This window comes from Hemibagrus wyckioides, linkage group LG24 (assembly GCF_019097595.1).
Source record: "Hemibagrus wyckioides isolate EC202008001 linkage group LG24, SWU_Hwy_1.0, whole genome shotgun sequence".
NCBI lineage: Eukaryota > Metazoa > Chordata > Actinopteri > Siluriformes > Bagridae > Hemibagrus > Hemibagrus wyckioides.
Window position 1 is genome coordinate 13396582 of NC_080733.1, and position 72089 is coordinate 13468670.

The 72089-nt window shown below is 40.3% G+C and overlaps 1 protein-coding gene across 2 annotated transcripts; it reads left to right on the plus strand.

The window, feature by feature from the left end:
- The first annotated feature begins 15212 nt into the window (after positions 1 to 15212).
- LOC131345151 (solute carrier family 45 member 4) lies at positions 15213 to 57068 on the plus strand. 2 transcript variants are annotated; one of them, XM_058377901.1, is made up of 10 exons: positions 15213 to 15389; positions 17385 to 17497; positions 33467 to 33903; positions 34022 to 34355; positions 45679 to 45867; positions 48086 to 48265; positions 49070 to 50130; positions 51086 to 51185; positions 51924 to 52135; positions 52684 to 57068. In XM_058377901.1, the coding sequence occupies exons 4-10, from the start codon at positions 34055 to 34057 to the stop codon at positions 53050 to 53052; spliced, it is 2412 nt and encodes an 803-aa protein (XP_058233884.1). In that variant the 5' UTR covers positions 15213 to 15389; positions 17385 to 17497; positions 33467 to 33903; positions 34022 to 34054; the 3' UTR covers positions 53053 to 57068. The 2 variants fall into 2 exon arrangements, with proteins under 2 accessions (XP_058233884.1, XP_058233883.1); XM_058377900.1 differs by having other exon boundaries at positions 15213 to 15490; positions 33467 to 34355; positions 52684 to 57067.
- The last annotated feature ends 15021 nt before the right edge of the window (positions 57069 to 72089 follow it).

Sequence of the window (72089 nt, forward strand, 5' to 3'; positions counted from 1 at the left end):
CTGTTGTTGCTGCTGCCAACCGCTCGCTGTTGACCAGCAGCCGCCGCTTGACTGTTGCTGCTGCTACGCTGCTGCTGCCGTCAACCGTTGCTGGAGCCACCGTTGCTGCCGCTGCTAATCAGCTGTTGCTGCTGCTGCCGGGCCAGCCAACCGTTGAGCACCAAGCAGCAATCAGCAAAGGCGTTGCCTGCTGCACCAGCAGCAGCAGCGTTAGTCGCACCAGCCGCTGCGCATCACAGCTAAGCGTTGAGCAGATGATTATTGCCAACCAGCTCACAGCAAACAGCAGCTAAGCAGCACCATCACTGTTGCTGCTGTCACAGCCAACAGCATGCCGCTTGCACCCTCAGCAGCTGCTGCTGCTAAGCACTCAGCTATAAGGTTAATTCAGCAGCGCAGCAGCGTTACAGCAAATTGTTGAGCGTTACAGCACCAGCAGCAGCTGCTACAACCGTTGCTGTTAATTAGCAGCAGCAGCACCAGCAGCAGCTGTTACTACAACCTCGTCGCAGCATCAGCTGCTGCTCGCCAACCAGCCGCTACACCAGCTGCTGCCGGCGCCAACCGCCGCTGCAACAGCACCAGCGTTGTTAAGGTTGCCAACCGTTACAGCAACAGCTGTTGCCGCTGAGCACCAGCTGCTGCCGCCAACCAGCCGCTGAGCAACAGCTAAGTTGTCATTGTTACCCGAGCTGTTAGTTATTGTTGCCGCCAACCGTCGCTGCTGTTGTTGCTAGTTGCTATTGCCAACCGTCACAGCTAAACGTTGCTGCCATGATTGTTGCTGCTGTCGCTAACTGCTCGCTGCCAACGAGCAAGCTGGTTGGGCGAAAGACAGTTGTTGCTGCCAACCGTTACAGCCAGTAAACGTTGCTGAGCGCTTGTTTTCACCATTGCTGCTGCCAACCAACCGCTGTTCAGCTGTTTGCTGCGTTGTTGTTAATTCAGCTGGCGTCGCCAACCGTTACTAGTTAAATCGTTGCTTGCCGGGCTGCTTAATCACATCAAAGGTTAGCTGGGCCGCTAGCTAAATCGCTGCTGTCGCAGCACAGCAGAGCAAGCGTTGCCGCTAACCGCGCTGAGCACCAGCGCTACTGCCAACCAGCCGTTGCCAACAGCTAAGCTGCTGTTTGCTAGCTCGCCAACCAAGCCGCTAAGCTACCACCCGCAGCAGCTGCTGCTGTTGCCGCTGCTTACCAGCGTTATTATTAGCACCAGCAGCGTTAAGCGCTGCCAACCGTTTCAAGCAGCAACAGCACCAGCAGCGTTGCTGTCCGTTACTGCTAAACAGCAGCGCCGCTAGTTAACAGCTGCTATTGCCACCGCTGCCAACCAGCAGCGTTACAGCTGTTGCTGTTGTTGTTGTTAGCTGCCAACCGTTACAGCAGCAAGGTTAGTTGCTTGCTGTTGTTGTTAGTTGCTTGCAGCAACAGCAGCAGCCATGACAGCAGCAGCAGCTGGTTAACTGCCGCGCCAACTGCGCTAAGCAAACGCTGGGTTGCCGCTGCGCACTAGCAACAGCTGCTAAGCCGCCAACCGCCGCTGTTAACAGCTGTTGCTGTTGTTGCTGTCGTCAACCGTCACAAGCGCCAACAGCGTTGCCGCCGCGAACTGACCAATCAGCGCTGCCGCTGCCAAACCGCTGTTGCCGCCAGCACCAGCAGCAAGCGCCGCCAAGCACCAGCGCGCAGCACCAGCTGCTGCGCAGCAAGTTGCCGCTGCAAATCGCTGGCTGCCGCTGCGCACCGCAGTAAGCGCGTTGCCGCCAACCGCCGCTGCACCAGCGCTGCGTTAAGCACCAGCGTTGCGTTGCTGCCACAACCGCCGCTGCTGATCAGCGCCGCCGCCGTCCGCGCCGCTGCTGACCAGCTGCTGCCGCCAACCGTTGCCAGCCAACAGCACAGCAGCGTTGCTGTCGCCAACCGCTCGCGCTGTTCCAGCTGCTGCCGCTAGTTACACCAGCTGCTGGGCCGCCAACTGCCGCTGCTACAGCGCTGCCGCTGTTAACAGCCATGTTTGTCGCTAACCCGGTTAAGCGTTGTTGGCGCTGCTGTTGCTCGCCAACCGTTGCCAGCTAAATGCTGGTTGCTTCATGACAGCGTTGTTGCTGCTGTCCGTTACAGCAATATATAAGGCAGCACTCAGCAGGTTTACACCTGCTGTAGCAGCACCATAATGGCAGACCAGTGTTGCCGCACCAAACCGTTAAGCACAGCAGCGTTGTTGAGCAGCACCAGCGTTAGCGCTAACCACAGCAGCAAATCGTTAGCTGTTTACAGCACCATCATCAGCTGTTGCCTGCCACAGCAACAGCGTTAGTTGCTGAGCACTTCAGCTGAGCAGCAGCGTTGCCAACCGTCGCTGTTAATTGCTGTTAAGCCGCCAACCAGCCGCTGTTAACAGCGTTGGCTGCTGTTGCTCGCCAACCGCGCCAGTTGTTAATCACCGCGTTGTTGCTGCTGTTACTGTTAATCAGCGTTGCTGTTGTTGACCAGCAGCAGCTGCTGCCGCCAAACCGTTACAGCAACAGCACCAGCTGCTGTTGCCAAACTGCTGCTGCGCCAACAGTTGCTGTTACAGCACCAGCTAAGTAAGGCCGCCAACCGCCGCTAGCAAATCAGCTGCTGCTCGCTGCTGTTGCTGTTGCTGTTGCTGTCAGCCAACCGTTGCCAAGCTGTTGCTGTTGCTGGGTTGCTGCTGTTGCTGCTGTTGTTGCCGCTTGCCAACAGCACATGACAGCAGCAGCGCCACAACCTGTTCGCTAAACCGTTGGGCTACAAACCCGTTGCTTACAAGCAGCACCAGCACCAGCGCTGCCGTCCGTCGCTAGCACCAGCAGGTGCTAAGCTGGGCTGTTGCTCGCGCCAACTGCTCGGGCAAACAGCAGCCAGCAGCACCACCACTGTGCTGCTGGTTGCTGCTAAGCAAACAGCAGCTGCTGCAGCACTAGCAGCACCAGCTGCCGCAACCAGCCACAGCACCAGCAGCAGCATATACGCCAACCGTTGCTTGCTAAATTGTTTGTTAGTTGCTGTTGCCTGCCGCCAACCGTTGCCAGCTCAGCAGCAGCATAGCAGAGCAGCAGCAGCGTTGCTAACTAGTTACAGCAACAAGCAGCACAGCAGCAGCAGCTAACCGTCGCTGAACCGTTACAGCAAATATGCAGCACTATTAAGCAGCAGCACCAGCAGCGGCTAATTGTTGCTGGTTGTTGCTGCTGCCAACTGTTACAGCACCAGCAGCAGCGTTGAGCACCAGCTGCTGCTGCTGGCTACAGCAGCAGCACCGAAGCAGCAGCAGCTGCTAAGCTGTTGCCAACCGCGCCAGCTGCGCAAACGCTGTTGCCAAGCAGCACCACCACCAGCAGCGTTGCCGCTGAGCACCAGCTGCTGCCGCTGAGCACCAGCAGCAGCGGTTGCCGCTGAGCACCGCGCTGCTCGCCAACCGCCGCTGTTACCAGCAGCACCAGCGCTGCCGCTAACCTGCCGCTGCTGGGAACAGTTTGCTGAGCAGCAGCACCAGCGCTGTTGGCTGCCGCCAACCGCCGCGCACCAGCTGCTGCTGGCTTTCGCCGCCAAACGTTCGCTGCCACCAGCAGCGCCGCAGCACCAGCAAGCGCAGCAGCGCCGCCAACCAGCCGCCTAATCAGCAGCAGCAGCGTTGCTGCCGCCAACCAGCCGCTAAGCAACAGCAGCAGCATAAGGCTGCCGCCAACTGCCGCTGAAAGCACTCAGCTATGTTCCGTTGTTACAGCAACAGCAGCATTGCTCGCCACCGCCGCCAGCAAACAGGCTAGCCGCAGCACCACCACCAGCGCGGCCGCTCGCTGTCGCTGTTGCTCAGCTACCAGCGCTGCTGCGCGCCGCTGCGCATGCTGCCGCCGTCTGCCGCAGCCACCAGCAGCTGCTGCCGCCAACCGTTCGCCAGCAACATGCCGCCGCTGAGCACAGCAGCGTTGCAGCAAGCTGCTGTTACACCAGCAGCAGCTGTCGCTGAGCACTGCTGCCACCAGCAGCAGCAGCGTTGCCGCCAACCAGGTTACACCAGCAGCGCAGCAGCAAAGAGCAGCACTGGCAACTGTTACAGTTTACCAGCAGCGTTGCCAACTGTTGCCATAACAGCAGGAGCAGCAGCACTGCTTAAGGCAACTCCGTTTTGGTTGCCAACAGCTAAGTTGTTCGGCAGCACTGTTGCTGCTGTTGCTGCCAGCACCGTCGTTGTTAATCAGGCTGCTGTTGTTGCTGGCTGGTTGTTGCCGTTGTTGGTTGCTGTTGTTGCGCGCGAACCAGCATGTCGCTGTTGTTGCTACATTGTTGCCGGCTGTTGCTGGTTGCTGTTGCCGCTGTTAGTTGCCGCCGTTGCTGTTGTTGCTGCTGGCCGCTAAGCGCAAACGGCGCCGCTGTTGCTGCTGCCGGCTGCTGCTGCCATTTATTGCTACTGCTTGCGCTGGTTGTCACATTGCTTAAGGCTGTTAGTTATGACAGCGTTGCCGCCAAACGCCGCCGGGCCAGCCGCTGCTGCTGTTGTTGCCGCTGTTGTTAATCAGCCACCAGCTGCTGTTGCTGCTGTTGCCGCTGAACCCGCCGCTGCAAATCGTTGCTGCTGGCTAGTTAACTCACCATCCACCAGTTGCCGCTCGCTGCGCCAACCAGCAGCAGCTCGCTGCGCACTCAGCTGAGCAGCCGCTGCTAATCAACTCGCCAGCCAACCAGCCGCTGCTAACAGCAGCACCAGCTGCTGCCGTCCAGCGTTGCCACCAGCAGCGTTGCTAAGATCCAGAGCGTTGCTGCTGCCAACCGTTCGCTGCAATTCAGCAGCGTTGTTGTCGCCAACCGCTCGCAGCAAACAGCAGCTAAGGCTGCACCAGCAGCAGCAGCAGCGGGTTGCCAACTGCTCAGCTGCGCACTCAGCTGCGCAGCAGCAGCACACAAAAACCAGTCGCTGCCAACAGCAGCAGCACTAGCAGCAGCAGCGTTGCTGCCAACCAGCCAGCACCAGCAAGGTTCAGCAGCAGCAGCAGCATATGTTGCTGCCAACCAGCTGCTAGCCAACAGCATGTTGCAGCACCACTGACCAGCAGCAGGTTAGCATAAACAGCAGGCTGCCAGCACTGTTATGTTGTTAAGCGTTGCCAGCACTGCTGTCGTTAACCAGCCGCACATCAGCAGCTGTTGCCGCCGTAACCACCGCTAAGCAAATACGTTGCCGCTGGAGCACCAGCTGCTAAGTTGCTGCCGCTGCTGAACGCCGCTGTTAACAGCACCAGCGCGCAGCAGCGTTGCCGCCAACTGCTCGCCAGCACCAGCAGCCAGCTGCTGTTGCTGTTGCTGCTGTCGCTGAACCGCCGCTGTTAATTGTTGCTGCCGCCAACCGTTCGCTGCGCACCAGCTGCTGTCACAGCAAGGTCGCTGAACCGTCGCTACAACAGCACCAGCTGCTGGTTGCCTGGCAACCGTTCGCCAGCCAAATCAGGTTGCTGGCCGCTGTTAATCAGCTGCTGCCGCCAACCGTCGCCAGTTAAATCGTTGCTGCCGCTGCGCCACCGCCAAGCAAGCTGCTGCCGCTGCGCCACCAGCAGCAAGGGCCGCTAACCGTTTCGCCAGCACCAGCTGCTGCTGCTGCTGGCAGCTGCTGCTCGCCAACCGTTGCCAGCAACAGGCTGCTCGCTGCTGTTTGCTGCCTGCTGCCGCCAACCAGCCGCAGCCAAATACAGCAGCCGCTGCTAATCATCACCACCAGCGTTGCCACAGCAACAGCATGCTACTGGCACCTGCTGCCACGCCAGCACCAGCAGCAGCGCTGCGCAGCCAACCGTTAAGCAGCACTGAAGGTTAAGCAGGTTGGCTGCTGCAACCAGCAAGCGTTGCCAGCACTGAAGTGTTGCTAAGCGCTGCCAACTGTTACAGCACCATAAGGTTGCTGCTTGTTGTTGTTGCTGCTAACCAGCAGCGTTAAACGTTTGCTGAGCAGCAGAGCAGCTGCTGTTGCTGAACTGTTGCTATAAACAGCAGCAGCAGCAGAGCAGCAGGTTGCTAACCCAGTTACAGCACTCAGCGGCGCGTTAGCAGCAATAGCAGCAAACCGCAGCTGCTGCCAACCGTTGGGCAGCAATACACCAGCGCTGCCGCCACCCACGGCAGCAACAGCAGCGTTGCCAGCACCATGCTGTTAAGCTGCCGCTGTTGACCAGCAGCGCCGCCGCGCTAACCGAGCTACAGCAAATCGCTGTTGCTCGCTGCGTTGTTGCTGCCGCCAACCGTCGCCGCAAACGCTGCTGCCGCTAAGCTGACCACCAACACCGCCAAGCTGCCGCTAAGCACCGTTGCTGCCGCTTGTTTCACCAGCTGCGCTGCTGCCGCTGCTTGACCAGCTGCTGGGTTAAGACCAGCCAAGCCGCCACCGTTGGCCGTTAATCACGTTGCTGCTGTTGCTCGCTAAGCTCAAATCGTTGCTGTCGCTGGTTAATTGTTGCTGCTAGTTGCCGGGCACCAGCAGCGTTGTTAGCACCAGCTGCCAAAACCGTCGCGCCTGTTAATCAGCGTTGCTGTTGCTGGGCCGCTGCAACAGCAGCGCTCGCTGCACTGTTGCTGCTGGTTGCCGCCAACCGTTGCTGCCAATGCTGTTGTCAGTTGTTAATTGTTGTCCACAACCGTTACTGCTGCGCTAAACAGCATGCCGCTGTTGTTATGTTTGCTGCCAAACCGCTAAGGCAATCAGCATAGCGTTAAGGTATGTTGCTGTTGCTGCCGTCTGTCAGCAGTTAATTCAGCAAGGCTGCGCAACAGCAGCCAAACCGTTATTGTTGCTACAACTGTTACAGCAACAGCACTAGCAGCAGCACTAGCAGGCTGCAACCAGCAGCTACCAGCAGCGTTAAGCAGCACTCCAGCAGCAGCAGCAGCAGCACGGCGAGCAGCGTTGCCAACCAGCAGTAGTATTAGTAGTAGTAGTAGTAGCAGTACTAGCAGTAGTATTAGTAGTAGTAGTAGTAGTAGCAGTACTAGCAGTAGTAATAGTAGTAGCAGTAGTATTATTATTAGTAGTAGTAGCAGTAGTAATAGTAGTAGCAGTAGTATTAGTAGTAGTAGTAGCAGTAGTATTAGTAGTAGTAGTAGTAGCAGTACTAGCAGTAGTATTAGTAGTAGTAGTAGTAGCAGTAGTAATAGTAGTAGCAGTAGTATTAGTAGTAGTAGTAGCAGTAGTAATAGTAGTAGCAGTAGTATTAGTAGTAGTAGTAGTAGCAGTACTAGCAGTAGTAATAGTAGTAGCAGTAGTAGTAGCAGTAGTAGTAGCAGTAGTAGTAGTCGGGTTTTACAATGTCTACAGTACACAACTCAGCAGCACAACACTAACAGTAGTAGCTGTAGTAGTTGTCGGGTTTTATGTCGACAGTACACATCTCAGCAACACAGCAAGCCCAAATGTGAGCTTTTTATTTATATCACAAAATCAGTCAGAGGTTTAAAGCTTTTCAACACAAATAGCTCAGCAACTTTCCAGCTCGTTCGGCACGTTCTGTTTACTCTGCTCACGGCTACACACATATGCTGTACACTCAGCTCACTGCTGAATAAGTGAACAAAACAAAGCATGATGCACTTATAACACACCTTCTGCTGCTATGTCTTAAGTGCAACATAAATACTCTAGAAATAGTTTATACCCCAAATCTCACATTTCCTCACCAGGATACTGTGGATTTGAACTGCTGCTATAGTTATAAAGCCTGTCCTTTGTTCATCCTATTATTCACATCCTTATTTGCTTATGCTGAATATCATTTCAATACACATAGTTCTCTGTGTCATTTAGAAGAGGATGGTTCCAGGTTGAGTCTGGTTCCTCTCGTAGTGTCTTACTCATGTCATCTTTCTGAGTTTCTTACTGTTTTAACTGTCACCTATTTTACAGATATAAATCTACATCACAAATCTTCATCCAGGCTGCTTTCTGAAAATGTTTATAGTAAAACATGCTGTACAAATAATATATAATGTAATTGAACATTCATATACAGAAGAATATTACGTCAGGCACTATACTATTCTACTATACTACTATACTATTGTACTATTTAGTCTAGACATTATATAGTACACGGGCAAAAGTATGTGGACACTTTCTCAGGTCCCTCATATGTACAGTAAGCCTTACATATAACTTTTGTTATAGAGACCTAGATGATTGTCTAGAATGCACAGCTTTTGGACACCGACTACATACCAGACCTCCATGTCAAACTCACTAATGTCTAGTTCAGGCATGAAACTCTGCTCTCATGCTAATTGGTTCTCTAGACACTTGAATTTTCCCTATCTATGTAACCCTTTATTATCCTAACTGAACTCCTGGGATCAGCCACAGCATGAAGCTAGAGATTTTCCTCCTTACCCTCATCCTCCCCAGCAGCACCTGTTTAGATCTGCTTCAGGGAGGGTTCCCCCTGCTTTATCTTGCATCAGCATGTTCCTAATATCTCTATATTTGGGCAGGTTCGATGGGCAAGTACCTATACTCACTCAGCAGCATCAGCAGCAGTGTAGCATATCTATTCACCAAAATCAAACCTACCTACATTTCATTCCTATCAATAAAAGCTCATTATCTTTACTCTGAGAGTCGTCATGACTGAAATTCTGTTGTGGCTTAATGGTCACCATCCCAAGTAACAATAGCCTTTCCCAGAAGAGTGTTGTTATTGCAGCAAAAGTGGTACAAACTTTTCAAAAATGATGCTCAACAAGCACAAACTGAATGTGGTGTGGCCAAATGTCTACAGACTTTTGGCCATATAGTGTACCTTTAACACCCTTCCACCTCAATCTGCACCCCACTAACCAAATATCAACCACAACAGCTCTTTTTTGCCATGAATGACTATAGTACTACTATGAAAAATGTTTCCTAACATCTAACAAAACTGATACTACTTTTTTTTGTTTTTATTAGTTACTCAGTGAGACCAAGTTTCCTTCTGTGCTACAGCTTTGTGGGATTCGGAGACCAGAAAACGTCAGCATCATGCAATGATGGGAAATGGTGCCTAAAGGAAAAAACAGCAAAGAAAGGGGAAATATAACAAAGTAGACTAGGCACTTATTCTGTTGCAAACGTGATATAAGACCAGCAACTGGAAGGAAGTTTCAAGCTGAATTATCAACAATGTAAAGACAATGCCCAGTCTGTGGGATTATTAGACTTGGGTGCTTACCAGACCTCTGACCTGTGTGTATGTACTCTGGGAACAAGGAGTTTGGTGTAATATTTTGGTGCTCATAGGGAAACTAACACAAAATGAGTCAAAGGCGCCGGGTACGAGTTTCCTGGTTTAATACACACGTAAGAATAACAAACAGTGGGAAATCTCCAAGAAGGCTTCCTGCCACCCGGTATCATGGTGCGCAATCACGCGATCTCAAACTTTGAGCATTTGTGTGTGTCAAGATGACTGAGTGCACAATACACTGCTGCATACATAAATGCAGTGTGTTGTTCAACAGCAGTAGCCATGACCCCTGTAGAGAGGTGGAGAGGCAGTAAGGTTTCAATGATGTATTTAAGTGTGTAGTTCAGCTGGCCCAGTGTAAATGGTGGTCAAGGTTGTTCCAGAAATTGTCTACTTTGCAGATACAGTTGCCAATTTTTAGCCATACATCCTTAGCACACTTTTTTAAATAAAAATAATAACTCGTTATCTTCTTAACAATTGCGTAATGAAGTGTGAAGTCCTAAACTGAGCTTCCTACAGGTGCCATAATAAGCATTTCATTCATATAATCAGGATATAAAAGCTCAAGGGAGAAATCATATGTCTATGAGTATTTCAGTGTTAAAGAGTGATGGAGGGGCTAAAAGGAAGCAAGGCCATGGGAGGCCAGAGCCAAAACAAGGCCGTGTAGAGCAGGGGTTACTGAGATCTTCCCCCAGCCGTAGCGTACAGAGAGGCCAGTCAGGAAGCCATTGTGTTGATATAGTGTAGAAAGGAGGGACATGGAGTGCCGTGGCTGGCCTCTGCCCTGGCCTGGCTCCAGACAGCTATTGTTCCTCTGTGTGAAGTGCTCCATTATCTAAAGGGTCCATTTCACCTCACTCACTTTCACACCCGGCAGTGCCTGTTTGTTGAGGGGGGCAGTCTGAAAGATTGGACAGTGCTGACCAAACACGGTTTCCTTACGAATAATCATATACAGTTTGCACGCAATCGTAAACTTTTCCCATGTGATTATTTGGGTAAAAAAGGTCAAAGCGTATTTTAGCATGACCTAAAATTGCACGTGTGTGAGGGAAAAAACAGTGGTGGGAATTCTGGTTCTTTTCAGAGAGTCAGATCTTTTCGCACAGCTGAATGATCAGAACTGAATAATTTGGCTCCCAAATCACTCACTGCCATTTTCTTGAACTCCTACTCTAACATATTTTTTTTTAAAAAATATTTAATTAAATAAAATTTAATGAAATTAATTCAATTAAAGCTGGCACTGCAGGAGAAAAAGTAATGTTTACTGTACATGCAGCATACATCAAAAAGGCTACTTTTACCTAACTGTTACCCAAATTTCCACTCATCACTATCAGGCACCCACATAGTAGATTGCACCAGTGCCTTCCAGCAGTATAACGGAGGTTGAATTATGAATTTGTAAAGTGTAATGTTTTTGCAGAGCCTCATTAAAGGTATGTAGGGTGTGCACTCGTGCTGTCCATAAACTCTTAGTCCACTGCAGAGATTCTCAAATAGGTACAAACTAGTGAACTGTTTTCACATCATATAACATATGCTCTATATTATGTAAGGAATAAAAACATTTGGGTGTGTGCTCTTAGAGGAAAATCAATAATGGGGTGGTTGGATGTAGCCTGGCACGAAGCAGATTATTGATTTTTTTTCCAGTAACACCATGTCTCAAATTGTTTTTGTTTCTTTTATACCACAGCGATTTACCAATACTAATATTCACTAGTCACTATCCATTTATAGGTACATTTAATGTGGAATTTCTGCAAAACCAATTAGTTCCTGTTATCACTTATTCACTATTATAAAAGCTATAAAGTCTCTCAAAAGTGAAAACAGTTATATTTCTGGCAGGCACCCCTATCCAGAGCAACTTTCATTATATACACCTAATCCAATGAGTGTTAAGGGCTTTGTTTAATGATAGCTTGGTGAAACTGGGATTCCAACTCACAACCTGCTAATCAGTAGTCCAACACCTTAACCACTAAGCTACCGCATCCCAAGACCAGCAGAATTCCAGTGAAAGAAAACTTAATGTAACAGCTTTAACTCTGAACGTGATATGGGAGACATGTTAAATATTTTAAATAAAATGTCTTCCCAAAAAATGCACATTTTTGTATAACAGTGCACATTTTATATTCATTTAAACCTCTGATTGGCTTTGATGCTGAACTACAGTCAGAGCTACTGTTATAAAAAAAAAAATGAATGAACATCATCTGAACAGACTGACTTAAGAAATTCATCAGCTCTGTGATGTAATGCCCTATGACTGTGTGTGTTTTAAGGGTGGAGTGTAATGTATGATGCCAGAAAATTTTTACAAGGCTCATAAGAACATCTACCTTAGACAAACAACGTATTAGTTTCCTGGTGCGTCCTGTTGTATAATGTCATCTGACTGTGTGTGGATGAAAATGTACTTATTTATTTACTTGGTTTAATTATGGCTCTGTACATTATGGTAAAGCTCAGGCATAAAGAAAAGATGTTTAGATTGTGTTAAGCTCTCTGAAATTGTATGTCTGAGGATATAAGCATCCCTTGTGCATGTAAGCATCCCTGAATTAAAGTTATTGTGTCTGTTGTGTCTGTGCTTCGTTAAGACTAATTCATTCATTTTTCATTACACTTCTAATTGCCTCCTCTAATAAATGGTCTGTGTAGAGTAATTCTTCAACAAGCAGCAGTGTAGCTCATCCTTCCTGTCACGCTGCTTCCTCATACGCCCAGCTGGGAGTCAAATACACATCTCACCATTCACAATAATAAACAGCTCAGATGTTATTTGAATAAATGACACTGGTAGAGCAACAGCAATGCCTACATTTATTTAATAATAATTTAAAAAGATTAAAAAAAAATAGTTAATGACTGGTGGTTTGGGAAATTTCTGGAGGTCTCTGTGTTTGAGAATAGCTAAAAATAATCAAATATAAATTATGAAAAAGCCAAAATGACTAACATACATAAAAAAAAACCCTAGAGAAATGGATATTCTGTTTAATTCAGTTTTATTTGTATTGCACTTTTAGCAATGGATGCTGTCACAAAGCAGTTTGACTAAAAAAATCCATTTAAATGTATGAATTTATCCCTAATGAACAAGAGGCCAGAGGTGACTGTGGTGAGGAAAAACCCCCTGAGACAATATAAGGAACCTTGACAGAAATCAGGAAAAACGGAAAAGGGAGCCCATCCTCATATGGGCGATATCGGATTATAGGATTATAAACAATTTCCCTTCTACAATTGTGTACTATATAATCCAAAAGAGCAATTGTGTAACTTCTGAAAATGAGCATTAAGGTTAATTCTGAATTCATTCTGATTTTATCGTGAAGCCCATTTTGTTGAACCGTTCAATGATGGAGACTTAAGTGCAAAACTGTTTGTTGCAGCTGAAGTCCTAATCCAAGTTTATGGTCTCTAAGTGGTGGATACAAGCCTAATCACTTTTGTGGTAATTAGATATGAGCTGACAAATTGCCTGTGAAGCTCCTGTACCATCGCATTATCAAGACAGAGAGTTCACTTTTACAGTCTGTACAAATAACAGGACATTTAAGGACAGTTCCTTATATTGTCTCAGGGGGTTTTTATTAATTATTTCCCATCCAATCCAGAAATCAGTGAAGAGATAAGGATAAGGCTTGCCTTTAAATGCCACAAGTGATTTTTACTTCACTTGAAACAGCTGATGTGGATGATGCTGGTAATCAAAGTCATCACTGATTTCTAACTTTAATTTTATATGTACAGTATATATATTTTGACAATAATGTTTTCCATTAAATGTTGTATGTCTTTCACTAGAATTAGAATGAAATCTTTCGGTGCAATTTCCCTTCTGGAGGTAACCAGATTTACCTTAACATACAATTGAGATAAGTGCAAATAAAGCCCTATTTATATTGAATTAGTTTTATGGGAAGATGGGGTAATGTAATTATGCCAGAGTTTCTCTGGGATTCTAATCCCATTCAAATCTGTCATGTCATTCATTTTTACTGTCTTAAAATGTCAAATGAAATAACCCCAGATAATACAGAACATCCTGTGAAAACATCCTTGCACTTTTTACCCCCGAAAAAAAAAAAAAGTTTAGAATGAAAAAATAAAATAATATTCATTACATTTAAAGGGACTTTTAAAAGAATTTAAAAGGAGAAATTACACATCCAAAGGTTTTAGGTAAGTTATTGAGCTTCTACCACAAGCCTCAATATGTTTATGTGACCTTAATGATCAAGCATCTACATATCCTACAATAAGTACTAATAATAAAGGTCAAATCAATCAGTTTCTATTAAAGTGAGGTGTATATAGTACACAGTGTGACAACCATGCATAAATGTTAAAGATACTACCATCTGTGATTTAGTTTATTTACTCAGAATTAATGCATCTATACATAATATGTAATACATAAATATACATAAAATGTATTTATCATAACTACAGGCTCCCTTGTTACTCAACAGACATCTGTCTAAAATTTTTTATCCTGTCTGAATATGCCATTACATCATTTTTCTCTCAGCAAGTCAGCCTTCACAAATGACACATCACTAACATCCTATCATCTGTATAAAGTGTGCCTATGGTATCTCTGTCTCTCTCTCTCTCTCTCTCTCTCTCTCTCTCTATATATATATATATATATATATATATATATATATATATAGACTACCACTCAAAAGTTTGGGATCACTTGCATATTTCAGCTTGATTTCAGCTACGGAGGAAGACTCCATCCATCAGGTGATATCAGATAGTAGGATTACAAAAAATTTCCCTTCTGTAACTGTGTACTTAATATATCAAAAAGTACTGTAACTGTGTTGAAGATGCTTCAGGAAGCATGGGGTGAAATCTTGTAAATTGACAGCTAGAATGTCCAGGCTGTAATTGCAAAAGATGTTTTTTTTTTGATGAAGGCAAAGTTTGAAGAAAACATTCATCATTTCCATCAAAATCCTTATTTCTAACTCTGACATGATCCTGTTCTTTTGCTATATTTTCTATTCAGACTAATTTCGTGTGTGTTTCCTTGGAAAACAGTACAATTTTTGAGTGATCACAAACTTTTGAAACTTTTGAAAACCTCTGGAATGTCATTAAGAGGAAGATGGATGATCACAAACCATCAAGCAAAGCTGAGCTGTTTGCTTTTTTGCAAAAAGAGTGGTGTAAAGTTCCCCAACAGCAATGTGAGAAACTGGTGGAGATCATGGAGCCAAAACACATGCAGATCGGGGTTACTCCACCAAATACTGATTTCTTAATGTTATTTAGACAAAGCATTAACACAATTTGTTCACAAATTGTTCACAAAATGGGTTATTTTGATGTGTTGTCATTTCCTTTAAATATACACTCTAAATAACAATAGTTATATTTTGAATTTAGGTGAAATATTGTCAGCAGTTCACAAAAAATGAATGAGAGAGAGAAATGCTTGTACCCCTAGATATAATAACTATGATAATGTGGGTTGTGATTTTCACCACTGTATGAATATTAAGAAAAAATAAATAAATCAATTAATAAAAAAATCACAGGCTATGCTTCATAGACCCCTGGTTGGACCCTAATAGTGACCACTAGTGTAGAAGGTGCTTATTGGATGGCATATCAAGTCAAGTCACGTCTAGAGACTTTATTGTCATTTTAAACATATACTGCTGGTACAGTTCACCTTGAAGGGAAATAAGGTTCTTCCAGGACCATGGCTGCTACCTAAAACAGCACAGGAGACTACATGAAGTGCATGGGTGCATATCTTATTAGAATAAATAAATAAATAAATAAAAATAAAATGAATAAATAAACCAATAAATAAACGTAAATTATAAAGCAGTAAATGCAAAACCCATTTAGACAGCCTGTCTACACCTTTAAGCTTAAACCCCGCCCCTTATGCAAAACTGTTTAGCTGCGTCAGCGGAAGCGGTACGTTTATTTCCGACTGATATTCCCTTCAAAGGCGTATTTAAAGTGGCTTTAACTGCAAGACGTCTTAGAGGATCCGGCCAGTGCACCATAACAAAAAATTCCGCACATCCAGAGACTGTTTTATTTTTTAAAGACGCGTACTGTAGGAGTGGCACACTCACAGGGGATTTGTGTACACGGGTTTCTCTGGGTGAGTATTTTTATTTGTGGGTTTATTATACGGATCATCATCATCTCGGGTCGCTCTCCTGTCCTTCCCCCTGGCTCGACGCTGTCGACACTGTCTGAGCGGTAATATAAATATTTGTCATCCTCGTTTTATTGATCATATCGATGTATCGGAGCATATCGTAGTAGCATGTGATGATTTGAGTGAAGTTGTAGATGTTACTGCTTCACTGAGTCATCGAGGTACCCAGAGATCACAGCCGCGTTAATGTGTTACAGCAACAGTAACGCGTTAACGTTACAACTCATCAAAATGCTTCATTGTAACGCATCTGTGTAGTTTTATATAGTCTGATAGTCTAAAGCATTTTGCTTGGTTAATCCTGCTGCCAGATGCCGTGTCTGTCATTTATGCCTAGCATTTCTGCAGTAGTTTTCCGATGGGACCGCATCAGCCACACACACACACACACACACCTCTAATGCTGGCATCCGTGCTCCATTGACTAAAATTATGTTAAATACTTTAAAATGTAATTATAGCACTAATAGTCTATATTCATTCCGCTTTCATTGCTTGTCATTTTATTATAATTAGGATTAGAGCTTTTTACTTGTTTATTATTTTTATTTGTTTATTTACATTTTGTTTGGTAACGCCTGCTAGATGGATTTGCCAATCGCATGCATTATACACAGAGATGTATTTATTTATCATGCCAACGTTTTCATAGAGTTGTATTTGTGATTATTTTTCCCGACCTCTGGCACGCAGCAGCAGGTTGCCAGATTTCAAAGAAACCCCGACTCCTAATCCGCGGCTATTCTGTAGAACCTGTCGTGTAACTAGAACTTTTCTGACCAGATGCCGCACTGTACAAATTCTCATGCAATACTAAACGTGTATCAAAATCGCATTTAGATCCGTACATTAAGTATATTTAAAGGCTCTATAAAGAGATCTGGCAACCTTGGCTCCGCAGATGTTTGGTGTATGTATAGTGCAGGTTCAAATGAATGTGGAGGGGCATCATTGTACAAACTGACATTTCACAGTACAAATTGTACCCTTCACTGCTGTAGTGCATTTGTCAATTCTTTTCCACTAATATTTGGTTTGTATGGATACTAAAACTTATCTAATCTATAGTAATAAAGCATTTTAAAATAGAAAAACATTGTTAAAAAAAAATAAAAGTAGATAGCACCAGGCAGTGTGATGAGCATCCATGCCAAATATTATGGCAATAACATTATAACAATTTGAAGCTCCCTTATCATGCTTTCCTTAGACCATAACAAAGGTAACCATTAGCCAGTGTTTCAAACCGTGTATGTTTCCTAAATAAATGCCGTCTTCTACCACGATTGAGAGAAATGGTTTTTGATCTAATCTAATCTAATCTACTAATCTAATATGTCACACTCTGATGCACTGCCATGTTCTGACTCAACCATACACTAGTGATTTTATACTTTTTCCCTATTGTAGCTTGGTTCAGATTTCCACCTCGTTTCTACCTGAAAGAAAAGTATTGCAAATAGGGAATCCTGACAGTCATGCTTTACTCTCAGATTAGTATCAGGTGCTGAGCAACATTCAGAGCGCTGATATCATATGTTAGTATCATATTGCATGTGGGGAAAATATGACCCGTACTTTTTGCATTTCCACTGTATATATCATCAGAAGGCAATAAACCTGAAAGCAGACTGAGTGCTGATGAGTTCCATTAAAGCAGAAGTGCTTGGTGCTGATAGTCTTCTCACTACTGAGTCATGTGAGAGAAATACGCTGAGTTCATCATTCGCTGGTTTCGTCTGTGCTGCATTGAAATCACATGCAAATAAGCCCTATATAGGAGAGTGTGATGTAAAGCAGAAAGGGCAGAGTGCATTGTCCTGTGCTGTTTTAGCTCCCAAGTTCCTAGGATGCCTGTGGTCTTGTGTATTGCCCTGTTTGCTATGCTTTCCAGAGCTACATGTTGACTGCCGTCATTTTGTTTGACCTTCCCAGGTGCCAAAACTGCTGCTTAGCTGGCGCACGGCTGACAACAGTGCAGAGCCACGTCTGTAAAAGAGCTGCTGCATGCAGGCACAGGAGATTTATGAAGCTTTCAAGGCCTTTTGGTGAGTCATCCAAGCAATAGTTTGGCCGCTGGGATATATTCGAGGTTGTGAATAGTTTATGTACTGCACCCACACACAAACACACATGGCAATAAGTAGAGAAAGCATATGAATGCTTTTTAATTGATGTTTTCTAATTTTCTAATGCGAAATTGTTTCTTAAGAGGTGTATACTGATGGGAACAAAGAAGACATTAGTTCTCATTTTTCTCTCATTGCTTTCGATTGCTCAATACTAGATAATACAGCTGAGTTGTTCACATGACTGCTGAGAGACATGATGGATAGGTTTAATAGGTGTATATATATATATATATATATATATATATAGATATATATATATATATATATATATATATATATATATATATATATATATATATATTTGTGATTATATATTTGTGATCTCAGGCAAGGTTGCCAGATTGTAAATAGATCCTCTTAAATCCTCCAGCACTTATGTAAAACTGTATAACTTTCTTTGACTTTGGCTGACAAACCTCAGCAAAATGCACTAAACCTGTAACATATCTATATCTATATATTAAGGATATATAAAGGACTTAAAAAGAAGAGCTCAATCTGGCAACTTGGGCTCTGCAATAAAGTATACCAAAGGTTTAAATGAATATAGTCAAGCTTTCATTGTCATTTCAACCAATGTAGAAGGACATTATATGGGGAAGAATTTACATATTATATATTATATATTATATATTATATGCTGAGTGCAATGACTACATTATTTAGTTAATATGCTTACATTAGTTTTCCCTCATTGTTATCGATTGCTTACTAGCTGACTCAGCTGAGCTATACACATGACTGCTGAGAGAGATGAGGTAAAAACAGAACCAAAACTCCAGACGTCTGGACTCATTTTCTACTTCTGTATTAATGCTTTGTCTTGGGGTTAACGACCTGTAACACAGTTTTTATTTTGTGATGAAAACTATTATAACATTGATATTCGTGTTTTTTTTTTACACCGTTATTGATTGATATTGATTTATACAGGCACTGTAAAATGTCATTCTGTCTAGAATGAGTCACATTTTGGTGAGTGTCTATTTATTACTGATGAGCTGAGCAGGTTTATTTAAGAATTAGTTCATCTTCAAAAGCTGCAATTGGATTTCCCTGTATGAGGATCGCATTCAGTAATCACGTGTGTGTGTGATCATAAACATGCAACTGTAATCCGTAATTACACCAGACAGAAATATTTCCCCATGTGAATAGAAGCATGTATAATTTAACCTTGTTAAAATTAAATCTGGAGGAAAAGAAAAGCTTGAGGTGACTAACTAAAATTCTTGGTTTGAAAACTGTACCCAGAAACCAAGTGCTGCATTTATTTATTCGTTTGTTCATTTAGTTTTGTTTGTTTGTTTAATATTAATAAGAAGAATAGCAGTAAGAAGAAGCACTAAACTATAATAAGCATTTATATTCTTGTATGATTGTGAGAATTTATTTTGCTTATTATTTAAAATTGAAACTCGTTTAATTTAAAGCAATGAACACATAAATAAACACTGTATTTTGGACATGTAGAGAGACTCTTTTTTACCACAAATCTCACAATTACACTTCTCTGGTCATCTGGTCATCTTCAGGTCAGGGTCTTTTGCTTTCCGAGACACTGATCAGTCTGTTTAGTAAAACTGGAAGATGTTTCAGGAGATTTGATTGTTTTGCAATCAGTATGGTTTTCATTACTAGTACAAAGATCATAGTTCAATTTCATTTTCTTGTGGTGGGTATGTTTTTGAATTTAGTCATCTGTTTAATACAAAACGACTTGGGGGATTTTTTAAAATTAATAAACACAATACCATCGCCTTTCTTCAGAGGACAATAAGGACTAGATAGTAATATTATTTTATGGACAGTTACAGCCCCTAAGAGATGTAAAAAAAAAAAAAGAGAGAGAGAGATGGATGGATGGATGGCTAGATGGACGGAAGCATGGATGGCTAGATGGAGGGATAGACGGATGGACAAATGGATGGATAGATGGATGGCTAGATAGATGGATGGATGGATGGCTGGCTAGATAAACGGATGGACGAATGGATGGCTAGATGGACAGATGGATGGGTAGACGGATGGATGGATGGCTAGATAGACAGATGGACGGATAGATGGATGGATGGCTAGCTAGACGGATAGACGGATGGATGGATAGATGGATGGACAGATGGATGGATTGATGTATAGGTGGCTGACTAGATAGACGGATGGATGGATGGATGGACAGACAGATGGCTAGAGGGATGGACGGATGGATAGATGGATGGCTAGATGGACAGACAGACAGACAGATGGATGGATGGATGGCTAGATGGACGGACGGATGGATGGATGGACAGAGGGATGGATGGATGGATGGATGGCTAGATGGACGGACGGACGGATGGATGGCTAGATGGACGGATGGATGGATGGATAGATGGATGGCTAGATTGACAGACAGACAGATACCTGTTTAAGTAATCATACAAAGACAGCATTCTGAAAAAAAAAATATAGACACTTTTAGATAGATTACTTATGAGAAAAGCAAACACACACAAACACACATTTTTTATATATTAACTTATTAACTAAAAAGGGATGGTAAGAAACAATTGCTCATAAGTAATATGAGGAACAAACGTCTTTCATGGACATTCCACGTAACATTAAACGTAAATATAAACGGATGTCTTTGTTTCTTTTATTATACTGGAATTAAAACCTTGTTCCCCAAACATTAAGGTTATTGGCAAATAATCAGCTTCAGGGTGGTAACAGAATCTCTGCTTCCTGTTGGGCCACTTTACAACACTTCATTGTCAATTCTTTTCCAATAACAGCATGCATCTTTCTGTTTTATTCTCTAATTAAGATTAGTCATTAAAATCACAAACCTTTGAAGCACTAAAATGCTTTGGCTTAATGTTACAGGATACAACAGCTATAGCATGCGCCTAGTGAAGTCTCACTGTTGCCTACAAACATGTTCCCAGTTTGGATGATAAGGTTTCAGACAGCTTCTATATTTTGCTATACATGAGCATGCAAGTATTCGCTTGCCAAATATCGAGTAGGATCAGAGTTGGGTTGACTGCACATGCTCTTTTGATCGTAATGAGCAGAACGCATAGCCTCCAGATTAAGTATTAAGGCATGCATCTTAGAGATGGTGCTTTGAGCTGCTTTTTTAGCACATCACCCTCAGATGACCTGTATTGTATTCCGATGCTGGGTGAGGTGCGTGGGAGTTCACTGAGGTGTTCTGATGGGAAAGGAACGGTTGTTGCAGCTTATCTCCCCGCCCCCATTTTCTGTCAGCACAAGCCCATTGTTTCCCTGTGGTTTTATTTCACGGATTGAAACAAACCTGCTCTAGCAAGTGTTCTCAAATTACTGTCTTATCAGTGCTAAATGCAGCTTATCATCTTACACTTTTTTTGTTTTGTTTTGTTTTTTGCTCCCTTTCCGTTGAGTGAGAAATCAGGGTGTTTTTATTTTTTCACAATGTTGTGTTTATGTGAATTGTCATAAGGGTTTAATGCTGAAAAAGTGACGTATGCATAATTTCGTCCTCATCTTGTTCACCTGGTGAAAAATGGGCAAAGGTCTAAGAGTGACATTTATCACGAGTGATATGCGGCTAGCTAACGTCCTAGAGCTTGTCATGTTCTGGCGAGTGTTTACTCTGTAAAGGTTTGGGTGTTTTCCATCTGTTCCAAGCTTGATGACATCACTAGCTTGATGCTGACTTGTTTGTTAGTATAGTTTATTATTTCATGGAGTTATTGTATAACTAAATGTATTGTTTTCAGTAGGAATGAAAGATTGTAAAATGTATGAAAGATTAGGAGAAACTAACACTTATTTTAGTTTTTCATTATATCATTATGTTGTTAGACCGGAGGATTTTCCACACGCTCTGACAGGACATTGATGAGCACCTGCCTGCCCTGCCATCCATCTCATGCATGCATGCATGAGGCCCTGTTTGACATTCAAAGTTGATTAAAAAATGAAATATGGATGACTCTTTCATTCACGCTGCATGTTGCCAAGTCTGGCCAGATGCTTTCTGCTGCTTGATGTCAATCTGGAGTTAGCTTTAATGGGTTTCCCCCAAACCGCTTACTCACCCAGCCTCTCACTTACTTACATCTCTTCTCAGAATTTGTGTCATAAATAATGCAGTGGGATTTAATTTCACTTTCTTTTCTGGGGCGTTCAGGTTAAGCTGTTATGTATAGACTGTCTGATGTATTATATATACATATACATTTATTAGATTTTTAGAATTTAGAATTAGATTTTTCTAGCCTACAAACTCACTGGTTATATGTTTCTACATCCATGCTCAGCTTTTCTTCTTTAGAAGCCATAGTAAAGGCTACATGACACCTTCGTAAGCTTTTCCTGAAAGTATGTAATCCTACATAAACAGTGGCAAAGGCTTACAGGAACGGCTCTCTGAGTCAGATGATTGAGTTTTGTTGGTATAAGTGTGTTATGACACTTTAGTTTAGATCATCACAGCAGCTGACTGTGTAGCTTGGTCTACTTGTAGTATGTCACATGATGATGTGACATGTCAAGCATTAAAGTTAATCCACTGCTAATTTAGGTTCACATAAATTATACATTGATTAGTTATTACAGTGTTGTGGCATTGTTATAGTTGAGGAATAAAACCCAATAGAGCATGCTGTTAAAAGAAAATGATCACTTTCACTTTCATCCCACTGTCTTGTTGGAGTTACTGTTTCCACACTGAAGTTGATTATTTTTCAGTAATCGCATGTTTTATTTCTATTAAACGATAGCAAAGGGTCAGTAAATCCAATTTTTTTTACACATCATACATTTGATCTGTTTGTACTTGTATTTATTGTAGTGGAACATCCATGAAACACATTAGTTTCTGTTATCAGTTAAAATATAACAGAAAACTTCAACATATCAACCATCACCTTATATTTTTTATCAGTTTATATAGAGTAAACAGTAATGTAATGTATGAGTGCATTAGTATAAACCTGTCATTTGAACTGCAGTGGTCACTATTGCAATAGAAAATTAATCAACACCTTCCGATCAATCAGAATTGAGCATTGACTTTGGTTTTAGGGTTACCTCTATTTTCTCTGGCCTTTTAATCAAGATTTTATAAAGGGAACCCTAAAAACCCCCAAAAGTTATTTGTGTGCTTATTTCAGGCGTCATTGGTCATCAAGGCAGGATACACCCTGGACGGAGTGCCAACCCATCACAGGGCACACACACACTCATTCGCTCACGCACTCACATACTACGGGCAATTTAGAGACTCCAATCAGCCTAGAAGCATGTCTTTGGACTGTGGGAGGAAACCGGAGCACCCAGAGGAAACCCCTGAAAGTTATTAGAAACATAAATCTGAACTGAAAAACTCAGCCATAACTCAGTCAAGACACAAATTGCAAATGTATGCACTATTCTACACCATTTTGTAGTATAAATAGTTTGAATAATTTCTGAATAGAAGAAGTACGCTTTCAAGCTTCATGTACCAGGATGATGCACATATTCCACTGATAAAATGACGTATGGAATGATGGGAACAGTGAGTAGTGTAAGTGTATAGTACGTCATTTGGGTGTAGATTTGACTCAGGTGTTATCTCAGCATCCGCATTGACCTATCAATTATGTATGCTGATGCATATTAAAATAAGCCTTTATCAGTGTTTATGTAGGCTTATGTCAGTTGCTTATTCAAATTTGACAATCAGCTTTTCCATAGACAATAGTTTAATCTTTAAAGCATTAAAGGACAACAAGAAATCTGTACTGAACTGTACGTAAATTTAACACTCCTTCAGTATAGTTTTATTTCAGTACACAGCTGATTGCTTCAAGATTACACAGGAATCATGGCCTCACCAATATTTGCTTTAAAATGCAGCAATATATTAAATGTAGAAATGACTCACTGCATTTTTATGGCAATATGTTGGAATAGTTGTGCTTGTTTTTTGTTCATTTATATGTCTAGCTAGCTGCTAATGCCTCCTTCAGTGAAACTGAGCTAGCTAGCTAGCAGCTTAGCTTTATAGGCACTACTAGCCTCCTGTGGTACAGTTATATTTTGTCTATTTATTATAGCCTTTGAGCTTTTTCAATCCTGGGCTTTCCTTTAAGAAACACATTAGGCCCAAGCTGACATTATTTATAAAGACTTGCTTGTGTTTCAGTTCTTGTCGTTTGGATTAAGCCTGGTGTATTCAAGGAACCAGTCAGAGAGGCTAATTATTACGTGAACTAATATAATATCAATGATAATAGTGAGATAATTGAGATTTTCAGCTCGGTAGCAAATTTTTTTAAATCGTATACCCCCTGGATATGATTCATAGAGCACATTTTGAGAATAACACATGAAAAGTCTGCTTTTTTTTTTAAGAAGTCTGACTTGTAAACCTGTATAATGGATTGAAACATCTGGTCAGTATTGTATTTACAGATCGAATTGAAAGATTAGAAAACTTTAGCTTTCTTCTCTCTCTCTCTCTCTCTCTCTCTCTCTCTCTACTCGGAACAGTACAAGCCAGGATGCAGCAAATTATCATGTGAACGTTTTTGCATCAGGTCCTGTGTAAATCACTTGTTGTTGTTTTTTTTCTCATTTAAAAAAAATCTCTAGCAAACCAAATGCTCTGAGAGTTTTGTTGGCAGAGATGGAAATGGTTAACAGCCTGTGTTCTTCATGCACATAGCCAAGACTCATAAAGGACGCTTTGTGCACAGAAAGTGTACATGGAGACTTTCTTTTTCCCTTCCTGTGCAAAACTCCCACAACTGTATGCATACTATTGGAGGTTGGAGGGTGTGTATGAGACAAAAAGCGCTCCTGTGTGTGAGGGACTCCAGAATACCCTTTTGTCTCCTGTAGCTAGGGCATGAGCTAAAGAGGTAACGAGGACGATGGGAAAGCCTCGAGCTGATAAGGTAGAACTTTATCAGGTCAGTGGGAGTGTCTGTATGAGAAGTGGCCAGCTCTACCACAGACTTGCTCAATTGCACTCCCTCACAAACACTGGAATTTTCCAGTAAGCTTCACATGCTCTTGGTGGAGCAATGAGAGAGGTGTTGTATAAAGCAGTGTGAGTCTGTACCTGGAGAAGTAGTAGGCTTTCTCTCTGTGAGCATGCTTGAAAATGCTAATCAGAGGGATTTCTTAGAAGCAAGGCTTATGCAGACCTCAAGCCAAATATCCTACCAGCATATTTTGCATACAGCAGTGCTTTCCTGGCAGCACTACAATTTTTTTTTTTCCTCTGTGATTTTTTTTTAAGGTCACATGCAGTGTGAGCACCTTGTTTCACAGCTGCAGCTGGAATTCAGCGCTGTCAGGAAGAGTTATAGCTGATGAATCCAGCTGCCATGTTTTCACACCTGTTCATGGTTTGGCTTGGCCTGCTGGTTTATTATTGTTTCTCCTGGTAAGACTAAAAAGTGACACTGCTTCTTAAGTGTATTTTCTACAGTGGCAACACTTTCACCAAACCTAGAGCTAAGTGGAAAAGTTTGCACGTCCTTAGGAGGAATAGAAGAGGACAAAGATGATTTAATAATGAAACAAGACATTCAGTGTTGTCATTTCTTAAATGGTACATCCTCATTGTAGCTCTTCTTTCCGAGCAACTGAGGAAAGGTTTCGAGGAAAGCAAATTAAAACAGGACATGTTTAAAGTTTATACTGAATGAGATGCCCTCAGTCAACACAAGCATCATTTTAAAGCAACTTAATTGACTTCACATTAGCTGTATTAACTGTATAATAGATCTGCCCATGCAGAGCAGTAATTAAACATGCACACTAAATTAATCTTAATTACAGCTTCATTGCACATGCACATGTATATGAGTAAAAACCATCATAAAGCCTCAGTCCTTCTTCCTTGATTTTTTGGAGTAATAACAAATTTCTTTTTCAATTTTTTAATAACTTTTCTAATTCTAATTAATCCTATTTCCTTCTCCCTGTGACCTGGAAATTAAACAAAGCCATTTTAACCTAATTCCTAACAGGCACCAAAAAAAGGGGAATCAAGGACACATAAGGCTTCAAAATGCTTTTTTGTTATATAAATTTGGTTTATAGTCAAATAAATTATTAATTGGGGTTAATATGTGTATATGTATGCATGTGAGTGTATAATCCAAACAAACACACAAGTTAAGTAGCCTTTATTTGTCATACATGCATTACTTTACAGTGAAATTCTTTCTTCACATATCCCATCCTTGGAGGGTTGGGGTCAGAGCGCAGGGTCAGCCATAATGCATGCTGGATTTGAGTGACCCGACGTGCGGATCGCCTTGTGGACGATTGTCCCCCCAGCATGGAGTGACGTTCAGGTTCCACATTTACAAGTCTGGATTTGTGTGTAACCAAACACCCGGTCTCCCACACTGGGCTCCAGCCACCATCAACACCTCCTCTGCTTCAACTACCCCAACGCATGACTTCTCGTGTGACTGGTGTTCAGCAGGCCTTCTGCCATCGACTGCTGAAAGCTGACAAGGTTGAATCTGTCAGTCACTTATCATGAGTCCAGTAATATTCCATCGTCTGACCAGTCGGCATCCTGAAAATAGAGAGAATATTAATAGCCATTTGTCAGTAGCAATAATCATATCAGTTTTTGTCTTTGATAACTTATTGAAGGTTCATACAGATGAATGGATAGATAAAGATAAACAGCATCACAGCTCTGATGTCGGCTTTGGTGCAAAGCATTTTTTGCACCTTTGTGGTGCAAACATTCAGGATCAAAGCTTTGAGCTATACCTGCTTCATTGATGAATGCTGTAGCACTCCAGCTAAAAGAAAATTGGATGGTGCTGACATGAGACTGGAAAAAGAAAGGGCGGCTCTTGGTGGAATTAGGACGGTCGTTCCATGAGTGATGGGCTTATTTTAGCACAGTAAGCTGGCTTGCACCTTCTGACAGAGATAAACACAAAAGAATGGGACATCTCGACCCACTGCTACTGCTCTTTTCTTTACTCTGCCTTGACAGAGTGGCTTATATTGTGAGTTCAGAAGCAGAAAGTATCTTCTGTCGTCTGCCATTAAATATTCTCAGTATTGTGCTGGGTTTCTGAGCTGAATGTTTTTTGCTTTTCACTTCTCAGCCCATTAGGGTTGGGCCACATCATCTTTAGAGAAAATGGCGAAACACAGTGACTGACAGAATACCTCTGTGATATAGCAGCCCTTGGGATACAGTTTTATTTATTTATTTTTTTGATTTGTGTTGTTATTTTGCACCCCTGCAATGTATAAGTCATATCAAATAGTCTGGTGGTACAGGGAGCAGCAAACAACATTGTCGTCTCACGGTTCCAGTGTCTCCAGTTCGATTTTGAGCTTAGGTTACCGTCTGTGTGGAGTTTCAATGGAGCCCTTCTTATTTACATTGATTTCCTTGAGGTTCTTGAGTGAATGAATAAATATAAGGGTTTTGGTGAAGTAGCTAACATTTTAAAAAAAAACAAAAAAACAACAAGTTTCCCTGCACAACAAAAGGATTTATAAACCCCTCTAATGCTGAAGCACATGCTTGGTCTGCCTGGCAGGATACTACTAAGGCTTAACTTGCTTTAGCCCTGCATTAAAGAGCCGAATAACAGGTGGAAAGCTATGAAAATTAAAATGCATTTGGCCTGAAATAAATTTTTCAAATCTGCTTTTAATTTGTCAATGCCCATATAATGGAAAAATCATTTTACAAGCTTTCTGTCATGCTGGTTTTAATAATGAACTTTCAGATGATTTACTGGAGTGTGCAAATGTGTATAAGATACATGTCATTTCAGCAATCTTTTCTGACTCCATTAAAGCATAATTATATGATAGCTATCCATGCATTTTAGGAAATGCAGTTTCATTATCCAGGCTGTATTTTCATTCTAGCTTACAAGTCATAAAGTATCAAAATCAAAATGGAAATGTCAGTGCCAGTATCCTAAAGGTCTGTAGGAAGTCTCGCTGTGCTATTTTTAGACATGAAATAGCACCAAATAAATTTAGCACTTGCTCCAGCCATTTCTTGGAATTGCTGCCTTTTATGAGCAAGTGCATTGTGCTGTATTCCATATTGATCTTCATTTCACTCCATAGTGCCCTTTTTCTGGCCCCTGTCTTTTCATGAGGACTAATATTTTTAAATATTACTAAATAGCTTTTAGAAAGAGCACAAGAGTCAAAAACACTTGTACCTATTTCATAGTTGTTTGTTTTTTTTACTGTATGCTTCAATCTCACTGTTTAATGTTTTGTAAGAAGCTCTAAGTGTCAGTCTCTCGCCCTCTCTCTCTCTGTTTCTCAGCTTACCAAAAGCCCCTCAATGACAGGATCTATTATTAGACTCTGCCTGCCCTTTGAATGACACAGGAGAGAAGGCTGAGACAGCAGTGTGCCTGGGCCGCACTTTTTCCTGACATAACAGCCGAGACCCTTTCCTGAATTGTGTGCAGCTGGTGGAGAAATACATAGACAATGTGGGTGGATGACCTCGAATAAGAATCATGACTCATCTTGTAAATTTTAAGACTTCAGATGTTTATTGGCCCTTAGTGATATTAAAAGAATGTAGCATGAATAATTATTGTGCTTGGCTTTTTAGACCATATGTGTGGCTTTGCATAAATATCCACCTTCCTTGAACCTTTCCACATTTTCCATTTAGAAATGGAATGAATTTTTTCCCCCCTACATTATCCAAATCTTGACTGACACTTTTCCAGAACTTTATTTTGGTGGCTGTATGGTCTTAATGATCGTGTTTGTTTAGGTATGGAAGCAGGTGTATTTATAGTGAGATCCTTTGATACTTTAATTGCACACAGTAGGACTCCATTCATCTAATTATCTAACAGCTGAAGTCATCTGGTGGCACCAGAACTATCTCAGAGGTTTTACAGCACCGGGAATGAACAGTTATAAAAACACATCATTTATTTATAAATCATTTTGGCAAACTATATTGAATTTTCCCCCCCTTTGAATATGAGTTATTTTGAGCAGATTTATGACATGTAAACCCAAAGAAGTCTTTTTGAAACTAGTTCAAGGGGGTAAATATTTATGCAATGTTGTTTAAGCCCCTGTTTTTACAGTGGGAGCTTGGGGATGTAATTAGTTACGATGGATGGATGGATGGATGGATGGATTATAACCTCAAAATTATCGCCTGCTATCTTGTTAGACTGTCTGTATTGCCACTTTTATCCAGAGTAGCTCCGGTTTAGATGAGCAGATGAATACAGATCTTTTTTAAGGATTGAGTTTAGTGATACCAGGATTTGAATCAATTGCAGCCTTCCAACAGGGAGTCTAGATGACTGCCCTAATGACAGCACCATGATTGCAAACGTCCAATCTTGTACATAAAACAGCACAGAGCATGGTGTAATCAGTTTAAACAGCTGAGGCAGCTCCCTGTTCACTGATAACTCTAGCTCTTCACTCAATCCTGTTAACTCATGGGATTTGACCATACAACCTTTAGGTAATTGGCACAGACCCTTAAGCTTACTCTGTATAGTATCTTTTGGAGTGTGTGTGTGTGTGTGTGTGTTTAGTCCTGAGCTAGAGATGGTGATTGTTTCCCACCCTGGCAGCTCAGACTCTTCTGGCCTACTGATAGCAATTTAAACCTGATTGCTCTACCGCAGTCAGCTGGCACTGCAATGTAGGTATTTTATTTTGCTGTGTGTGTGTGTGTGTGTGTGTGTGTGCATGCCCACATGTCCACATAAGCACTAATTACTATGCGACCAAGCACGGGCAAGCGCTAACCAATTAAGCTTAATGCTTACCTGACACAATGATGAAATGTTACCTATGCACACTAATTTGCAAGCTGTATAGAGACATACAACATGCATGGTTTTATTTAATCTGTTTACTGTTCAGGTCAGGTCTTCTGATTGTAAGGGTTGCAGTTAAAAAAGCAAACCAGATATTGGTTTTATTAGGGTTCTTGTTGCTAGGTCATGCTTGTTTTTTGTAGGACATGCAGAACCATCTGCATGGGAGTATATGAAACCTAAGTGTGTTATTGTATATTGTACCAAAGCAGCATGTTAACCTGTGACACCCTTTATTTCCCTGCCATACAGGACTAATAATCTTTCTCTCTCTCTCTCTCTCTTTCTCTCTCTCTCTCTATCTCTCTCCCTCTCTCTCTCGCTCTCTCTCTCTCTCTCTCTCTCTCTTTCTCTCTCTCTCTTCAAGTGTCTAAAGCTCTCATGTCACAACTGGGCCTGGTGTGTTTAACATGCCTGCCATCTTGACACAGCTAAGCAAAATCGATTTTGATGCCATCTCTCCTTGTGCTATGATGAGATGTCACTGGAGGATATAAAACTCCAAGCCCATGGACATGAAGTAGTTCTGATAAAATGGGACATGATGGGGTGTCTGCATATTTGGGATAAGTGTGAAGCATTTCCCTTGAGGTTTCTGGTTTTGCAGAATGATATGTCCGTAATAGTGTCTGGAATATTCCGGATAACTTCCATCTCTATTCACTTATTCAAGACGTTTGAACCCTAATGGCTCGTGTCATATGGAAATCAGCTTGACTAGAACCCTCATGTGTAAGCTCAGATTCCAGACTGCATTACCAGAGACCTTCAATTGATAAACATCTTTTTTTTCCCATCAGTAACGTAGAGCAATGATGTTTCCTGAATGCACTTAGTGCAAGATTACTCATTATTGGCTTCTCATTTCATCTCATGTTGTCACAACTCTAACACTGCAGACATTTGGAAGACATCATGTTCTAGTCACAGTGTCCTTGGCAATAGCGTTCTTGTTACTGGATTAAGATTCCTTCAGCTCATCTCATCTTGAATGATTAACAAGGCTAAGTGTGAGAGAGTAGACACAAAGATTGTACTTGACCTGCATCAGATCTGGAGTACTATTTCACCTTGTGCTGGGGGTCAGTGGGGTACGAATCAGATCTCATTGTTGCAGCATGTTTGTGTGCACTTTGTCCACCTGATGTCCAACCCTAACACTAGGGTGTTTTCTCCTAACTATTGTCTTTCAGGTTTAATGCATTCAGAATTTCCAACTTGTTACTAAAAAGTAAAGTAATCAAGGTTAGAAAGTACCCCTTTTTCCTGAATGTGTTTGCATTGCAGACCTCAGTCCAGTTCCAATCAAACTCCTCAATAATTGTCTAGAATGACAATTTAAAGCAATACCACAACCGTCTTTAGTGGCTTTCTAATGCATTTACGAGGAAACTGAGTCCCATCATCATGAAACGCTGCCTTCTGTAGATGCACTTTGCTGGAGCACAGAGACAGGAACTGGGCGCGATGAATGCTTTGATCGGTTGATGGAAACCGCCACCCACTTAGCTTATCTTGCAATTGAAATCATCACATTATGTCCTGCTCTGACTATTTTGAAAGTGTATAGTCTACACAGACAACCTCACAGCAACCCTGTAACCTCCCACAGAGAAAAATCTAATCTTTTTTTTTTCTTTGCTATTACTATTGTGGATGCAAATGGCTGATATGCCCTTTAAATGTGTGAGCTCTGTTTGCAGTGGAAAAAAAAATGCTCTCTGTTGAGATTCAGAAGGAAGCTGCAATCCATACCAGAGACTCATACTCCCTGCTCCGACTGTAAATTATAGATTGAAGGAGTCGAGGTAGCGTCTTCCATACTAATGCAATGCCCTGAAGCCTGCCTGCATTTGTCAAGCTGTCTCTCCTATTGATGGATCTGTGACAGTGTCCACACCACCACCACCACTTCAATATACACTCAATACATTTCTCTTGTCCCCTTTTTATCCTTCAGTTTGCCCTTGGGAAAAAAAGAGACATTAATGGGGTTGTCAGTATTAGAACCTTAGTGAACCAAACACTTAAACCTGATGCCTTCCAACCCATACAATTCTTGGTTAGGATTCTGTTCACACTGCATTTATTGATGAAAGTTCAACATCCATGCATATATTGAATAGAGCACCATAGAATTAACATTTAACACTATTGATTTCTCAGGAATTACTTCACAAATATGTTTAACATAAGCACCATTTGGATAGGATTACAGTTGTATGAGGTCCTGGAGTAAATTCCTGTTTTACAGGTGCTACTTATTATTGTCAGGATGTTTTTATTCCTCCATCTTTCTCTTTCTTATACACCTTGTGATTATTGTTTCATTACATTTTAATATCTTGTTTGTTTTCAAACTGAAATAACAGACAGTGTCTCCTCTAGTCCAATGTCTTTTTACTGCTTGGACACTAATGTTGTGAGTGAAGTGTTATCATATGACCATATGACAAACATCCAGGTTTGTAGACAATAGAACTTGCTAGAGACTCACTCCTACTCTGGGTATTTCATTGCTGTTGAACTGTGAGTGTATTATTAATGCGGATTATAAGAATATAATCGCAGACATCAATGAGAAAAACAAATCCACTCCGAATAGGGCTACATTTTATTTAACACGTCAACATGGATTATAAATTTCACATCTTGATTTTGGAGTCCTGCGATGATTTGATGGAATAATATCCCTGCCTGTTGTTTCTGTTATAACTGACAATATTTTCATGTATGTCATTTTGCTTGGGTCATATAGTTTCTTTTGAGTAACGTCATCTGAGAAATGTCTCGCTATTAGCAAAGTGCCTACCAAATTCTGTGTAATAAAAGGAAACCCAGTGGGATGTTCGATGTTGGTTACAGGAGCTGAAGGTGGATACCTGGGCTCCCCAGTGGGTCCCCGAGTCAAAAACAATTTATATTGCTAGATTGGTTGCATCACCACTGGGAGGTGAAGCTCAGTCTCATTCTGCTCAGGTAGCTGATGTGCTAGAGAGTGATTGAGAGGTGTTATTGTCACAAGATAGCTGAGAATGGAAAAAGCACCCCTGAGTGAGAAATGAGTCGTGTTTCAGGTGTTGAGGATACACAAACTGACAGTTCCACTTTTTGTTTTAGGAGTTTGTAATTGGAACATTGTTTCACAAGAATCAACTCTGAAGTCACCATTCAATCAGCCATCAGACTATGAAGAGTAAATTGTCCTGAATTATCTGTAGGATTATACCGACTCCACTACACAAGCCTCAAGTTTTTACAATAGAAATAACAGTGTATTAGATCGAGCACATTAATATATGTCGTAGCCGGAATAATCATCAAAGCTGCTGTTGTAGAAAATTCATCAACAGTGCTGTGATCTAAAAAGTAGCTCAGTCACACTGGAGTCCTTTACTTGGTGTAGACTTTTCCTATGATGCACTCTGCCAAATGTAGTCTTATAAAGCCCCTTTATTCACAGAGTGCATGTGAGAAACCTGGCCAAAGTTTGCATGTCCCTGGAGAGATACATCATATTGGTGTGGATTTGGTTCACCTGGTTTTCAAGTATGTTAAGAGGTTTAATGAGTGTTAATGTGCGCATGCTTTCACGTGTCGAGTATTTATTGGCCGGAATCGTACCACTGCGTGTTTTTACTTTAGCACAAAGCCTTGACTGTGCACAATCCATCCAGACCAGCTAATGCCTCTGATTGTTCTGAGCCCAATAAAAGGGACTTTGGCTGGTGTGAAAGAAGGTTCGATTTGATCAGGAAATGTTTAAGAGTTGCACTGTTTACTTTATCAGGACATCAGGAATTTGAATCCACGTGATGCAACATCAGTATGTGGATAGTTGGTTTGATGTGAATTTCAAATGATGAGGAAATGCAAATTATAAAAACTACAAAGCATAAAAATGTTAGCTTCTCTCTCTCTCTCTCTCTCTCTCGCTAAATAACTTTGAGTGTTTGAGAGTCACAGAGCATTAACATCTCAACTTCTTTCTCTCTGTCTCTGTGTGTGTGTGTGTGTGTGTGTGTGTGTGAAACAGATTGATAAGCCACTCGATGGGGATTCACCGGCGAGCTCCCTGCTGTGTGTCCTGCCCTGCAGCCCACTGCCTGCCCTCTCTCTTCAACACCTCCTTCACCGAAATCATGAAACTAGTATTAACTGAATGGCAAATGATATGGATTTTTACTGTTTCCAATAGACAGTAAACACACACGCACCATTTACACACACCACACATATACACTTAGCCATTCTCACACACACACACACACACACACACGCACACACGCCTCATTCCTACTGTCACATACATACATACATACATACATACATACATTTGCTCACACCAAAGGGAGTGACCTCATGACAAAGCCATATCTCCCTCACGGGTGCTTACCAAAACAACCTGAAAAAGTTCTGCTAAGAGCTTCACGGCACGTCCTTGAGGAACCAAAACGGAATGTATTCTACCCAGTGAGTGTCTGAGTCTTCTCAACAGTGTACTTCGATCACCAAAAGGAGCTGCTTGGATTTTAATGTGCACCATTCACCTTTTGAATTGATTTGGCTTTATTTTGGTTTCACGCGTCAGTAAAGAGTGAGGTGTCCTTCCATTGCCGATTGCATGCCGACAACGATGGCGCCCCAGAACACTGATGCAGATGCTATGCAGGTGCAGGAGGTCGTGGTGGTCCCTGCCAAGGTGGCCAGCAGAGGTTCAGACAGAGGTGGAGGAGGGGACAGGGCTAACGCTGCAGGTGGAGCCAGCGGACGGGACCAGGAGAGTCAGGAGGAGTCTGCAAGCGAGGGTTCTATAGACAGCATCCCCTTGCGCCAGTGGGTTATGAATGGAGCCATCATGTTTGGACGAGAGTTCTGCTACGCAATGGAGACAGCCCTGGTGACGCCTGTACTGCTGCAAATTGGTAAGTTCCAACTTACTAGTTGTGCAAAAAAAAAAATTTCCAGTCCATGGCAGTCATTTTATAGCCTTTATATATATATATATATATATATATATATATATATATATATATATATATATATATATATATATATATATATATATATATATATATATTAATTATTTATATAATTATAGTTTACAGTGGCTTGTAAATTCTACACCCTAAAATAGTAATAGCTTTTATAATTGGACATGTTAAAAAAAAAAATCTTGAGCACATGCCTTCCAGCATGTGTTCTTCTGAAGGTCAGGTTTCTTGTTTGGTTTCATTTACCACATGGAACACTTACACTCCTCACACAGGGGCATGAACTTTATTCTTATAGGCTGTAGAGCAACCTGCCTCCAGAAGCTGCTGCTTTACTGGCTGAGAGACGGATCAGTCTCCTCATACTGCTTAACTACAGCACACTCCTGGCTTTAGCTGCCAACTGTACAGTATGCTTATACTGATTACATACATAAATGTGGTCTTAGAATGCCAGTATATTTACTCACTCTTAGTTATGATATTTAATTTGCTGTGATTGTGCAGCTAAAGTCTATTCAGACTTTATTTGTAGATTATGTTTATCCCAGGGTAAGGCATTTGAATATTCATTAGCATAAGATTCACTAATTCAACTTTTGGTATCAATCCATACATCCATCTATTTGAATTTTAATCTATCTGTCTATCCTCCTAAACTCCCATCTATCTTAACTTCCATCTCTCTGAAATTCCTTCCACCCTTTCATCTATCCATCCATCAATCTGAACACTCAACTGAAATTCCATACATCCATCTGAAGTCTCACCTAAAGTTCCATCCTTCAATCTGAACACTATCTGTAATTCCATCCATCCATCCATCCACCTGAACTCTCAACTGAAATCTCATTCATCCATCCATCCATCCATCCACCCATCCACCAGTCTGAACACACAACTAAAATTCTATCCATCCATCAATCTGAACTCTTAACTGAAATTCCATCCATACATCCATCTGAAGTCTCAACTTAAATTCCATCCATCACACAAACCAAAATTCTATCAATTCACCTGAACTCAAAAAAATGAAATTTCATCCATCCATCAATCTGAACTCTCAACTAAAATTCCATCCATCCTTCCATCCATACATCAATCCATCCACCGATCCTTCCATCAGTCTGAACACTCAACTGAAATTCCATCCACCCTTCTGAAGTCTCAACTGAAATTCCATCCTTCCATCAACCTGAGCTCTAAACTGAAATTCCATTCATCCATCCAACTGAGCTTTAAACTGAAATTCCATCCATCCATCCACCCATCCATCCACCCATCTATCTATCCAGCCACCCACCCACCGAAATTCTGTCATGTCATGTAGGATGGATGGATGGATGGATGGATGGATGGAGGTAATTGAATCCCAAGGGTAAGTTTGGGATTTTGGAAAGGTGATCACTGAGGGTAAATTTTGCAAAAAGAATAGAGACAGTATTTTTTAAGCAGCTATAAAGTTCTCATTTCTTTTTTTTTCTTGTGTGTCTAAAAGGCCTAGATGACTGAACAAATCTGCAACATGAAACACACTGAGCTGGCATCACTCAAACACACAGGAATTAGCACACAGAGAATTAGAAAGCCTGGAAACTGATGAACAATATGATGCCTAATTTTCAAGAGTTTACTTTTGCACTGAAAGTTTTGTTTGAGTATCTTGAGAGAGAGAGAGAGAGAGAGAGACACTTATCGGCATGCCACTAAAGCCGGTCCACTGAGAATGGCTCTAGCTGTTTTACTGGGGCAAATTGGGGGGCACTTTGGAGGGCACATGGTAAGCTGAGCTTGTGGAAATCCTCTTGGAACTATATGGATAGTGTTACACTGACGCAAAAGAAGGCCTTTGCTGGCTTGATACTTTGTGTGTGTGTGTTTGTAAGAGACTAAGAATCTTCTGTTTTACTCTCATGGTTTTCTTCAGCCAGAGGAAACATCAATGGATTGTTGGGGTATTAAATGAGTAACACATACAATTAATACTGTACATACTCCGTTCAAAACCTGGAGCTGCTTATTTAAAGTACAAGATTCATAATTATAAGCAATTTTTTTTATATAAATTTACTAAAACTGTCTCTGTTCCTTGAGGTTTGTGTTAATGTGTCATTGAGAAGTTCTCAGGAGATTGAGGGTTGACTTTTGTTTCCTTCCCTGTGAGATCAGAACGTGAGAACTTCCAGTGCCTTATGCCCTCTGTGTTCTCACTGTGATATTTATTTATTTATTTATTTATTTATTTTTATTTTTATTTTTATTTACTTATTTTACAAGGGCAATTTCTAAGTAGATGACTGACCCATGGTATTGTTGTAGGGCATAGTCAAGGGAATATGTGTTAGTCTTTTGTGCAGGGTTATTTTTATCACTGTGCTTTAGCTGGTTCTTTATTCTGCACTAATTCTTTGTGTGCAAGTGGTATTTAACTTGCAAGTGCACCTGGCATCTTTTCCTGACTAATCCTCTTACTTCAAATTGAACCACCATAGCATCCAATTGACAATGTATAGTAGCCTCATCATCAGTCATGAGGACCAGTCTGTGAGCACTGGTGAAAATTCTTCTATTTGGTACTCTTTATTAATGTTTTTAATGAATGCAGCAATAGTGGAAAGTTTGATTATATTTATGTGAGTTTCTTAGTCTCAGTTTTGCTTTAATGACTGTGTGCACTCAACCTGACTCCAGACGTTTGTGTAAAACCTTTTAATCAATTTTAAATCAAATCAGAGAGTGGTCTGAACATGTGCTTCAGTAGAAGAGATTAGGCATGAAGAAAATCTGACATCTCGTATGAAGCATTTAACATGGTCAGTATCATACATTTTAATAGAGACTTTGAAATCTTGAATATTCATGATATTGAACATCTATTTCCAGTTTTAAAAGAAGGAAAAAAAAAAAATCCAGATATCCAGTGTGGCATCAGATTTTTAGTAAAAGTGTATGAAAAAGAAGGTATGATCCGGCTGACGTATGATGCGATAAGCTAATTGGCTAGCATAGCGCTTTAGAGACTTGCGTAACGGCTGTGCCCGGATTAACGCTGATGACATGTCAACAACTGATGTCCGTCACCAGATTAGTTTTTGTCTAGTAAGCTGAATCTGCAAGGGGCTAGTCTGATTTAATGATGCAGGCAGTGTGCTGACTGTTGTTGTTGTCGAAGCTAATTCATGTCACACGGTAGTGATTTTCCTCAGCATCCATATGAAATAATACACAACAACAAACAAATGATACGATGATGCTCGTTAAAGATGGTGTGCCCATAGAAACAGGAGCTGTTTTGTATGAGAAAAGTGGCATGTATTGTTATCAGCCATTGCGGTGTATTGTTTCAGCACTTCTCATTAGTCCTTCTCCCGTGTGAAATATGAGCCAGCACTGAGAACAGTTTGCAGCTTTAGACAGGAGCCTTCCATGACCCCAGGTGTTTATCAGCAGAGGGAGGAGGGAGGAGTAAATACACAGCCAGGGAAAACGTCTGATGCGTTAGCTATGGTGGGAATGTCTGGCTCAGCTGATTCTGGATGTTTCCAGCTGAGATGATGCGTTTTCTCTTCCCACAACTCTGCTGACAAAGATAGGAGGCAATCGTGTAACTTTTATTTATTTTTCCAGCGTGTTGTTTTTCTTCTAAGTAAGGAATCGGTGGTATTCGCAATCCATCTTCATAGCTCATTGGTTTCAAGCATTCCACACAAAAAACTGCCATTTTTAGCCATGTTAAGCGTTCCCGAATGACCGTTATTGGAACATTATCTGGCCTGGTGTCAGAATAGATTATTTTGAACTTTTTTCAACATGACAGACTGTACTGAGCTAGAAACACTCTCTCTCTCTCTCCTTTAAAAGGGATGAAAGCCTTGTACACTTAACATTGTACAACCTGATGATGTCCAGATGATAAAGTGACATAAATGTATTAGAGATCATCAACATGATACAGATTGCCAGTTAAGGTCCTAGAGGTTGCTGTCTGATTAGGTTAAAGTTGGTCTTGTAGGAGAGTACAGTACACAGGTACATCATCCAAAATTCAAGTCAATCCAAAAATGATCATATGCATCGTTAATGTCACTTATCCTGCCTTCATAACTTCAATTAACATACATTCTTGCTAGCTCTTAGCATTTGTGTGTTGAATTGGATAGTTTTGTGGTCTTCCATTCATGTTTGAGACTCATAAAGGTTGTGGAACATGACAATGTTGGTGTAGTCTTTTAAACGCATGCACACACTCAACGCTTCGAGATCTCCAGCTTGTCCACTCCAGAGGTCCAGAAAGAAGGATGAGGACGTGTTTTGCAGACACATCTCACAACCCAGTGCGAGTCTCTAGCTTTCACCTCGCTGCAAAGCCTCAGGTTTATGTTACATCTCACATACAGATTGCAAGAATTTAGCAGCGTGTTTCTTACAGTTTTGACATGTCTGTGGTTGTTGGATAATCCACTCATCCATTTTTGGTACTGCTTAAACTACACAGGGTCGCTGGGAACCTGAGGTCTATCACAGGAGACTCACACACCCATTCACACACTACAGGAAATTTAGAGATTGCCAGTCAGCATACAGTGCATGTTTTTGGACTGGAGGATGAAACTGGAGTACCCTGGTATATTGGGGAGAACATGCAAACTACACACACACACTGAGGGAGGGAGGAACCAAACCAACCCTTGAGGCTAACATGCCTCTGGTCTGATAATATATGTGTATATAAAGAAAAATAAAGATGAAAATGTATTTCATGGCTAGTGTTGCAGAGTATATTTGTTTTGTAATTGTTATGTAAGAGCCTAAACACTTTAGGGATGTACTGTTATAGGAAAATAATCAATGGCAGGGTAATGTGATGCGGCCCATCTCAAAGTACAGTGTATTATTTTCCAATAATATCACATAGATAAGTAGTGTGATGGACTCGGTCTATAATTATTGGATTAAAAGCAATACATTGTAGTATAACAGAAAATATTCCGTGTTAAAATGAAAAACATGCAATATTCAATTCAATTTTATTTGTATAGAACGGAGATTGTCTCAAAGAAGCTTTACAGAACATAAGAAAAAGAGTACAAAAGCTCAAGATTATTATTAGACTTGTATTTAAAATTCTTTGTATTAATCCATAATCCCTATTCCACTCAATAAGTGAGTGTCGGGTTCATGCAGGACAATCTTTAACCATGACCCATTACAGCCTCACTTATTACCACAATCTGTGTTATTGTTCATATCTTTCAGCTGTAGCGCCTGTGCTACTGTAAGACTACTGAAAACCGAGTCTATTGCATCACAACAACACTTCTGTTTGCAGTTCACATGAACTTTTGATGACTGGATTTTCATCAGTTTCGCTCAAACAATGGCTCTGTTCGTTCGCCTTTTTCAATTTCAAGTACGTCCAGTGCCCCCGTCACCTTCAGCCATCTGGAACCACAAAGGCAGGAAGCAGCGGGTTCTGTGAGAACCTGTGAGGTTTGATTTCTCGGTGGTCAGTCAGTGCATGGGAAGTACAAGGTGCTGTCACGCTCTGAAGAGCTGACAGTGACTTAGCTGCTGCTCAGCCTTTCTGCACTGCGCTGTATGTCGAATGTGTGTTCCCATCGCTCTGCAGTAGTGTGTGTGTGTGTGTGTGTGTGTGAGAGAGAGAGGTATTCACTGGTTGTCCTGTTTATGCCTGCTGTAGTGGTGCAGTGTTATGTAATGGAGCTGACTCAGAATGACAAAGTATGTGTTTTGTTTTTTTTTCGTTTTTTCTTTTAAAGCCGCATGCCGTTTTAATTATGCCCTATGGGAGGTGGAAGATGGGTCAGTTTTCCACAATTAAAAGCTATTTGACTAGGATATGATCACTGCAGCACACACACTTGAGAAATGGAGGCTGTGAGCATACTGCAGTAAAGCTAAGACATCATGTACCTTACTAGCATGGTGCATGATGTTCTCTCTTAATGACACACACGCTATCCCAGTACACGAGGGTGTATTATCCTTCCAGATTATTTCGTGTTACATCTTTTTCGCTTTGGTTTATCAAAACTTGCTGTCTTTTTTTTTTTATTATTATTCCTTTCCTTTCATTATCTGCTAATCTTTGTATTTTTTTCCCCTTTTTGTTTTCCCCGCTTATACCTTTGCATTTTTGTAGCATATTGCTGAATAATTCATTATCGTCAACAATAGAGACCGTAAGCTCTCTCTATTGTGATTGAGTAGCTCCGTTGTTGAGCAAACACTCACTCACTCATGCAAACTCCAGCATGACATCTCTATATTAATATTTCATTTCTCCATCTGCTGGACCAGAGCTCAGTTCCTGGCGACTGCAGCGTGTAACCTGAGTGTTTCCGTCTCATCCAGCAGGCTGCCAGAGCTCATAAGGTATCCTGCCCAGCTGCATCACTGTCTGGTTTGCTCTGTTGTTACCAGCTTAACCCTCTGCCCCTTTCCCGTAATCGTACCAGTAACTGGTTGTAGGAGACGCAAGAGGACTAGGAAAAATCCAGGATGTTCTTCAGAATTTGGCACAAAGCTTTCTAATGCTAAGAATCTGTTGATATCTGAACAAGTCTAGGGGTCAGGTTTAGACTCTGAGCCATTTTATTATTGTTTAGAGCTGTGATATCTAGGCATGTATGTTCAGCATGTTTCAAAAGTTCTTTGTGGTTATGACCGTACATGGTTTATCAATAAATGCTCAACATTTTGAAAGTTTTTCCAATGTTTATAGGTCTTTTTTTCTCTGAAGTCCTAGATTTACAGACACGTTTGAGAGCACACTTGTGAGCAGTGGTGGTGCATTTGTTCGTGGTTTTTGAGCAGGAAAAAAAAAATCAACATTAATGCACTTTCATGCAGAACCTAACAACTTTCCCTATTAGAGAATGTTCCAAATAAAATCTCTTTAAATACCCTAAAAGCCCATCCATCTATTTTTTCCCCCTGTCCTATCAATAAAAAACCCTTAAGGGTCTGTTAATGAGTTTAGAAAGACTCCTGGTCCTTGTAAACCTCAACTGCTTCAGTTTTGTCTTGCTAAAGTTGCAAGTTGTGTGCTTTTGGGGGAAAACGTAATGTTTTTTAATGTAATACGTTTACCTGACCTTTTCGAAACATCCATAGAGCAAGGTTTGGTCATGTCATGTGTCAGGATAAAAACTACTGTGTAAGTGTGTTAAGCATCTCCATTAACAATTCTGAAATTGCTCAAAACACTTCATGTTTTTAAAATTGCATTAAAATGAAATAAAATATAATACGATTGTAATCAAATTTTGAATGATCAGAAAGAAAGGAATCGAAAGCTCTAATACACTGAACCAAATCCTGTAATTACTTCAGACAAGTGTGAATTCTGGTCTCATGCAGTGAAGCATATTCCAAACTCCAGAAAGAAGATAAATACTCTAAACGACTGGAGAAGTAGTTTATTTCGGACGATCCTTCAGGCACTTTGGTGTAAATGCTCAACACAGCATGTGTACTGAGAGAGAGGGAGAAAGGAAAAGAGAAAGCACCTGTTTCCTGCTGCTAATGTGTCTAATGGTCTGGTGTAGGAGTGCTTCAGGCTTCACTACTCTCACTTTCCCCCTCACACACACACACACACACACACACACACACTGTATATTGTAACTACATTTCATGTTCTCATTAACATGTGTGAATAGAAAGCATTTGTGTGTGTGTGTGTGTGTAGTCGGTTATGTGTGTGCATATCATAGGTGTGCCATGTATTGGTATCTCTGTTTTAAAAAAGACCCACGTTGTGTATTAGTAGTAGTATTCCTTCTGTAGATGTTAATGATCTCCTGTGTTGTAAGCTAGATCCCTCTTTCTTTCTCTCTCTCTCTCTCCCTCCCTCCCTCTCTTTCCGTCTGCCACTGTGTCTCTCGCTACTTCCTGAAGTCCTGCGACTCACCATGCTCTCAGTATTGTTAGCCATTTTTGACCCGCCGGGGAAAAAAAATCCTCCTGTCATTATTTACTACGATCTGCGATTTTCCTGTTTGGATGTTTACTCAGTGCAGATTTCGAGGGAAAAAACAACTTGCTCACCAGCTTATTCCAGTCTATCCCGTTTGTTCCCAAACTCTATGGAAAATGAACTCACAATCTCACAATCGCTGTAGAACATGAACAAAGACAAAGCACGTATATTAAAAAAAAAAACAATTTTTTTTTTGGTCAGAAGAGGAAGTGACTTGGTGGACGGTGGTGCAGTTTTAGTGCTCGTGGGCAGGAAGTTCTCAGCTACGGAGCTAAGCAGGACCTGAGGTACCTCCGCTGTGGTATGTGCACACCATCACGTCTCTGAGCTTCCATCCTGAGGAGAGCTTCCCAGAAGGTTCTTCTCACGGCTGCTTCACATACCTGTAGACTCCAGCACTTAGCACCAGCTGCCTACTTAGGAAAAGTAATTTTGTGTGATGAAAGTGGAAGTCTGTGGCAGGTGCACTGGCTGTAATCCAGCGGCCTGTTGGAACAGAGCGTGAGACCTGTGCTTTTGTTTTCCTCAGCTTGTGAGGAAGACCTGTTTATAGCCCAGTTGTTAGACATGAGAACATACATTGTTGATGTTTGATTGCAGTGTGTCTACAACCTTTTGAGGAACTTAAGATTTATTGAACTCCTTAAGAAGAACTATATAGTTCCTGGACAGGTTCTTATTTTTCTTTCCCACCACACTGCAGGAATGTTTACAGAAGCAATGGTCAAGTGGTGGCTCAGTGGTTGAAGACTCTGGGTTGCTGTGGTCAGGAGTTCAAGTCTCAGAGTGCCAAACTTCTGTTGTCAACATTCCTACAGCTGCAGTGTAGTGAGAAAGAAAAACCAGGAACTTGTCAAGGAACTTTGTTGTTTTTTGTTCAAGAGATTTCCCTTAACCCTTGCCGGATTTCCCAGCATTCTGTCTTTAAATTCCTAAAAAGCTGGGAGATGTGAATAAAGAATTTTCACTGGAAGTTTCTATTCACTAACCATGTAAGAAAAATTTGAATGTTTTGTTGCCGAAAAATGAAAATTAACGAGTGGTTGTTGAACTCAGTCAAGAAATGTGCACGACTACATGACTTTAATTCAAAACTACAACCGGTGCAATTTAAGAATGAAGACATAAGGATGGAAAGTATTACTGAATGTTCTAGAAATCCTGTTTGTATGTAGCGTTATCACATGTAGCATGGGACTGCGAAGGTAAGGCAGAAACCACACATTCTTCCATCTCAAAGAAATGTACTGGTTAATTTCCGTGAGGAATTTATAAATGTTTTATTTATAAAAGCGTGATCTGTGCAAATGTTTATTGACACTCCAGCATCTGCCCTTAGAAAGTCTATTATGAGCAACTAGAGCAAACGGGGCTTTTCCACACAAGGATTACACCGAGTTTAAACTACTACATTTATTTACACACACCCCTAAACACTTCTCAAGTGTGTTTATCACTCTCTGGCCTGCACTATGTTTCTTTATCACGCTGTTACACCCGCTCTGACTCTCTCAAATGTTCTCCGTGTCTGTGTCCATGGCCAGAGATACCAAAGTCAATTTTGGCTTCAACACACATGCAGTAACGATCACATATCATACCAGGCTTGGCAGCCTCCTTGGCGCCTCTATTGGTGTATTTCCAAACTGTCAAGATCAACTGTGTAATGACACTGCTTCAAAGCTTCTTTTCTGCCTTCCTGGTCAGCCTGGATTCTTGATTTCTTTCTTTGTTATTTAAGATGTTGGGGATTGCGGCGGATTAGCTCACTAATTCAGCACGTGCACACATTTACACAGTGCCTCCTGAATCACCGTTACTATGCCAACATTCGCACACAGAGAGCTTGCTGAATTAATTGGAAGAGGTCATGAATGGGTTATGCAAACTACACGTGACACGTGGAGCGAATAGCGAAGGTTTGCCCTGTGTGAGTGGCAGTATATTTTAGTGGGTGTCTCTGCACTTGTTTTGTGCAATAGTTACATGATAAGAAGCACAGCAAGGCATGTGATATTAAATCAATACTCCTAAGGTTTTTATCTGTACTGTATGTGTGATCTGCACTGACAAGTATTTCAACACCTTTTCCAAGTACTAAGGAAAAAAAAACAAGGTAAGCTATTATGTCTTTATTTATTGTCTTTGTAAATATCTATACTTCACCCTTTTAGAGAAGGACTATTTTATCTATTTTATGAGAGAAGAATTTTCATCCATCCATCCATCCATCCATTTATTTTCTGCACGCTTATACTACACAAGGGACCTGAAGCTTATACCAGAGGCCTCAGAGCACAAAGACACCCTGGTCGAGGTGCCAACCCATCACAGGGCACAGACACACACACTCTCGCACATCACAGACTATTTGGAGATTCTAATCAGCCTTTAATGGACGGCGTTGGACTGGTGAAAGAAACCAGAGGAAATTCTGCGCGCACACACACACACATACACACACACACATACACACAGGCTGGTGGCAGGAATCAAGCCCCAACCCCAGTGGTGCAGTGGTGTTTGCTTTAAAACATAAAGATAAAGGAACACTTCAGTGTTTTAACCTAAGTTAAACCAAGCTCATTGAAATGACTGTTATTATATTCTTTTTTAAACTTTCTTTACAAATATTCAATATTTTATCTTAGCATATTGTCTTATAACTCACAACTCATTCACTAACTCCCGTATTAAGAAACAGAGGAACCAAACTCACTTCCTTTCTAGCGCCTTGGCCTGTGATGAATGATTTTTTAGGTAACGTGTTTGTTCTTGAGGTTTACTATTCAGTGCCATGTATAATTGTCTTCTGTTTGAAAGATAAAAAACAAAAACAAACAGGACCTGGTCCTGTAACAAAGAGCGGTGTGTGTTTATTGGATGAAATTTACAAGATTACTAATCTCACACTGTTCCTGTTATAATTTATTTAACACTCTCTCGTCCTGTGTGTTTAAATACTTCTAATATATTGTGCAAAATGCAAAATCTATAATAGTGATATTATACAAGAACATATTTCTGTTTACACACACACACATATACACACACAAAAAAAAAAAAAAAACTACCCAACACTGGTCAGATGTCTGATCCTGCTTTCTCCCCAGCGTTGTGGGTTAAATCCATCTTCTGTACTCCTCTTTCCAGGTCAGATTTGAGTCATATATGTTAGCCTGCTCTTCTGTACGCTTCTTTCCAGGTTCTATGAGAGTCAGATTTGAGTCTGTGCTCCTCTTTCTGCAGGTCTTCCAGAACAGTACAACAGCCTAGTGTGGTTCCTGAGCCCCATCCTGGGCCTCATGTTCACTCCTTTGATCGGATCAGCTAGTGACCGCTGCACTTTGCGCTGGGGTCGCCGCCGGCCCTTCATCCTGGCACTGTGTGTGGGTGTGCTCCTCGGCGTAGCGCTCTTCCTTAACGGATCTTTAATAGGTGAGTCCCGGGATGGGAACGGAGCTTCTTGCTCCAGTGACACTATAAATACACAAAGAGGGTATTAGAGGTGATGAACTAACACTGATCTCGTTGTGCTGTATATGCTCTTAATAAGGAAATCATATTTATTTAGAAACACATGCATCAGTTTACTTTGGGAAAGACTTTCCTTGGGCAAACAATTCAAACCAGAAATCAGTGTAAAATGAGTTTTAAAAGTGTACTTTTAGTAGACTCACTTCCTGTTTTTGTGAGCTGTGTCATGTCTTTCTCAAAACCATAGTTTCTACTCACAAGGAAGCACCTGACACCATGTGACTTAACCATGTGACTTTTCACAATTATTATAGTTTATTTGACCTTGAATCAGGTTTACAGTAATTCTTTACACAACTGACATGAATGATTTGAATCCATTTATGCTATAGCATATAGCCAGCATGTAGGGGCTCATAACAATGGGCTAATGTGCAATATTCAAATAAACAATTTGAATGCGCATACATGTACACCCACTAAATATTTTACAGTCGGTAACCTTGTAGTCCTGGTCAGTAGTACTGTCTCCAACTGCTTAACTATGAGCCCATGGTAAAATAATAAAGTGAAAACAGGCATGGCTACTAAGCAACAAGTCATTCACTGAGATATAAATAATGACATGCTTCACCTTTTCCCGCAGGAAACAGAGCCTCATTTACAGTCTTTTAAAGCATTTTGTAGAAATATTTCCAGCTTCCGATCTAATTTAAAAGCATTTATATTCATGTCACAGCTGATTTACCCTTTGTGACACTTAAAAGTCTTCCAATAATGCAGCTCAGACATTGCCGCATGTCGGTCAATGCATAGAGCAGCATTACTTTCGTCCTAACTGAATGTCTGGACTCATTTGTCTTAACTTATGGATTTGTTTTGATTTGATTTCTTTGCGGTCATTCATATAAAATGACAGCTTGTGTATGCAATGGAAATAAATAAGCATAATGAGTATAACAATTTACAGTAACTCATGCTGCTTATACAATTTGAAGCTGATGACATTAGTGAGTTCTGTTGTCTAGGCTATTTTTTAGTCCAGACATTTTCAGTGTACAGCAATTTAAAATAAGCATTTCTTAGGTAATATTTGTGGTTGGATTATGGCATGGAGTGTGAGCCATCTTTGTCTGAGTCTGACCTCTAGTTACCCCTTATAGTGGTCTTGTGATAGAGAGAAAGAGAAGGAGAGAGTAAACTATCTGCTCTCACACTATTCATGAGTGTGTGTGTGTGTGTGTGTGTGTGAGAGAGAGAGAGTAAACCCTGTCCGTCTCTGTAACATGGGAAAGGACTAGGAACCAGTTCACAGGGAAATATTTCCTGTTGTGCCCCTTTTTACCTTTTATTGGCTATCTGGAACAACTTCCTGTCTCCTGTCTCCCGCATTAGCTTGCTCTGTGCTGCTCTATTGTCAGGGGGAAGTTTTTGCCTACAACTCAAACATGTTTCTCTTTCTTTCATACTGTCTGCCTTTTCGTCATCCATCACAATGTATCTTCTCTCTCTCACACACACCATTAATGTCAAACATTTAATTTTTTTGTGCTTTAAAAAACTAAAGTAAACACTAATATACCATGTGAAACTCAAACCTTTGTACCTGTCTTGGTTTAAACCAAGCATGAAGTCAAATTTCTCTGAGCTCATTAACTCTTAACCGTGAGAGCGGTGTTTATAAACCAGTTCAGTCACATTTTTATCATCCATTCATATTGAGATGTTTTTCTTAGCATAAGAAGATATTATCTTGTGGTAACAAGATGTTTTGCTTATAACATCATGTTCTCTCCTTGTCCCGAGATGCTTTTCGCCTTATTAATATTTCTTTTATAATAGTAAAAATGCCTTTATCACAATAACAATATATTTTCTCATTATAATTGGACCCTTTATTGTTAAAAAAAAAAATGTATTTCTTGTGATTCTTGTGAGTAACAAGATACTTTCCTTAAAAAACTGCATGTTTTCTTGATATAAGGAGATGCTTTTCTTGCAATAACAGGATGTTTTGTCGTAATAACAATACGATAGTGGGAGATATATATATATTTTGTGACAGCAATGCACGTAGGTAGGTAACTCGAGCCTGTGGTTATTACTGGTTTGGCTTGTTCTCTTGTGTGCTCTGATTCTCAGGTTGTCATGTTTGTGTGTGTGTGTGTGTGTTTGTCAGGTTTGGCTATAGGAGACGTGCCCAACAGGCAGCCTATAGGCATTGTGCTGACCGTGCTTGGTGTGGTGGTGCTGGATTTCTGCGCAGATGCTGCTGAGGGGCCTATAAGAGCATATCTGCTGGATGTGGCTGATACAGAGGAGCAGGATATGGCTCTCAACATCCACGCCTTCTCAGCAGGTACGTTTTTATATATATATATATGTGTGTGTGTGTTTTATTCACCTTAACACACATCTAAACACACAGTGTCCTCAGCTTTCCACATCCCTTACACTTTCTCATCATTTACACTTAAACACTGCTCTCAACAGCTCATCTCTTTCAACTCCTTCTCAGCTGAAGGTACACTGTGTACACACACACACACACACACACACACATGTAGGCTACAGAGTGACCCAGACCTGCTGACCAATCATGATCAGTCTTGCAGGCTCTGCTGTTTCAGCTTGTTATTGGCCAGCACTGAATATATGAAATGAAAAGAAGAAAAAGCAAAGGGAAATGCTTCTTGTTCTCTAAGCAACAATGTACATTACGCAACATTTGTCGTTTAATTTTTGGCTCTAATTTGTTTTGTAAAACAGCAGATGTAAAAATACTTCCAGCTTTGATGTGTTGTAGAAGCTAAAACTCAAGTGATAACAGGCATTTGTTTTGCAGACATCGGACAACATTAAATGTTTCCATTGGATTAGATCAAGTCTTCCTGTCATTGATTGTTTTCTTTCTAACAGCATGCCTTGAAGTGTTTTATTCTTTACCTAACACACAGTGTAGTCTACATAAGCAAGCAAAATGGAAAAAAGTGCCAGTGCTGCAATTTGTATAACTCTTGTTATCAATGTTTAAACTAACATGAGAGTTCAGTAGATTATTCAAGAGCTATGAAAGTGAGTGTCTTCTGTATACCAGCTCTGTGCGCTGTGATAGAGGTCATGAATCAAACTGCTTTACTAACCAGTGTGTTTTTTTCTTTAGGACTGGGAGGCGCTGTGGGTTATGCACTTGGTGGTCTTGATTGGACAAACACCTTCCTTGGTCAGGCTTTTAAGTCACAGGAACAAATCCTGTTTGTGTTCGCGGCTGCAATATTCATCGTCTCAGTGGCACTGCACCTCTTCAGCATCGAGGAGGAACAGTATATCCCGCAGCAGGAACGGCTGGATGAGGAGGCTTACAGGACGGCCTCTGTCAAACCGAATGTCCTGCTAGGTCTTCCGTCATCGCAGCAGCAGCTGGATCTGATTCCTGAGGATGAGCCCTATGAGCGTGAAGCCCACTCAGCTGAGCCAGAGCTGGACTTCCTGGATGTGGAGCTGGTGCGCAGTAAGAGTGACTCAGTGCTGGCCATGGCTGATGGCACGCTGGAGCATGAGGCTCTCTTTTTACGCCAGATTGAGCCTTCCATCTTTCACGAGCGTTTATCGTCGTACCACAGCAGCCAAGAGTTCCCACATGGGCGCTTCAGCCTCAGCCGTCTGTCATCCTTAGTGCATGAGCCAGAAGGTGAAGAGGTGCCACTCCATGCAGAACCCAAAGCCCCCAATGGCCATCCAGCCGGGCACAGTGATCCCACCGGAAATTCCCAGCCACTTCCAACAAATGCGCTCAAATGCTCCAGTGCTGGAGCTGCCATCCGGCGCCGGCGCCACACTTTCTACCGCCAGTCATCCTGTACTTTCTCCTACTATGGACGTCTGGGCTCACATCGCTACCGCTACAGGCGTGCCAATGCCGCCGTGCTTATAAAACCATCACGCAGCATGAATGATATCTACGAGATGCAGCAGCGGCAGAGGAGGGGGCAGCGGCACAGGGCTCGGCACCAAAGCGGCAACACTACATCCAGTGGAGACACTGAGAGCGAGGAAGGTGAAATAGAGACTACTGTACGCCTCCTCTGGATGTCCATGCTAAAAATGCCCAAAGAATTACTGCGACTTTGTGTTTGTCACCTGCTCACCTGGTTCTCCATCATCGCCGAGGCTGTGTTCTACACTGACTTTATGGGACAAGTCATCTACGAGGGTGACCCCAAGGTAAGATAGTAAAGGGTGGCACAATAGTAACCTTTTCTTTTAAGACATTTATTAGGGGTTGTAACAATGCAGTATGGTGCTGTCTTTATGATACATTTTCAACAAGGCAAAAAACAAGCCTGTGTGTGTGCCTTCCATTTTCAAATAATTAAAACATTCAACATTATAAAATTCAACAAAAGTAAAACCAGATAATGACAGTGTTTTTATTATCTTATCACTCTCTTAGCAGCATATAACAAAACAAAAGCTGTATATTTAAATAGCGCAATTCAAATATTAGCTCTCTGGACACGCTTTTCCAGGTGTATAGGGTTGCCAGGTCTTGGCAAAGTGTCCACCCCAATACGTCTCAAAACCCTGAACAAAAAGACTTTAAAATGTTTGGGAATTGGAAAAGGAGATGTAGGTTTCCGAAGTCCTTCTGCCTTAATTGCATAATTTATCCGCCTGAAACCTCTTAAAATGTGTTTGTGTTATTTTCATGGGGTGATTTCTGAAGTCATGAAGCTCTCTGTAGCTCAGATATGTTTCTGAATTATGCAAACTCCTTCATGGCAAGAGTTTGTTTCTTTGTTTCTAATCCACGTAGTGTCTCATAATTTTAGATAAAGAGACAGGAGTGTGGTTGTGATGACATTCAAATATTTATTACACCTCACAAATATATGAGCATTATGTTACGATGAATAGCCACATTTATTATGCAGTATGCTGAAAATTTATTGCTTAAAACAAAAGACGGCACACTACTGTTACACCCCTAATATTTATGTCTACGGTGGACATTTATGCTAGCATTTATTGAAATATATTTATAAGAATGTCTGTTAGTCATTCATTGTTTAAGTAAAATCTCCAGTTTCTGAAGTCGTTTTCATGTTGACTTCTAGGGTATGTAGGAGTAAGCCTGACTACTCTAGATTGATCTAAATCTCTGTTTTTGTGCTCTTAGGCTCCTTCAAACTCTACTGAGCTTCAGAGCTACCATAAAGGAGTGCAGATGGGCTGCTGGGGGCTGGTAATCTACGCTGCTACTGCTGCTGTCTGCTCAGGTCTGTTCAATACAACATAACAAATCTACAATATGATTGAGTCTTAGGACCATCAAACAAATACCTAGGTGTAAAGTACTTTCTTTTACTTCTTCTTCTTTCGGCTTTTCCCTTCAGGGGTCTCCACAGCGAATCATCTCTCTCCACCTATCCCTATCTTCTGCATCCTCAACACTTGCACCCACTAGCTTCATATCCTCATTTATTACATCCATATACCTCCTCTTTGGCCTTCCTCTTTGTCTCCTTCCTGGCAGCTCCATGTCCAACATTCTCCTACCAATATACTCACTCTCCCTCCTCTGAACATGTCCAAACCATCTTAATCTGTCCTCCCTAACTTCCAACATGAGCTGTCCCTCTGATGTACTCGTTCCTAATCCTGTCCAACCTTGTCACTCCCAAAGAGAACCTCAACATCTTAAAGTACTTTCTTTTACTGAATAATTCTAAATAATTCTGTGTGATTCTTCTATAATAGTAATCTATAGCTACAGTACATCTTAGGTTACCAAGGACACACTGATTCTTGAATATTCTCTAGATTATTAAGATTATAAGGAGTTTTTGCTACATTTCACATTGTAGGACTGAAGGACTGTATAGTATAGAGTTTGTGACCAGTCAGTTCTGAACATGTTGATTATCCTATCTATGATCCAATACAAAAAACATGGATATATGCCTTAGCTACACATTTCTGTGGATTCTAAATCTGTTTGTTTACCTCTTTTAAAGCTTTACTCCAAAAGTACTTGGACAACTTTGACCTCAGCATAAGGGTCATCTACATTCTGGGCACTCTGGGTTTCTCCATCGGCACGGCTGTCATGGCCATTTTCCCCAACGTCTACGTGTCCATGGTGATGATCAGCAGTATGGGTATCATCTCCATGAGCATCTCCTACTGTCCATATGCTCTACTGGGCCAGTACCATGAGATCAAAGAGGTGAGGTGGCACAACATCCGAATGGAGAAAAAATATTTGATCTTGGAGGTTTTGTGTGAGAGTGTGTGCCAGACCTTGAGCCAGATGGACTACAGCTGCAGAGCAGAGGTTTCTACAATTTTCAGCTATCCAGTTTTAGTGATCTTGTGCCCACTGTTGCCTCAGATTCCTGCTCTTGGCTGATGGGAACCTGATGTGGTCTGCTGCTGTTGTAGCACATCTGCTTCATTCATATATTTTGAGATGCTTTTTGCTCACAACAGTTGTGCAGGGTGTTTTTTTTTTTTTAAACTTATTGTAGCCTTCCAGTCAGCTCAAGCCACTCTAACCATTCTCCTCTGACCACTTGACATCTTTCTGTATGATTTTATGCATTATGCATGATTGGCTGATTTTATTTACTTCTGTTTGTCCTATTTAAGATGACACATATCTGAGTGTCTCCATTTGCTGAAAAGGAATTGCTAAGGGTGGACTTTACTTTAAGGAACAAACAGGGCTTTGATTATACTACCCATTAACTAGGATTTTTTTCTACCATTCCACAGTATATCCATCACAGCCCTGGTAACTCAAAGCGAGGCTTCGGCATCGACTGCGCGATCCTATCATGCCAGGTGTACATCTCTCAGATCATTGTGGCGTCAGCATTGGGTGCAGTGGTGGATGCAGTGGGCAGCGTGCGTGTAATCCCCGTGGTGGCATCTGGTGGCTCCTTCCTGGGTTTCCTGACCGCTTGCTTCCTGGTCATCTATCCAGGAGATGGTGATGGGGAGAAGAGTGAGCAGAACAAAGCTCTCACCAATTCCAGCAACGCAGAGAATGACACCAGCACCGAGAAGCCTAGTGTCCTGAAGCTCACACGCAAAGGCACCACTACCACCACCTGCAACGTGGAGTGCGAATCCACGCTGTGATGAAGTGGCTGTGGAGCTCACATTCCCTCCTCCATCCCAGCATGATTCAGCTTTCACCAGGGAGTGGTGTAGATTTTATTTGTTTGTTCATTTGTTTGGAGAGGCATTGGCATTCTTGAACCTCAGGGCCACCAGGGGGCGCAGGACACAAGAAATAACAAAGGCATTGCGGTCTGTCCCTTTCTCTCAATATATATTTATCTATTTAAGCATGCACTTCATCCAATCAAAGATCCTACTTCCATTCTAAGTGCAAGAGCTACTTATGTAATGTAATCTAATCAAAATGAAAATTAGTTGTGTAAGAGAATCATTCGGATTCTAGGTTTTGTTCCCCTTTTGATTATCCCTTCATGTTTGCTTGTTTGGTTTTATGGCCTCCTGTCCAAGAAGAGGAAGTGTCCCCAAGTACATTTACATGAAGTAATATTTAATTCTTCTTTTTTAAAATATCTAAACTATCCAAGCTCCTGGTGGATTTATGTAAAGCAGAACACCCAAAGGTTTAAAACAGACCCAAATCCTCAGCTCTGTATTTCTCTAACCTTTTATAGTGTTTTAGTTTGTGAAAAACTGCTAAAGGTAGTACTGGGAGAAGGAATTGCTTCTCCTTCAAAGATTCCTACCATTCCCAGGGTCCTTTGCTCTATCTATGAGCAGTTCATATAATCAGTATATATATATCAGTTTCATACAAAAAAAAAACACATACATACAAATCTTTCACCCATTTGGTGGAAGGGCTTTACTACTTAACAAATAATGTTGTAACAAATCTCGATGCTGCAAGTGAGTCTATAGAGCACATACCAAATGGAGCAAATATGTGAAAATATTGGAAGATGCCTTATGTGTCTTTCAGTTCAGTTTTCAGTAACGGGATGTAATTGGAGTCAGCTCAGTTGTCGTGTAAAGTGAGTGCCTGTACATGGGGCTTGAGGTAATCAGGAAGGTGCCTGAGGAACATGTCTTTACTTTTTGGCAGAACTGTGCAGTGAATTCAGCAAAAAAAAGAAAAAAAGTTTTTAATCTAGTTCTCCACCTTCCTGTTTTGCATTCTCTTGAACAGAGGGTGTTTGGGACTGGAGTGCTGCACCCTCGGTAGTAATGTTTACATTCTCTTTCACTGCTGCATGTTGGAAGTCGTTTTTTTAACCCCTTCCACACCAAGATCCTCCCAATTTTCAAGTCATCTTTGGCACCTTGGCTCCTCCATGGCCTCCGGTTCAGTTCCAGTTTACTCTACAACGGTGCAATACGCCTGTGATGGTGGACACTGGGATGGTTGTATGCGGAATCGTTCCAACTGGTCTTCTGGGTTTGTTACATTTGGTGTGAAGTGGTGAGATTTCTGACTTACTCAAGGCTGGAAGACCAGTCTTGACCTTAGGTCAGGATCCTTTAGGGACATTACGAGACACGATATTTACTTCCATATTGCTGTTTAGCATGTCAGACACTCTGAAGCATGTTGACGATATTTGTGTTTCCCTTGAAGCAGATTTGTACTTATAGCTATCTTTATACAGTGTTAAAACGAAGTCATAAGCTGAAATATGTTTTTTTGGAATGTTAATTAAAAGAAGAAAAAAAAATCGATAAACCAAACTTGAAAATATATAAATATAAATATATATATATATATATATATATATATATATATATATATATATATATATATATATAAATATATATATATATATATATATATATATATATACTAATATACTATACACATAAGGCTTATTTTCAGACAAATCAGACACAGTTGCAATAATAATGTTACTTGCCTCAGAACGTGTGAACGTTTGAGTGCTGAATTTTTCTACCTAGTGCATGAGGATGTTGCGTCCTAGATACTAAAGAAATGCAATACGTTTTATGAAGGCCATATAGCCTCTATAATGAACTGCAAACATGGAAATGACGTGTTATAATGCATTTATAAGGCATTGTTTATGTATTCTGAGCATTGTAGCACAATTACAATATCCGTATTTGTTCAGGGCTAAAAAAAAATATATATATATCCTTATCTTTCTTCAGTTTAAAACATGAAGTAGGCATGGTCTCTATCATTTGGTTTTTATTAAACGAGCCAGATCAATATTCTACATAGGACATCTCTGGACAAAATCCCAGAGGATTATTATTTGTCTCAACTAGAACTGTATGTGTAAGGATTTAAGTAAGGATGTGTAACAAGCCCGAACAGGCAGTTACTAACAAGGAACGAATGAACATTGTAAAAGCATTATTTGTCCATTTCTATATCTATTTATTTTTTTTATGTTTAATCACATCTCTCCATTCCAAACACTGTATTCATATTTGAATACACCTAATAATAGTTTTTTTCTTGATCATGATTTACATAGAATTGATAAATACTACTTTATACAATCTAATAAGAGTTTATACATTTTTTAAAACTTGAGTTTTAGCAACAATAAAAAAGATGCCACAATACATAATACACAAAAAAATAAATACAGAAATCGTACAGGGCTTCATTTATCGAAACATAATATGCAAGCTGAGTTTCTTACATGTGTGTTATGTAGACTATATTTAATGCACAATATTAACAATTAATAATATAAAGTGCATTTTTCTTAATATGTATAGGATAATGCCTTGAAAATGTGTCATAACATATTAGATATGGTGGATATATGTCGGAATGGATATGAATATGGCCTTCATAGAAAGTGTTATTGATAAGTACTCATTACTTAAAAATATTAGAGACTTGGCTTTAGTCAGAGGACAGGTCTCTATTTTTTTTTTAAATACTTGAAGTGTGCTGTATTTGTTTGGGTTCTTTTTTTTGTGATGCTTTTTCTGATGATCCAAGAAGTTGTATGGTAAAGAGCTGGATGAAGGGATGCTGGAAGAGTTGGACTTGGTTCGGTTGGTTTTGCTCTATCAGGAGGCATGTTCATTTCATGTGAATGTAACTATTGTCATTTTATTGTTTTTTTATTATGAGCAAAAGATCTGATATTGCAAAGAACTTGCACACACGGGCTGTTGTCCCTGACTCGGATTATGCACAGTCTTGGACTACGAAGGATTTCCGATGGAGTTACACCTTTTACTGTGCAAGCTAGTTCAAGATGAGGCTTAATCCTTGTCTGTAGAAGGATGCCCACACAGAGTTTTAAGAAAATAAAAACTGTGGATATTTATTTTTGAGCTCTTTCATGTTCTACAAAAATGCTTTGGCTTTATTTAAAGATGAAGATCTAATTATAGAAAGAGATTTATTATTAACTGTTGTACTAAATGCAAATTGAAGTATGCGTTGAAAAAGATCAGAGTTGTGTGTGTGTGTGTGTGTGTGTGAGCATGTGTGTGTCTGTGTAATGTCAGAATTAGACTCTAGCTGTCTACATTTCTTAGTTTACAGACCTTAATTTAAAGCAAATGTCACTTAAAGTCGATGATTCTCATTATATGTAGTTCAAGGTATGTGATTTACTGAATAATCCTTTATTATTGCCTCCTTTATCAATTATGATTGTGTGTTTGTTCCGTGTTTATTGTTTTGAAGAAAGTAAGTGGATGTTAGCGATGTTACGACAGACAAAAATGTATGGAGGAGGACAGAATATCTGCAGTGTACTATATGCCTTGTTATTTGAAAGTTGTATATATATTCCTTCGAAATAGTTTCTTTTGCTGCTATATATATATAAATATATATATATATTAAAAAAAAAGCTGATTATTTTTATTAGTTTCATTTTCTAAGAACTGTACAGAACATCTGTAAATATGCACAAGCCTTCAAATGTAGACCTATTCAGGAACACTGTATTGAATGCACCTTTAAAGAATCACTGAAAGAAACTTGTGGAGGTGTCTTCTTTTTTTATCTGCACTGAATAACTGCATGTATGAGTGATTTCTGGCTACCGGATATATAGAGTGCATAGGTTTGTGTATGATTTTGATGGGGCTGTGGATGTCCTTTTTTAATTGTGGTAATGATGGATAATAACATCTATCAACAAACACACCTACGCTTTTATAACAGCCTTGTGGAAGATATCAGCTGCAATAATTTCAATTCATATTTTTCCTGTTATTTTTGAATAAATAGAAAAAAACCCTTCACTGCACTTCATTGTTATAACCTTGGAATTTACATTTATGGCATTTTTAAGATGCCCTTATCCAGAAAGACTTACAGAAGTCTCTTTTAAAGTTTCTATTAATGAATACATCAATACTGGCTCACAGACTAAAATTACCATCAGTTTAAAACTTCCGTAATCAAGCAATGCACATAGACATTTTATAACATGAGGAATGTTTCAGATGTTGCACTTGATAAAGATTACGTTTATTTATGTGTAGGTCATATGTGACAGACTCTAAACTAAAATATTGAGCTAATAAAAATCAGAAACTAGTCATATTCTCCATAGCTCCTTAGGACAGAACATGCCCACGTCTGTTCATGTTCTTCTTGTGTTTATGTGGGTTTTCTCCTACCTCCCAAAAGCATTGCAGTAGATGGATTAGCTGAGATAAATTACCCCATGGTGTGAATGATTGTGTGAATGTGTGTGCATGGTGCCCCTGCCTCACACCCAGGGATAAACTATGGATTTGCTGTGAATCTGGCCAGGATAAAGTACGAGAGAGCTTTAATAAAAATATAAATCTTTGTTTAGGGTTTCCTCCGGGTGCTCCAGTTTCCTCCCACAGTCCAAAGACATGCTTCTAGGCTGACTGGAGTCTCTAAATTGCCCGTAGTGAGTGAATGAGTGTGTGTGTGCCCTGCGATGGGTTGGCACTCCATCCAGGGTGTATCCTACCTTGATGCCGGATGACACTTGAGATAGGCAGTTACCTGATGATACCTGAGATACCCGATGATAGATCAGATACAGACAATGAAATGAAATTAAATGAAATCTTTGTTTAAAAATATCATACTGATAATGTTCAGTCCAACAATATCATCAACTGGGCAATGTTTGTGACTAAGCTACTTGTAAGCTACTGCCATCTAGTGGTCATTTGAAAGCAGTTTTTTTGTTTGTTTGTTTCTTTTTTCCCCAAAAAACATTTGTGGTTTGCACCTACTGACAAGGATTCTTTTCTCCCATCACAATGCCCTTAACTAAATGGCATGCATATAGTGTGATAATGAATCTGTCAAAAAGTAAGGAGAATTCTAGACCCTGATGCTTGTGATAAACTTCACGTCATATACTGTAGGTACTTCAGCAAGCATATTGCATAACAATATGTACAGTATATTCTGAAGATTACACACAAAACTGTATTCAGCAGGAGATCAGGTGAAATGTTTCAATTATTTCAGACAGTATTGTTAGAATACTCAGTCTGGCAGAAGATAAGACACATTCCTTATCTTAAATGTTACCACCTTATTAAAACTTTCCTGACTCTTGTTCATAACTCCACAAAGTTTTACACTGCCAGAAGAATAAAAAATATAAGTATAAATGTTTACGTGTATTTTAAATGGACTACAAATCAGTTCTGGATTTTGACTAACATACGGCAAATCTTACTCATACAATCCATCCACACAGGACAATAAAATCCCTCAGGGTTGCATTCTAGGACCCGTTTAGTATTGTTTTTTGATGATTACACTGGAAAACATCCATCCAACCATCCATATATACCCGTCTATACCCGCTTTATTCCTAATTAGGGTCACAGGGGTCTGCACATTGGGCAGGGGTTGCCACCCAGCCAACATTGCAAGGTGGGGCCCATGTGGGTTTGTCCGCGGGTTCCACGTGGGCCCCATCTAAATTAGCCCATATGAATCCCACGTATATACCACATGGGCTTCACAGTGAGAACAATATGGGCCTCATGTATGTTGCCCAGTTGTGCCCCACATTTGCCCCAGTCAGAATATATGTGGGATTCATATGGGCTAATTTAGATGGGGCCCACGTGGAACCCGCAGACAAACCCATATGGGGCCCATGTTTCAAGCCCATATGGGGCCCACATGGGCCCCACCTTGCAATGTTGGCTGCGCAGTCACTGGAAAACTGTATTATTATATAAAATTAGCATTTAATATGGTTTGTCATGTTAGGCTATATTCTGACATTCACAAAAAAGAGAATATATTCGCAAACAACAATTTTGCTAATTTTCTTAAATCATGTTCATAAAATATGGTTTTCAATCACATAAATTCACAAATCACACTGATAAATTCACAATCATAAATCCATAAATACAGCAGTTGAATCTACATTTTTCAAATCATCACATATGTGTTTATTGCTTTAATTGTGAAACTTTCCTGTCAGGTTGTAATTCACAAATTAGTGTTTTTTTAAAAGGACGTTCTCTTTAACCAGATAAGAGTTTCTAGTCCAGCCGATTATAATAGGTTTTTCTCAATGCTCTGACTCAAGAGGTTGAACTTTCTTTGTCTGCTGTGCAGCATGTGTTAATTAGTCCATGGACATGGTGGCTGATAGCCAGACTACACACGATATTACACATGTAACTGATGCAGTTTTTTGGTAATGAATGTAGCATCCACAAGGCTAGATATAGTGAAAAGGGAAGGTAGGAAGGTTCAAAACATGTTAGATTTATGTTAGTAGCTTGGTATTGAAAAACTAATGATAAATCTTTCCGGTACTCATTTAATGATGGATTCCTTGCCATATCAATCATGGACAATCCACTGCCTCCACTGCACAGCATGATATCCAGACAGAGGAGGTAGCTTCAGTGACAGGTTGCTGTCACTGCCCTGCTCCACTGACAGACTGAGGAGGTCATTCCTCCCCCATGCCATGCAACTCTTTAACTCCTTCTGGGGGGGTTCACGAATTTTATTTTATTTGTTATATTTTTGTTATATTTTTTACCCTTAAATTTTAGTATTTAGTTTATTTATTTATTTTTATTTATTACCTTATTACCTATGCTTGTGGATACTGCTGGAAGTTGTAAATTTCCCTATCTATCTATCTATCTATCTATCTATCTATCTATCTATCTATCTATATTTTTGTGATGTACTTAATGTATTTATCCTGAAAAACTGTGTGTGAGTGTGTGGATGTGTGTGTGTGTGGATGTGGTTAGCCATCAACAGTAGCTGCATAGCTCTTCAAATGCCACATTTCATTATATATATATATATATATATATATATATATATATATATATATATATATATATATTACCCTCATAATACGTTTTAAATTATAAGGAACTATGAGCTATTTCTGCATCAGTTACACGTGAAGTCTGATTTGCAGCCGCCATCTTGGAAAGCTGGCCAATCTGTGCGCTAATTAACGCACGTAGCGGCGCGGACACTGATACTGTATTATGATTGGCTGGATTGAAAACACGCATCTGATTGGCTAAAGAGAAAGTCCGTTTAAAAAAATGCAGAATTGCAGCCTGCCAGGAAAGTCTCAATAAAGCCACACGTGACATTTTGCAAAAGTACATTCAATAATTATTCAACAATTAAAATTAATTCATAAATGTCAAAAACAAAAAAAATTACAAGAAATTTCATAATAAGAAAGCAATGTTTATTCAAGTTTGTTACAATATTGTTTATCATGTACTTATTAAGGGATCAGTCCCAGGATCAGTCTCATGTCATGCCAAAAATATTCCCCTTCAGTCATTTGGCAACTTGGCAGTCCCTTCATTTCTCATTCAAGAGACCAGACACCAGGTGGCACTGCAATGTAAAGAATCTTTATAAGAAAGCCTCTCAAAATATCCAACTGTGGAATTAAACCATCCATTTTGAGGGTGTTCACGTTCATTTTGTCAGAGTGCCAAGCCCTGACCTTGATTATGTGCGAAAACACTCAATGTCAATATAGGCATTAGTGGATCAACCTATTGTCATTATCGAAACAATTGAAAGTGTCCGGTTGCAAGACTGTCTGTCTTTTTCCTTTCTTCTTTCATCCATTCATTCATTTATCATCAGTAATCATGTGAATCGGCATAGAAACACTGGATATAATGGAGGAATACACCATGGACAGGACACCAATCAATCGCATGTCACCTTTGACATACACCTTCACATATTCATTCACACTCTGGGGCAATTGAGTGTAGCCAATCCACATACCAAGGGAACCAAAGAACCCTGAGGAAACAGGAAGAATTCATGAAACTCCACAAAGACTGCCACAAAGACGAAGACAGCCCTTTTATCACTAAATCATTGTAAATATGATTTTCTTCATCCTGCTGGATACCCCTTAGGCATAATCTTAGCTGTTGCTTGTCCCAATGCTCCATATTCACTAAGTAAGTAGCTATTATGCCATGAAGGTGCTGCAGTTGTAATCTAAAAGTGTGATGCTGTTTGTCAGAGGAGGAAGCATTTAGCAGAGATTTCAATGAATGCAAAATGCAGAGGAGGTTGAAGAAGAGTAAAGTGTTTATGGGTCAATGAAGAAAAGCTCTCACTTGTTGGGTGTTTCATTTATTTTAACTGGGAAAAGTAGAGTAGGAAGGTTCCTAAAAACTGAGCACATTATGTGCCCTGGACCATGTGGCCTGGGTTTGCCTGGAGTAAACGTAACGTGTTTTCAATTTGGCTGGGTTTGTTAGACAATCAGCATGTGAATGGCCTGCAACGGCCCAGTCATCTTTTTATGTGTGTGCATTAAACAATACACACACTGGGTGTGGTGTCAGGGAAATCCAGCAACAGATCTGGACCCTTGAGGGATGAGGAGCTTAACTGAGGTGAAAGTATTAGATCCCAGGAGTGAGTGAGAGGTTCTTCTTTCCATCTTTCTTTGACCGGAAATATTGAAGTTGTGGACATATATCATGTTGTGGTGTGTCTTTAGACAGTGTCTTTTCATACAGTGCTGCCAGGAACACTGTATTATAACTAAATTTGCACACACCTAACTGCTATGAATCATGTGTTCAAAACAATTACTGACACAAGATAATTGCTTATGGTGTCCCTCAGGGTGGCATGCTAGGACCTGTTTAGCATTTTGTATTAATGACTCATGTGCCCTGTTCATGCAGTTTGTAAATGTGCTGAGACTGCCGTCACTAGCTAGGAGGAAGGCCTGGAACCACTAACCACCAGGTACTTGCAGAGAAAAGCTGCCACTTGTCTGTATGACCTAAACTGCAAACACTAATTTTACATGCACACATTCTTATTGATTCCTGTACTTGATATCTTTTATTTAGAATATTATCTATTATCTATTTTATGATAATGAGATTAAATAGATTATTTATTAATGGTGAGATCTCTTGTTTTTAATATGAATTAAGTTCAACATGGTAATTCTGAAAATATGCAAGATGAATGAAAAAAGAGCTGTAAGGGCTAGCGTTTGGCTTCAATAAGTTTAAAACATTAAATAATCAGTATATTCTTATGAAGACCATTTTATATTATGTGATCCTTGATAATGGGATCAATTTACTGCGTCATCTAAGAAATATGTGAGTATTTATTCAGAAAAAGTTTACAACAGTAAAGAATGCCTGCAGACATTAGGTATAACTGGAGTGAGAAGTTGTGTGTTTAATGGAAATCGGCTATTGATACAAAATTGTTGACTTTTGATCCTGGTTATGGCCCTGTGAGGCTGTCTTCCTCTCAGAGCAAAAAAAATAGAGTGGCCCTGAGTAATGAGTTCCCTGGGGAGAAGAAGTGACCAGTCGATAACTATTTTCAGGCAATGTATTATTCCTGAGATTCAAAGAAATAAGAATTTTTTTCTTATCATGCCTATTTGTTTTCATAAATTGTTATCTCATCAAATGCCTCAGTCATTAATATCCAAATTCCCGTTATTCATTAATATTCATTAGCTTCCTAATAGCCTTCTGAAGAAAGGTTGAGACACTGTGCATGTCAGCACAAGCAGATATCGGCTTTCTGACCAGCCTGAGCAGATATCGGCTTTCTGATCATACTGAGCTGTGTGTTCTAAATGAACTGGACTATTCTGGATGGAGTGGTATATTCTATCCAAGGTGTATTCCTGCCTTTTGTTTAGCATTCCTGAGACACAAGCTCCACCCTGTCTCTGATAAATGAATGAATGAATGAATCACCCTCTAAACGCCATCTTCATTGTGAATCATGGTGGTGGTAGCGTCATGTCGTGGGGAAGCTTTTAATCAGTCAGGACTGGAAAACTGGTCAGGGTTGAGTGCAAGAGATCTGGAGCTGATGGTTTACCTTCCAACATGGCAACGACCATAAGCATATTGGCAAAGCTATGCTTTTTCGTTTCAAAACCAAGAGCCTGAATGTGTAAGAATGACCAAAAGCCCAGATCTCAATCTGAGTGTGGATCTATACTAATACCTGAAGAAACTGCTTCTCAATCAATGGCCTCCATCCACTCTGATAGAAGAAATTTTCTGGGTGTCCTAAAAATATCAGTATCTGTGTGACCAAAGCTGATGGAGACAAATCCGAGATGAGCTATAACACTACAAAACATGGAACAGGGTGAATACTTTTGCAAGACAATGTGTATTAGTATTAGTATACTCATTCCATTTTCTATCCAGGGCTGGAATGATGGATTGGTTCTAGGCTTAAGAATGTGAGAAAAAGGTACAGATCCTTCCTTAAGCGGCATGCTTAATGACTACCCTAATTAACATTATATCAAAGTAATATCCTGATGGATATTAGGGGGCACATTCTTTTGATATATTGTGTTTCACTTCCTCCTACATTCAAATAAAACAGAATATTCTAACACAATATCATCACCATGAAGCCATATGGGAAGAAGGGATGGATCAGCACCTGATATGAATCATCATTTAGGTGTGATTTGAAAGTGAGTAAAAAGATGAATTACAATATATCTTCTGTAAATGCTCCATATGCTCCAGTCTGCTGTCAGTAAGACGCTCTGAAGTAGAGGGACACCTAACAGGTCCTTCAAAAGTGGGGGGGCGGGGGGTGAAGAAGCATATTAGAGAACATTCAAGAGGAAGCTATGATGAATCAAGGCCATTTTTAGAAACGGTACCATTTTATTAATGTCATAATGCTCAAAGCAGATGTTCTATTCCTCTAATGAATAAATCAATTATTCATTCTTTTTTCCATTTATTCCCGTCAGACTGTTATGCTTTGATGAGATTCAGGGTGCTATTTTCTGGGCTAATGTCCAGGGCTGTACCTTTACCCGTTCTTCTGGAATATGCTTTTTAATAAGAGTTGTATAAGAGAGTGTTTAATAGAAATATATGTATGTCTGTTTTCCCTCAATTTCTTACATTTTTAATGCATTAATGATTGCTGATTTGTCAGACTTCACTACCAGTGGTCAATGCAGGTTAAGAACACTAAGGAATTTTCTTAATATTTGAAAATTGATGTAGGATTTATTGAGCAAATAATACAGAATGAATGAACATTCATTACTTTTCGATTTCCTATAAGATGTACAGTTTGTATAACGCATTTGGATTGTGAGCAGTATTTCTTATCTACATTCCTGACAGGATTACAGACAGCTGGGTGTAATATGTTATAGTTCTAAGCAACGACACAACAGTATTGAGCTGTGACAGCAATAAGTGGTCAGAAGACAGCACTATAGAGATCTGTTGCCAAGTATCCAGACTGTGGAAGGATTTTCTGTATAATATATGGAAGCCATTCTTCTAGATTAGAGCTTATAGCCCTCTGTCACCAATGGGACAGTCTGGGTCTTAACCTCCCACATTTTTCTCTATCTCCTCATTTTGTCTTTGATATTGCTCCTGCTTTTTATATACCTTCTACCGGATGTCATCATCATTAGGGATTGCCATGTCAAGGTTATTAAATGCCACCATTGTTCTCTGCTCCTTAGCTTTTATTACTATCTGGTTGGTTCTCTCTCAGTTCTGCTGTAATGTGTCTGGACGTCTCACTGGATATTAGTTTTGTTATTTTATCTTGCTTATTCACCCTACACCCACCAGCCATATTAGCTGGACACTGTTCATTCATTTAAGTATCCCAAAAAGCTCTTCATGTGGCAGCTGAACAAAGCATTACAAACTGCAGATACAGGTCAAGATCTTTGTTCATATCAAACATCAGAATGGAGAAAAATGTTACTTCAGTGATTTCAGAGTCCTAGCTGGATTGAGTGTTTCAGAAAATACTGCTCTCTTGAGATTTTCACACACAACACTCTCTAGAAATTACACAGAATGTGCAAAAGACAAAAAACCCAGTGGACAGCAGGTCTGCAGCTGGAAACACCTGTTTAGATTAGAAGGTGGCAGGTTTGTAACCTGTGGTGAACAGAAAAGTATCTCAGGACAGTTGTAGACAGGAAAAATACTATCCATTTTTATTATTCCAGACATATTATAGGCTAACATCCGACATAGCTTTGATATAAATATTTGAACTTATGTGAGAACATATGAGAACGTTTACAAGAGCAATTGGCAGTTGGTAAAATGCAAACATTACTCATAACATTTCTAGCATTTGTAGGTGTCTGTACATTAGCTGTGTTACTGTGCATCATTGGTGGGGTACAGTCATTTGTGTGGAGTAGCATAAGAGAAAAGGAGGACAAGCACATGCACACAGAAAGAGGGATAACTATGAAATAAATAAACTCAGTAGAATGTAACAGTCAAACTTGATCCAAAACAGAATGATTTTTAGTGTGTCTTCAGATTAAATGGACCACATCAGACCAGAAAATAATTTTTAGTTTTAGTTTGCTTTTTCTGCATAATAAGATTTTTCATGCCTGCCTGGATAAGATTAATTTGTGAATAGTGCTTTAGGCCATTTACAGATCAATGTAATGGCATTTGGGAGAAACCTTGGTAACTAATCAATCTAGATTTTTTTTTCTGAGCTATGAAATTAGTATTTAAAGCTAGCAATCCCCCCCGTTGCTAGAAACCACTATTTGTACAATTTCATATGTACGGCGTCATCTTCGCCAATTAGGAAATATTCAAGCTGAGTTCTGCTCACCATGGCAACACATCCTGTCCCACTGGGTAGCAGGGTTTATCACCAAGCTCTAAAATTAGAAATTACTCTCACTCTCACACATGACACACACATATACACACTTTCGGTGTGTCTTTTGCTCTTGTTTCCTCCTTCAGTTCAATGCTCTGTGTCTTGACTGGAGTGTACAAACCAAGGGTTATTAAGCCAGGCAGGAATGTGCCATCATTGCAGCTTTTACTCTAAACGACTACAGTACAAAAATAACGCAAAAAAATAGACATTGTATAGATATTTTAATATTACATAGGATTACGCAATGCGATTAACCACATCAAGTCTAATATACACTACTTTTGTTAATGTACAGCACTACTTGTGTTCCCCAGTAACGACTGTTACTATAGTCAGATATTATTCAATCAATTTGTAATGTAGTAGTGTGTTTGAATGTTTATGTAGTTTTTAGTTAGTATTTTTCTGCTCTTTAGCCTGTGAGGTGATAGAAAATGTGGCTCACATCAAGCACTTGTAAAAATAACTGAAACCACGTGTAAAAAAAAATAGCCATAATTCAGCAATTTTTCCAAGGCTGAACCAGCACAGCTTCTGTAGCAGTTCGTCTTCTCCAATCACATGCATTTACTGAAATTATTTAGCTGTAGTAAGTTACACTCTCAGCAGTTATCTCTCAACACTAAAACCTACAATATTGAATTGACTAAAATATGACTGAAGCTATTATCCGTTTTTGTTAAAAACACTAAAACTAAATGCCACTAAACAAACTATGTACATGAAATCCACACTGGAATATATCTAGAGTTTATGAATGGGTGAATGATTCACAAAAGTCACATAAGAAAGGTTTATGAAAGGGACTGAATTTGGGATTGGCTCAGCATTGTTCGCCATTCATGTGCAGTTACTTTTGAACTACCTTGAATCCGTAGTGTTATCTATAAGACAAGTCAAATATGAGAATAAAACTGTTACTACCATTGTAAACGACAGTATTTTTATCCACTTTGTTATTTTCAGCATCATGTATTGCAGAAGGATTGCAGGATGGAACTGATTGCCCTCTCTCTGACTTAAGACTGCTGTAGATTGGATGGTTCAGCTGACACACAGTGCTCACGTTCTTGACCTTTCTTCCATGGCAAACATTCGGTTTTGTCATTAGAGGGTTCAGATGAAATGCTATCGACCACTAGGAAAGCTGGAAGTGCTTTGTGAAGTCCCCGGCTTGGTAAACATCACCCAATTACCTCTGTGTGTTAATCTCCATCAGACAGGAGCCTGATCCAAGCTGACTCTAATGAAGTCAGGGCACAGTGAGCTGAACACTAAAGGTGTCACTTTCTTGTGTTTTCTGAAGGAAAGTCATGTGTAAACGCTGCCGATCAGAGTCGGCTGAATCTGGTTTGTAAATCTGTCCTTTGTATTTGTCACATCTGTTGTTGATTTTGTAATTATAGATTAAATGTCAAGAGAGAAATCATAAGGTCAATGCTGGATGGCACTGTTCACTCGCTGCTTTCCTGCTTCTTGTGGGGGTTTTTTGTGTGTGACTCTCAGTATGTCCTCAAATGTCCAGAATGCAATGTATCCAGTGCATGGATTTTTCTGGAATGAACAGATAACATAATACAAACGCAGATACCAGAAGGATTTTCTTGGAAAGCTAGAAAGGTTCAGAGGCATCTGTGATGTGTGCATCTAACGTGATATGCATCAGGACTGGGATTTAATGAGATGCAACAAAAATGTCACAAAAAATGTCAGATATGCAGCTTTTAATGAGCATGTGGCACAGCGCTATGCATTTACAACATCCTTAGTAACTGCCTGATGAGAGTCGACGTGCTTTTAATTAGGCTACTATTATTTATTTGTTTGTTTGTTTGTTTGTTTGTTTGTTGTAGTGATGTAGCTAATGTTCACACCTACCTCAGTTTAAATTTAAATGCAGATACACAGATACAGATATGTATGTTTAGAGCAATAAACCGATACAGATAGTGCCCCTGTGCTGTACCCCTGTTACATTAATGCACAATCACAATATGTTGATCTATAACCCTTCTACTATTAATGAATAGTAAGTAATTTATCAGTAAGTGATAATAAATTAATAGTTTGTTACAAGGTGTTAATTTCCAGGTGAAATACTGTATAAACCTAAGTACTTATTGCATAGTTCTTTAGGCCATGAACTGCCATGAACTGCCATTACTTTATTAGTAAGTAATGAGTAATTAACCAGTAGCTGTTAATAGTATTGATGTAGATTTTTTCCTGCTTTTTCCCTGCGTAATTACCTGTAAGATATCGAAGAGTATTGTAAGACATTGATCTAACAGAGGAAAGCTCTCCCAGAGGAAGGCTTGGATGTTTCACAACAGCTGGAACACTGAACTCTCCACACTGAAAATCTGTCCTCTGCTTGCGAACAATAACGCCAACAGCCAGTCGTGACTTCCTCTGAGGCCATTTCATTCAGCGCTGGATTATATGGTCCAAGTTCAAGCACTCTGTGAGCATATAAAGCAATTTCCTGCTAAGCACAAACAGCAGGAGGTTTATGGTGGGTGCATTGTCATTCCTAACATACTGGCGGCTTGTTTACATTCCCTTATCATTCAAGGCTATGTTTAATGCTCCTGCTGAGGTAATGAAAGTATAAAATAAGACGCTCTCACTCCCTGTAATTTTCATCTGTAATCATATGAACAGCCTCATGCTGACATACGCTATGAAATTACATGACAGCTGATAGCTGACAGCAGGTAGTCTTGTAAATACCTTTTCTAAAAACCTTTAGGGACATTAATGGCAGAATATTGTTCTATCCAATCCATAATAAGAGGTATAAAAGTATGAACCAGCAGTTGGTTGAAGAATGAATCACGGTTTAAAAAGACCAAAGCAGTTCAGTGCAATTAGCGAGACTGTGTATTTGGCAATACAGCAAAAAAATATTTGCACCTTTTGAAACTTCACTGATTCCAACTTCAAAATACCAGCAGAAACCTGTACTCTTTAAAAAAAAATACAAATAAATATCTAGAAACGTCACTGATGTTGGTCTAGTACACTGAAAATGTAGACTACAACTGAGAGGATTTAAAGAGGAAAGAGTTTAAAGGCAGGTATAAAATTAGAACTTGGGCATAAAAGACATGGAGATGCAAACTTTTAGGCTGATTTCACTATATTGATTTGTTCGTTCATTCATTCATTCATTCATTCATTCATTCATTCATTCATTCATTCACTCATTCATCTTCAGTAAAGGCTTTATCCCAATGGATTCAATTCAATTCAATTTTATTTGTATAGCACTTTTAACAATGGACATAGTCTCAAAGCAGCTTTACAGAACATAGGAACAAAAAACATACAAAAAGTCCTAGATGTTAGACAAAATCATCCCTAGTGAGCAAGCCTGTGGCGACTGTGGCAAGGAAAAACTCCCTTAGATGGTATGAGGAAAAAACCTTGAGAGGAACCAGACTCAAAAGGGAACCTCATCCTCATTTGGGTGACACTGTGTGATTATAAATTATTCTAAACACCGAAGAGTGTGATTATGAACAATGTCCTTTCTGCAGTTATGTACAGTGTGATGCCGATACAGCATATGTAGAATGTTGTATGATGGATCCCAAGAGCACTGGGCTACTGGATATCAGTCTTATTCAAAGTACCATGAACACACATATTCACACTTCCATCCACACCTAGGGTCCCTCAATAGCACAGACAGTCTACCTACCAGCATGATTTTGGGAGATGTTAGGAAACTAGACAACCCAAACCAATAAGTTCTCAGAAAACAATAATAATCTTATTATTTTGTGCAGATGTTTGTATTCAGACTTAATGTACCATAATCCTGCTCTAACCAATATTTGCTCTGAAAAGCCTGAGCAATAAAGTTCAATTCTTATCATTGCCAGCTAATCTGATACACAGTTTGAGGTGCCATTTCAATATTTCCTTTAATTTCTTAGCAAACATGCCACTTGGAGCATGCATACCATCCATGCAGGCTTAGACAGCCTAATTCACACATGCAAGTGCCAGCCTCTGTCTCAGGCCAAGCGTGAGAAATTTCTATACAAAAATAAAGATTTATACCCCAGCTCTGTTAAGGTGTTGATTGATTTTTCTACAGCAGCTCTGACTATAGTGCAGCTGCAAGTCACAGGTTTATATTAATTCACTTGTTTTACAACCAGGTGATGGTTTCTATAGCAACAGGTAATTAACAGAGGCTTCGTATGGCAGATGCTCCACATAAATATGTTTTTAAAGAATGCATGTCATCGCTGATATGCAGTTTTCTGAATGGAGATGACTATTTAGTATTTAGGGAAGGAGTCTCCAACCTGAGAAAACCATCAGGACAGATGGCTTTATGATTTTATGAATGGAAACACTGATGACAAATTGGTGTTTTTCTTTTTAGTTATTTTTGTCTGATTAAATACAAGGAAAGAGAAAGAGAGAAGAGGTTATAGCTGTTATAATGTAAGTGATAACAGGAATGAACTTGGATCACAGATACTCCATTATATGTAAAGAGAAGTATGTTGAAAAAGTATAACGTAAAAGAAAAATGTTAGCATTGGCTTATTGTTGTGGTATAAGAGGAATAAAACACTTCAGGACATAGTCAACTTCAGAATAGTGAAATGAACTCCTCTGTCTGTTGGGCACATCGCCACCATGGTGTTGATTATTTTAATATAATAGCACAACTTCATATGATTTATCCCTTCCAAAATAACTCCTGTCATAAATATGTGTGTGGTCTGATGCTACAACATTCCCTAGATGTATTTTGTGTATAGTTACTAAGCTAAACTTTCAAAGTTTAGAAGACTTTGAGTTTGTCTACTATTCATAATCTCCTCCTAACAGCCAAGCATGGGTGAATTAGGTAGCTTGCTTTAATGTGGCCATTTGTTATTGTCTGATGACTGATAGCAAATTGTCCTCAGGCTACATTTATTGCTTTTTGATGGCTCTCTGTATCATAAGACGGAAGAAAATAGCCTTTCTGTTCTAACAGTGTAAAGGTGACAGGCTTTTTTTCACCTGTTATATTACTTTAAAACACATAGATCCTGTAAGGTTGAATCATGTAGCGGCCCTTGTCGAAAATTAAGAGAAGCACACATTGAGCTTCAAGGATAGTCGTGATGAATACAGATGATTAAAATGTTTGTTGAAGTGAGATATACCTCACTCATGTTCCAGTGCCGCATAGATAAATAAGTACAGCAAGGAGGTTTAGAACAAGCTCTGGAAAAATAGGTAGGAGAAACAGAGTTTCATAAGTAAACCTGCTGGGAACTAATGTGTCTAGTAGCCAAGAGCTAGCATAAAGGACAGGACAAGATGCTCTTGTCGCCTGTAATTGTCATCTGTAACCAGATGAACAGCCTCATGCTCGTGTAGGAGGCCCCAAAGACTGCTGGGTGCCTTCCAGAAGTCATTCCTAATGCCTTGCTCTAATACAATTGTGGATAATTACTTTATTTGGCAATTGGGTTAATACTGTTGGGGCTTTGACAGGCTGAAAATGCTGCATAATGCTGAAAGAAATAGCTGTTTCAAGGAAATTGTATTTCCTGGCTGCCAACAGGAATCCAGCAGGATTTTTATAGTGTATGCGAACAATGGCGCAGGCAGCGGAAGCTCCACAGCCAGTGCCCAGCTCTGTGAGGAGCCCTCACATATTTTATGAATAAGTCATGGGATACAAATGAAGAAGGGCCTATAAGAGGAGAATTGGTCTATAAAAAGAATCATAGGGCAAAAAAAAAGAATGGACAAGTGCAACCTCCACAAAAACCCTGCCAACAAAAAGCAAGGATTATAATACGTCTATACTGTATGTGTTCTGTATTTTAAAGACAGTTAGTTTGTTCCTGAATGGTGTGCCAAAATGCCTCCAGTGTCATATGGCTAAAAATAAATATATTCAAGTAACAGCAGCATTCTAGTATTATCTAGACCAGTCATATTTAAA

What these genes read in the sequence shown, in the direction of transcription:
- LOC131345151 (XM_058377901.1), top strand. Translation starts at nt 34,055, where the DNA reads ATGCCGACAACGATGGCGCCCCAGAACACTGATGCAGATGCTATGCAG. An exon ending in TCTACGAGGGTGACCCCAAG is followed by an intron (nt 50,131 to 51,085) that starts GTAAGATAGTAA and finishes TTGTGCTCTTAG; the next exon opens with GCTCCTTCAAACTCTACTGA. An exon ending in TACTGCTGCTGTCTGCTCAG is followed by an intron (nt 51,186 to 51,923) that starts GTCTGTTCAATA and finishes CCTCTTTTAAAG; the next exon opens with CTTTACTCCAAAAGTACTTG.